The following is a 72,089-nucleotide window of genomic DNA, read 5'->3' as shown; positions in this document are numbered from 1 at the left end:
CCACACACCCAGGCTTTTCACTTCTGGCTTAGGGTCAGGGGGAGGGCCCAGACAAATTGGCCAACTGTCCGTGGGGAGTGAGGTTCCTTTCGGACCAAGTATAAGGACCTCGGTTTTTGTCCCATTCAGTTTTAGGGCCGATCTGTTCATCCAACAATGGACCTGCGTAAGGCAGTTGAAGAGATCGGCTTTCTGTTGTTTAGGATGGGACAGGGATACCACTAATTGAGTGTCGTCAGCATAGCTGACGACGCTCACTCCGAATGGGGTGATGACCTCCTCCAATGTGGACATGTAGATATTAAATAATGTAGGGCTCAAGGAGGAGCCCTGAGGCACGCCACATTGGAGGGGTATTTCGGAGGAGCGAGCGTTCTTCTCCCAGATCTGGTAAGACCGTTGGGCCAAGAAGGATGAAAGCCATGATAAGGCTGTACCTTCCACTCCAACTCTAGCCAGTCTATCAATAAGGAGTTGGTGGTCTACGGTATCGAACGCCGCACTAAGGTCGAGGAGGATCACTGCCACTGATCCTCCCCCATCCAATAGTGCTCTGGCATCCTCGACCGCAGCCAGGAGGGCGATGTCCGTGCCCTGGCCTGGTCGGAAGCCCGTCTGGGAACTTTTTAGTTTGTCATTGGCCTCTAGAAACTGCGAGAGTTTCCTATTGACTAACTTTTCTGCGATCTTACTAACTCCTGGGATTAAGGAAATGGGCCTGTAGTTTGTCAGGTTCTCGGGATCGAGCGCAGGTTTCTTCAGAAGGGCTTTTACCACAGCCTTCTTCCAGCTCGCGGGTACAACTCCTTGTTGCAGTGAAGTGTTAATCAGATGGGTAAGGGGGGAGTGATGATGGGGGCTACGTCCTTGAGGATCCGAAGAGGAGCAGGGTCCCTAGGGGAGCCGCTCTTCATAGAGTTGAACGTGTTTCTCACCTCGTCTATCGTGACCTGGCCCCATGTGGACAGACAGGTGGAGGGGTGTGGGAGAGCGATTTCTTCCTCCGAGTTAGAGGGGGGGATTGATTCCTTGATTAGTCGAATTTTGTTATGGAAGAAATTAGCCAGTTGTTGGCATTTCTCCTGGTCGAGTTTCGGATCGGAGGGAGGTCCTAGTCCTTGTTCTGGGGGTTTTGAGAGCTCTTTGAGGATGGAATATGCTTCCTTACTGGAGCTTCCCGCTTTTTCTATTCTCTCCTGAAAGAACACGCTTTTGGTTTTAAAAATGGCGGTTTTGTAGGTCAGAAGAGAAGTAGAGTAGATGTTTTTTTTGGTTTCTGTTTTGTCGCGTCTCCAGGAGCGTTCGGTTTTTTTACACTCTTGACGCAGAGCTTTAAGCTCTGGGGTGTACCATACAGCGGGGGGTATTCTTTTGGGTTGCTTGAAGGTAGTAATTTTCGGAAGCAACGTATCAAGGGATGAGGTAATCCAATCGCTGAATTGTTTGTCAGCTGTATTGGGGTCAGAGGAGAGCTCGGGGATGGATTCTGCAAGAGAGGCAGCCCATTTCTCAGGAGATAGTTTGCGCCATTGTCGATCGGTAACCTGGGTTTTAGGGATTGAGTGAGAGGGTAGGGGGATTTCCCAGGAAAAAGGGACCAGAAAGTGATCCGTCCATGGAAGGGTCACGGGTAAGTTAGTGGTCACTGTTATTATATCGGTAAGGATAGGGTCCAATAGGTGGCCCTTCTCATGGGTAGGCTCATTATTCACTAGACGAATCTTTAACGAGTTAAGATCACGTCTAATGTCCGAGGCTGCTCGGTCCATGGGATCCAGGAAGTGGACGTTGAGATCACCTAGTATGAGGAAATTGGAGGTGGAGGAGGCTAGTTGAGACACAGATTCGAATACAGCGTTGATAAAGTTACCTAGGGCCCCTGGGGGGCGGTAGATCAGAAGCCCTGCCAGGGTAAGCGCTGGGGAGATTTGGATGGAGAATTGTCCGCTCTCGCAATCCTCAATGCCAGCGTTAGTCATCCGACAGGTGTATTGTTCCCTGTGAATTATAGCTACCCCGCCTCCTCTCCCTCTAGGTCTGTTTAATGCTTGACAGACATACCCAGTGGGGAGGGCCGTGACAACGTCTGAATCGGTGTTGTCTGAAAGCCATGTTTCCGTTATGAACAGAAGGTCGAGCTCTTGATTCTGGATCAGGAGATTCATTTCGGTAGCATGTTTGGGGAGGGAGCGGCAGTTAAGAAGTCCCAACTTCAGTGCAAATGTAGTCGGTTTCAGACTGGGGGTCGGATTGCATCGAGGACAGATCGAGAACGCCTTACCTGCGGTAAGCGTGTGGTGGCAGGCAAGGAGGTTCTTAGGTCGTAGGGCGCGTAATGCATCCAATGTATATGTTACTCGATCCTGAAGGCTGCCCGACAGAGTAACGGGGCCTAGGGCCGTCTGGGTCCGGACGGGCCCAGACGGGCTTGCCTTTGGCGCGCCTTCGGCGCGCTGACGGCGCGCCCGCTGCGCCCGTCCGCTGCGCGTCCGGTAGTTACACATCTTATAAGGGGGAGGAAAAGGGACGGTGGGCGTGGCCTAGGGTAGGCGTGGCCTCGGGTCCTCGCCGTCAATGGCGGCAGGCAAGTGATTGTGCCGATTTGTTTGTTGCAGCGAGATGCGCTGTTTGAAGGTGTTTCTCTCGCCCGTGTCTGGAGAAGCCAGGCAGGTGAGTGGTGATTTAAAAGCAATTTGTTCGACGCAAAAGTGACACAAAGTATACAATTTTTAAAAAGGGTGGACTCCCGGCTTCCGCCTCAGGAGCAAGTGGGTTCTGATACTGTAGCGCTGCGAGCAGCGTTTTATACTGAGTTAGGGCGGTGGGCGTGGCCTAGGGTAGGCGTGGCCTCGGGTCCTCGCCGTCAATGGCGGCAGGCAAGTGATTGTGCCGATTTGTTTGTTGCAGCGAGATGCGCTGTTTGAAGGTGTTTCTCTCGCCCGTGTCTGGAGAAGCCAGGCAGGTGAGTGGTGATTTAAAAGCAATTTGTTCGACGCAGAAGTGACACAAAGTATACAATTTTTAAAAAGGGTGGACTCCCGGCTTCCGCCTCAGGAGCAAGTGGGTTCTGATACTGTAGCGCTGCGAGCAGCGTTTTATACTGAGTTAGGGCGGTGGGCGTGGCCTAGGGTAGGCGTGGCCTCGGGTCCTCGCCGTCAATGGCGGCAGGCAAGTGATTGTGCCGATTTGTTTGTTGCAGCGAGATGCGCTGTTTGAAGGTGTTTCTCTCGCCCGTGTCTGGAGAAGCCAGGCAGGTGAGTGGTGATTTAAAAGCAATTTGTTCGACGCAAAAGTGACACAAAGTATACAATTTTTAAAAAGGGTGGACTCCCGGCTTCCGCCTCAGGAGCAAGTGGGTTCTGATACTGTAGCGCTGCGAGCAGCGTTTTATACTGAGTTAGGGCGGTGGGCGTGGCCTAGGGTAGGCGTGGCCTCGGGTCCTCGCCGTCAATGGCGGCAGGCAAGTGATTGTGCCGATTTGTTTGTTGCAGCGAGATGCGCTGTTTGAAGGTGTTTCTCTCGCCCGTGTCTGGAGAAGCCAGGCAGGTGAGTGGTGATTTAAAAGCAATTTGTTCGACGCAAAAGTGACACAAAGTATACAATTTTTAAAAAGGGTGGACTCCCGGCTTCCGCCTCAGGAGCAAGTGGGTTCTGATACTGTAGCGCTGCGAGCAGCGTTTTATACTGAGTTAGGGCGGTGGGCGTGGCCTAGGGTAGGCGTGGCCTCGGGTCCTCGCCGTCAATGGCGGCAGGCAAGTGATTGTGCCGATTTGTTTGTTGCAGCGAGATGCGCTGTTTGAAGGTGTTTCTCTCGCCCGTGTCTGGAGAAGCCAGGCAGGTGAGTGGTGATTTAAAAGCAATTTGTTCGACGCAAAAGTGACACAAAGTATACAATTTTTAAAAAGGGTGGACTCCCGGCTTCCGCCTCAGGAGCAAGTGGGTTCTGATACTGTAGCGCTGCGAGCAGCGTTTTATACTGAGTTAGGGCGGTGGGCGTGGCCTAGGGTAGGCGTGGCCTCGGGTCCTCGCCGTCAATGGCGGCAGGCAAGTGATTGTGCCGATTTGTTTGTTGCAGCGAGATGCGCTGTTTGAAGGTGTTTCTCTCGCCCGTGTCTGGAGAAGCCAGGCAGGTGAGTGGTGATTTAAAAGCAATTTGTTCGACGCAAAAGTGACACAAAGTATACAATTTTTAAAAAGGGTGGACTCCCGGCTTCCGCCTCAGGAGCAAGTGGGTTCTGATACTGTAGCGCTGCGAGCAGCGTTTTATACTGAGTTAGGGCGGTGGGCGTGGCCTAGGGTAGGCGTGGCCTCGGGTCCTCGCCGTCAATGGCGGCAGGCAAGTGATTGTGCCGATTTGTTTGTTGCAGCGAGATGCGCTGTTTGAAGGTGTTTCTCTCGCCCGTGTCTGGAGAAGCCAGGCAGGTGAGTGGTGATTTAAAAGCAATTTGTTCGACGCAAAAGTGACACAAAGTATACAATTTTGCTTGTTAGATTAGTGAGTAGAAAAGCTCCCTTTGGGCCCATGCAGCAAATTAATTAAATAAACAAGTGCGGAAGCTAAAGTGAAAGCGGACCGCGCCGCAAAAAGAAAAATAGTGCTCACGACTTGTGAAGTAGACCGTGTAACGCCGCAAGTAAAAGATCCAGTCCTCATGGACAAATGGCGACAGGGCGGTAACAGGGAGGGACTAACAAGCCTTATTATCAAATGGAAACCAGCATTTACCAAGGACAATGACACCAGCCAATCAAAAATATTGGCAGAGCGAAGGTGAGGTTTCCACAGCATACTTGACTACTGCATGCCTCACAGAGTGAGCAGCGCATGTGCGCTGCCGCTACACTCGACCTAAAGATTACCTACAGCAAAACTTTCAAAATATCCAAATATTGTTACAATTTTCATAAGTAATTCTAAAACTGTGTTTCTTCATTGATTATATACAAATAATAAAGGTGCTTCTTCTTTATCCACATACACTCCACTAGGAAACTCAAGATAACTTGTGCAAAATTCAACTTTAATTCTTTTGTTAAATATCTTCATGTGTACTTGGAAACAAGGACAACAGACATTGCAGCCAGATACTTGTTCCAGGCGGCGCAGGTCTCTGGGTTGAATTCTTCCAGGAAGTGGGAGAAAAGTACAGTCTGGATGGAATGAAACAGCAGAATGATCAATTGCTAGTGATACACAAATTAAGTCTGGACAAAATTTAAATATATTTTTTTAAAACACTGCAAAAAAAACTTTATAGCACCCACTGAACCCCAACCTCGAGAGCGCATTGTCCCTCAAATACAGTGCCTTCATCACCCAATGATATTCTAATGATAAGGTTTTTCTTTTGTGTGATTTTCATCCTCTGTTCAGTAAAAATATTGTTTAAGTGTCTGCAATGCATTAAAAAAATCTAATTTGAGGTGGTGAAAATATTTTCTGTCTCTGTGCAGCAGTAGGCTGTCGAATGAAGTCTTTTTCCTGTCTCTAGTGGAGACGCGCAGACCAATGATGAAGCTGCAGCGCATGCACAAATCACCAGAATTCAGAGCTGCCATATAATTTTAAGGGCTTTGTGAGCCGGAACCAAGTGGGATGCATGTTCAGATAGGGCAAGACAGGGAAAAATATTCTGTCATGAGGATTAAGGCAAGTGCCAGTAGTCGGAGGAAAGGATAAAGCTGAGGCTTGAAAAGTTTCTAAGGAAGTGTGAAAGATCACACAATTTACTAGGCAGATCTTGCTGGGTGCAGTAGGGTAGGGCCTTAAGAAGGCATGAAATGGAGGCCCCATGTAATGTTAACACTAAGGGGATATTCTCAAGAATGTGTGGATCATGTCCCTGATCCCCGTGGCACACTGCAGCACACACACACACACATGTACATAGGTATGTTTTCTGGGAATAGGCATAATGAAATGTAGTGTCCTGTAGCTCAAGTTGGCATTATTCAGTGTTGAAGCATGCCAATTGCGCATTGCTGGGTTCCTGTTCATTTAGGCCGTTGGCACTGGTGTCCAGACGCACCATCCATTTGGATTCTCGGATATTCATGATCGAGGTGATGTTGCCCCCTCTTGGCCCCATTTCTGCTTTTTTTTATTACCAGCCACTGTAGTTGGTCCAGATTATGACACATTGTTACAAAGTGTTCAACTAGTGGAGCCCCTGGGACAGAATATCGGATCCTGCTCTGATGTTGGAGAATTCTCGCCATATTCTTCTGTTGTGTCTTGCCCACATAGAACGATCCACATGGGCAGATTATCGCATAGATGACGTTCATTGAGTTGCAATTGATGAAGGAGTGGAGAGCAATTGTGTGTTCTGTGCACGCAAAACTCTTGGTAGAAATGGTGGTATGGCATGCTTTGCAGTATCCACACTTGTAATGCCCCTTTACCGGTGGTGAGTTCCAAGCTCTTTTCTGGGCTCTTTTGACCAATCTTCTTGGATATCCTCTTGTCATCAGGCGGGTACTCAAGGATGTGGTGCAACAGCCAGAGCCGATGAACGTGGAGCTGGGGAACCAATTCTTGGTGTTTTCTCAACATCCTGTGGTTCTGGGCAAATCACTTAATCTCCCTGTGCTTACAAAAAATTAATGTGTGTCTGTGTAATGTAAAAGATGCTCCTGTAAAATGCTCCACTACCTTTGGGTCATGTTCGCTCTATATAAAACTGAAGAAAATATATTACAAAATGTTGTGAGCACTCCCGTTTCCAGGTACTGCTCTACACTGGAAGTGGAGCACAACCTGAGGATGGCAAAAGCAAGAATATATCCACACATTGGCCGTCTCTGTGGAGAAAAACAGGCACACTCCTCACCTGTATTTTGGGAGTGTTTTTACTAATCTATCCTAAATTTTGTGTTTTATGTGAAAAATAAAGCACCAATGTAATTTATTGCGCTAAGTTTTTCTTTGAGACTTTTCGTTTAACTTTTATATTAAGCACAAGCACTATAAAACTTTAGTTTCCTAAACACTCTTACTTTATTTAATATTATTTACCCTATATGACATGGGCTCTGCAGGAGGGAATGGCCATCAATGATGCAGAGTACCAGCTTCCAGAACATTTTTGTCAGAAGGTGGTGGTGGCTGGTGGGGGGTCTCGACGTGTAAAAAGGGTTAGATGGGGGCTCAGCCGACAAAAGTTTGAAGACCTCTGCCTTAGAGCCACAGTACAATGAAAAGTGCTCAAGGAAGACTACTTACTTACATAATCCTAAAGATCGGGATAAAGGGTTATATCACGCCAAATATATATTTCAGCGCCCAGGGTACAGTACCGTAAGAGTAATAAGTGAGCAAGTGGAGTAAGTTGAGTGCCCATCTCTCCTAGCCAGAATAAATCCAATACATGTGGCTATTAACGGGGAAGCTCTTACCTCCCTATTAATGGAATGGGACATCCACTCCGTGTATTCATTTAATGAATAACCTCCACGTATGTTCTTTAATCACATGAATCCCAATTTAAACCTGCATAAAAATGACACAAAACATATACTCAAATCCAGCTAATTTTAAGTAAATAAAACGATCCCCTCACTCACAATCCCCTGGCTCAGGAGAATAATCACTTACGGGTTGTATATCTGTTCAGTAAATCTGGCGAAAATCCCTCGTTGCTCCACCTCTGTTATCAACGGCCACTAAAGTGCATCTGCTTAAAGTTTTGGACGTGCGCAGCAGTATACGGGGGATCTCTCTTCCCTGCGTTGGAGATGGGACTACACTCACAGTGTAAATCGACTCGGAAAATCACTGCCCACAATTGGAAATCCGCCATATTGGAACGGTGCATTCCTGTTTATCGTCCTACCCGGTAATACAGGAAAAAGCACGCTAAAATCATCTGGGCTTACATATTCCCTTACAAAATACTACGGTCTCAAAAAATACTAGCAATTACATATGTTACCAATATATAAAATTGATATTGAAAGAATGCTAACTACTATAACAGCCTACCGAAAGCCATATTCTCAATTAATACAGGAGGTGACCCAATGTCTATTTAACAGGTTATATTTATATGAAAAATATGCATATCCCACACAGCGGACGGACAGAAAAAGGAAACTAAATAGAATAATAGATAAATAAATTGGCAGTCAACCCATCATGCCAGCTTACTCCCAACACACAAAGCGTTGAGCAATCTATCTAAAAAAAAATATATATATTATATACACATGTACACATCGCAATGTATTATACATGGTGGCTAAGCCCATTAACATAACTATAATTATAAATAAAAATTATATAAAATATTGGATGATTTTTTAATGGAAACAGCACAACCTATCTTCTGCATCGCAGGTTCAAATACCCCGCTCTCCTTAAACCTTATATAGGGGAAAAGCCTGCATATGTCCTGTTCGAGTGTCTCATACAATCTACAGATGTTAAATTAATGCCCAAATCCAGCACCTCCCAAACGGTCAAAATGTACATTGTCATACAGTCTGTATGTAAACAAGAACAATGGGCCAACATACATGTCAACACAATGTCAACATGCATCTACCCTTCACAGTGCAGAGGGACATAAAACACCTCCAGCAGAGCAGAGAACACCACTCAACAGTGATGCCGGAGAGGTCAACCACACCTTCTACACTGACGCCCTACAACAGCCCATGGACAACCCACGCAATGCACCACCAGGACCAGGGGAACATAGAACCTGCAACAGATAACACAGCAGGTAGCACCCGCAAGCAGGGCTGTCTCCCAACACCTTACCGACCCACACATGGCATCCCAATGCCAGGTGTCTGAATGCCAACAGGAGGTGGCCGAACAGGAGCGGGTGGGGTCCAAACCCATGGAAGGCGAACTAGATCACATACGTGGGTGTCTAATACCGTTCAGGGACCACCTACACCCCACAAAGCATGAGTATAGTGCATCTGCTCTGTGGGGGGTAAAGCATGCACTTCTATTCATTTGTGGTGTCTGTTCTCTGCGGGAGAACAACTCACACTTTTGAAGACCATGCTATACATAGTCTGTGAGGGAGGGAAGCTTGCATTGGTGTTGCTCATGCTGCATATGTTCAGTTATCAAGGCAAGCTTCCACTGGTGATGTCCAGGCAGCATATGTTCAATTATCAAGGGAAGCTTCGACTGGTGATGTCCAGGCAGCATATGTTCAATTATCAAGGGAAGCTTCGACTGGTGATGTCCAGGCAGCATATGTTCAATTATCAAGGGAAGCTTGCACTGGTGTTGTCCATGCAGGACATGTTCTATTATCAGAGGAAGTTTGCACTGGTGACGCTAATGTCACACATTTTCTTTAACAGAGGGAAACACACATTTCTGATTGACATTCTGGGCCCACTCTATCATGAGGTGAACACTGCAATGTTGATGCCCAAGGTGTACCTTTTGTCATAGTGAGGGAGTCTTGCTCAGTTGATGCCCTTGAGGTTCTTAGTGTGGGAAGATGTAAAACATAGTCAGAGAGGGAGGAACCTGTGCCCCGCTTCCCTCCATGGAGTCCCTGTGGTTGTAGCAAGCAAAGCTTGCACTGCTGACGCCTGTGCTCCACCCTTCTGTAAAGGAGGGCAGCTTGCTCCCCTGGTGCTAATTCTATGCATATTCTGTGAGGGTATGAATCTTTCCATGGTGATGTCAATGCTGTGCATGTTCCTTCATCATAGGAAGGTTGAAGGTGTCATGCCCTTGCTGTGCTTATTCTTTGAAAGGGAAATGCTTGCACTGATGATGGCCATGCTGGACTTGCTCCTTGATGCAGTGAGGACTACACTGTAGGTATCCACACTGCAACTTATATGATAATGAGGGAAGCTTGCACTATTGCTTTCCTTGTGTTACCAGTTCTGTCATACATACATGCTTGACCCACTGATTCATTCTTTGTGTGAGGAAGGTTGGCTCTACTGATACCCATATTAGGGCATGTTATGTCATCTTTTGTAAGGGAAGGAAGCTTGCTCTGATTCTGTTGTGCTGGACATGTTCTTTGTTTGGTGCTTGATGTTGAGTTGTGCCTGGTCTGTGGAAGAGGGCCTCACACATTACTGATGCCCAAGCTACATATATTCTGTGAGGGACTGAAGCTTGCAGTGGTTATATCCATGCTGTAAATGGTTATTTACAAAGGACACTTGCACTGATGGTGTCTATTTCGTACTTGCTCTTTGGCTGAGAAAAATGTACATTGCAGTCCCACCACAGGCATTGTGCAACAGAGCATTGAGATACTCAAGAAGTGAGTGTGACTGTCCAGCATTTCTATGAAAATGTTCAATAGCTTGTTGCCAACTGGTATGAATGGTTAGGAATTCTGGGGATGAGTCAAGCAATTTGCCACCCTCTACATGGCACATAATTATTCCATACATTCACAAAAGTACAATAAATTAGTTAATCGGGCATCAAATGAACCTTGGAATGAATGAATGAATGATTGATTTAATTTTCTTTCATAAGTAAATAAAGACAGAGAGGCACCATTATGCCTACACCATGCACCTCTAACTGTTACTGTCAGATTTACATGGTTAAATACCAGGTGTGAGAGCAAAGGAACTATCCCCATTGGCCCAGCGTGGCACCATGATATTTCTCAAAATGCAATGTTTAATATGATAATACAATTCAAAATTTTAAAGACTGTGACACTGTAATATAAATGTAATGTCGCTGCTTATAGAGTGGAAATGTGGTTCTGGGTATTAGGTCCCAATGTTCAGAATGTTCAAGGGAAGCCATGGCTTCAAATGTACACAGCGACCAGAGCTTGAGGCATCGTCTGTGTGATGTCACAACTCAGAACCCTGGCCATAGCAACTAGTATCACATCAGAACCTTCAGTGTTCAGAGAGAGCAGGACAGGAAAGGTGAAGTACCAGGGCTCTCAGAGGCAATGCAATGGCGGGTCCCAGTGGCCTTACCCCAGCGAAGTTTGCAGATGCACCCGGAACGACACAGGACCTTCCTGTTTACGAGAATGGAGGTAAGAGTCCGGAATGGGGTCAAAATAAAAGGGTACAGACCTGGGCTGTAGAGAAGGGCTGGTATCTCCCAGGCCCAAAGAACCACTACGACACAAACTTGGCATAAAAACCTGTGAACTTAAGAAAAGGGTGTGATTTTTTTGTAGAGGGTGAGTGATGACTACATGGTTTGTTCAAGTCGAGGTTGAATCCTGAATATTCACTAAGTAATACACTATGTTTAAGTGGAAATGAACAGTTTTTTTTTTTGAAGCCTTTATTAGATATTAAAGCAGTATACACTACACACGGCCTTCGCCTACAACCTGAGATTTCAGGCCGGCAGCCTCGTAAAGATAGAGGGAGGGAGGGTGAAGGGAGGCACATACAGAACACAACATGGCAGGATGGTTAGACACAGCATGTCGCCTACAACCCTTTAGGGCCGGCCGCGTGAGAAATGAAGCACAGTCCGGTAGAGCATAAAACATAGCAGTAGGAGAAGGCAGACCGTATACCAGGAGAGTGCAAATGAGGCTTCTTTTGTCATTTTTTCCCAAAAACATAGAACTGGTAGCAATCCCACCCGTTATGTACCACAATACCTTGTATGTGGATCAGAGGATGTAGGAGTGTGGCTTCACAGAATACAGAAAACAGAATACAGAGGCGATCTCCACCAGAATAAGTGTGGTCCTCACCCCGGGAATGCTATTGGCTAACACGGGATAGGAGGGGAAGAGAGGAGGAGGGTGGGGGAGTGGGTGGAAATGAACAGTTGACAAGCAACCTGCCAATGTTAAAACAAAGCCCATGCTTAGAGCTGTCTAGAACTTAACACTCAACCATATAAATACAAAATAAAAGTGTGACAGAGCTACAATGCTCAACCTTTTATGACAAATATCATCTGCTCAGGGATGGCGATAGGCATGGGCAACGGCCCAGGGCCCTGCACTCAGTCCACCAATATGGGGGCCTTGCACCTATGCTCCAACGCTGCTAGGCCATGGGGAGGGGCACTTGTCTCCTGGTCCCAAAGCTGGGCCGGACTGGCCGTAGCGGACACTGGCATTTTCCCATTGTACCGGAATGGTGGGGGATGGTTTTGGACTGGGGGGGGGGTCATTTTTGTTAGTGGGGACCGGTTTTGTAATCAGCCCCTTATAACAAAAGCCCAAGCAGCAGCGGAGTTTCGGCCAGCACCCTCCCTTCCCCCCGGAGGCTGGTCGAACTTAATTGCCAGGGCTGATTTGCGATCCCTGTCCAGCACTGCCTCGCAGGCATGTGGTGCGCTGCCAGGAACAGGGGAAGTCCCTTCGGTACGACAAGCAGCTCTCACTACTTCAGCCCTAATGAGCTTTGGAAGAGATGCTTGTCAGTGTCTGGGAGGGGCCGTTGCAGCACAGGAGGGGCCCTGCACCATGCAGTATCAAGATCAGCTTCAAATATTGGGATGCAAATAGGGTTGTCACGTCGCAGGAGAAAAATCCAAGCCATTCGTTGCTGTTTTAGGAGTTTACAAAGGCCGGGACAAACTAATAACTACCACTTTAAGCATAAGCATCTGTATTATGTATAACAAGTCGTTTCTGTCTTTGTTGACCTGAATTATTACTCAGGGATGGGTGCAGCTCTAGAGCACGATTAAATGTGTTTTCTGTTTATATTTGAAGTTTTGAATATGTACAGATGAGGCCTAAAAATAACAGTTTTAGGTGATTTGGTACCAGCCGGGACATGAAAGAGAACAGAACAGGACAGAAAACCATCCAGGTGGCAACCCTAGATGCAAACAGCCTTGAATGAGGGATGAAAAGCATTTTTAAAAAATTTATATTGCACAAACGCAACCTGAAGGTATTGGAGTGGTTAACATGAGAACCAGTTACATTATACAAGGGCACATTCTTTTCTTTTCTTATGCACACAGAGACTAAGTGATTTGCCCAGAATCATAGGATCTTGAGCTGATGCCAAGTCTGGAACCTGGTTCCCCAGATAAAGTCGGCAGCTCCAGCCAGAACGCCACATTCTGGTTAGACAGAAGGTGGCAGGCAGATGCTACATGAAACCTCAGCTCTTTATGGACGTGTGGTTCTAACTGGACCTCAAGCCTTGCCAGAGCCAGGGAGTACCCCTTTGGTGGCTATTTCTCAAATTAATCCTGTTTCAAAGTGCTGCTGTATTGTCAGATCAGTGGATGAGTGTTAGAAATGGGACCCTGGCTGGCCAAGACTCGCGTCGAGGTCAGTCAGGGATCACCATTCCTAAGGTCAGGGCAAGGGAGTTACACGCCAAGATAACCCCTACTCGCCCTCTAGGTAACGTGGCGCGAGCAGCAAGGCTAAACTTGGAGGCGATATGAGTTAAGTATTTGCGCACGCACCCCAGCAACAACACCCAAGGCCCACCACAAAGGAAACTCCACACAAGGGTATATATAAAAATAGCCTTTGTATTCCAATAAACATACATTAGATAAAACACACACTTTACATTGTGCCAGAGGCACGGGCAGAATTTACAAGGGATATTTACAAGACAGGGCCACCTGGACCACTGTCAGGAATCAGCACTTTTAGAACACAATACTTGTAGGCCTAGAACTTAAACATAGAGCCTAATGGACAGTACCTCCCGACCTGGTTGCAAGGATAATGCGAGTGACCTTCTTAGTAAACTTGAGCGGGCGGCCCAGCGAAGCGGCACGACTCAGGGGAGAGTGGTGCGGCTCGAGGCTTGAGCGGGCCACCGGCAAGGTACAAGCGTTTCTCTGGGGCGACCAATGTGTGCGGCTCAGAAGAGGAGGGGAAGGCAGGCTGCAGGCGACCCAGCGAAGCGGCGCGGCTCAGGGGAGAGCGGTGCTGCTCGAGGCTTGGACGGGCTGCCGTGCACGAGCTGCCGAGGGGAATGAGCGAGGCACATTTCAGCGAGGCCCCAGGGGCCCAAGAGAGATCAGACAAGTCCCAGCAATTTGTCAGGGCAGGCACAATAGAGTCCACTGGTCCTGGGACTCTGGTCAGGGGGCGAGCTCAGTACCACGCCCTTGGAATAGCACTTAGAATATAACAGAAAATCACTGTAGCTCAATACAAGTAACTACTGGTAATCAGGTAAGTACCCCCTACGCAATCCTAACCACCCTAGGAACAGGTCACGCAGGGAACCAGGACCTTACTAGCACCACCTGCACTAGCAAGAACAACCAACTAAATATCACCATACATTTAGGGGTATAGACCTGGGGACAAAACACATGATGCATAAACATACATTCAGCGGTGCAGGGAAGGAAAACACATGATGTATCAACAACACATTCAGCGGTGTAAGGAACACATGACGCATCAACATACGTTCAGCGGTGTAAGGAACAAGGCACTTGATGCATCAACAACACATTCAGAGGTGCAGAACACAATAGAGCAAAAATCACATTAGCCACCACCTGTGGCAGTCCCTAGGCCAACTGGCCTCTCTAGGGCTAGGACGCCCTGTGTCCAAAGTCAGGGTCCTAAACGTGGCAGTTGCCCACAAAGTGCTGGGCAACTGGAGATGAGGGGGCAACGTTGGAGCCTTCCAGGCTCTGCACAATTATGCAAATGATGGAGCCTCTCGGGGCTCTCAAACAACAATGGGGCCCCTAAATACCAATGCCCCCGGGCAGCCTCTCTAGGCTCTTGAGTAAGGACTGTGGCACTGAGTCTCTCAGGACTCTAAAGCAACATATAGGCAGGAGCCTCGGGGCTCGGGATCACAAAGATGCAGCTTGTGTGATGCCAAGATGCCGTCGTTACGAGCCTCTCTGGGCTCTGGAACAGTGGGGGCGCTGCTGAGCCTCTCTCAGGGCTCAAGAAACAAATGCCACCTGGGATCGGGGAGCCTCAACAGGCTCCGGCAGCAACTGCGCGTGGTGGGATCCCCCTCCCTCTGGGGGACCCAACTCGAACTTGGCCCCACGAGCCTCGGGGCTCGAAATCACAATGCACCAGCGGGGGGGGGGGGGGGCAGGCACCGGCAATGTGCCCCGACGCCTCCCCCTCTTCCCATTGTAGCACAGGGCCCTCCACTCACCGGGTCTGTGGCGGCTCCTCTCTCTGACTGCGGCGTTGCTGGCGGCCCCGGGGCCCTCCCTCACTCCTGGGAGCCCCGGGCTGCAGGGATTCAGCCGGCTTTGGTTCCTGTTTCCCGGCGGCGGCGGGCAGCCAATCGGTGCGCGGCGGCAGGCGGGACTTCCCTCCAAAACCGGAAGTCCCGCCCCGCGTCAGGCACCGTAGTGCCTGGCTTCCTGTTTTGCGGCGCTCGGGCCGCGGCGGTGATTCTCGGGCATTTAAGAGGGGTGGACACCCTCGAGACCAAAAGTAAACAGTGAAGCGAGGTGGGCACTCGCAAAGGGCGCCATAATCGGGGTGGCACCCGTCAATGAAGAATAAAGTGCAACGAAGCACTCGGGGGTACCAAAAGGGGCAGGAGCGCTTCCCTCAGAGGGAAAACGACAGCGCTCTGCCCAGGCAGGCAAATAAAAAGCGCTCCCAGCGCTATAAGGCGAATAAAGCGCTCCTTGCGCTAGGAGGGGAAAGAAAGGACTTTCAGGCGCTTGGAGGGTAAATACAGCGCTCCCAAGCGCTATGGCAAACAAAGGTCCAGCAAAAGTCCTTTAGGAGTCCAGGGGCTGGACAGAGCCCAGGGGAGGCAAGCCTTCCCCTGGGCCCAAGCAGCAGCACGCCCCTGGCAGATTCAAGCAGCACACAAGAACATTTTCCTGGGGTCACAGCCTCTCTTTTATACACCTTTTCCCTTTTGTCTGTGGGTGCAGGGTGGGGGCAGAACCGGTCGCAGCTGGTCTGAGAGCACTGTTGATGGCTCAACCACCCCTTTCATTCATCAGGCAGGCTAGGGTCATCAGTCGCACCACAGGGGGCGGAGCCAGCATTGTGAGGGGAAAACCCAGCCCCATTCAGGACACAGGCGCAGCCCCTCCCTCACATCAGCATGCTAATCTCTCCATTCACCACTGGGGCAGACCCACACAGACTCCTGGAGCCTGGCATTCCAGCCAGCTCCAGCCAATCACACGCCAGCACCTTCACAGCACATACACAGCCATGTCTAGAAGTAGCACTTCCGCACAAGACACAACCATGTCACATACATCGTTGCGAAGCATTCACTCTCACGAGTTCGCACATACCAGACTTGACCATGCACGCCTCACGCATCAGGAACTACCAGGGACACAGACAGTCCCCATGCATTCCTATGGGAGAGCAGGCCAATCTCACACACGCACTCAGGGAGAGGACGCACTTTACACTGCGCCACAGTGTCAAAGTGCGCAAAGACCAGAAATCACTAGGCAAAAAGTTCAGGGGTGAACCTGCCAGAAGGGCCAAGTCCAACAATGAGGCACACGGAGTGTGTTATATGCCCAAGATCAAACAGTTTGTTAAATTAATAGACCCAGGACAGCAGTACACTGCTACTTGTTGAAAAGACTATATAGTTACCACTGAACTGCATTTAGATGACTCGTACTTATGACTGGGCACCTCACTTCTCTCAGGAATTATTCAGTACATTTTTAAAAATCTCGGTGACTACCAGTTTTCACATTGAATCAATGTACTCCCAATCTTGCCAAAAAGGGAGCAGCAGAGTAAGAAGAAGGGCCATTGGAATAATATGGTAGAGTAGGGTCAAATTGTGCGGGAGGGATGAGTAAATCATGCACCAAAAATTGGCATATTATGCGGCGTAATTCAGCACATTTTATGATATTATTACTTTAATATTTGGTGATTTTTTTCACTGAACACTGCCTGGGCATTGGTTGCACTTCATAAGTACCAGTTTAACATTCAATACTATTAATAAGACATTAAAAGGTAACCAGTCCATATTTTCAAAGGATCTTCTGCTGCAAGGCAACACGTGTTGTTGTGTTAATAGGATCCTTTGAAACATTTGAGCTAGAAACAATTTGTTTTTTTATTAAAACCTGCAGATTAAGCCGCAGATGATGGATTAGGTGGTAAATCTATAATTATAAGAAAATGCAGCAGCCAATCAATCGCATAATCCCAGTGGCCCTGGCAATAAATTCAGAAAAGTTATTGCCCAAGAGCACACAATGTGACCAAATGGGAGGCAAGGATTGAAAAAAGCGCCTCCTAGTTCCATTTCTCCATCTAGTTCACTAGACTACACTGGGCTGTCAGTGAGTCTGATGGAAAAGGTTAGGGGCTGCCTCTCCAAGGAATTGCCACTCTCTTTCCGGCCATGTTCAGCTTTAAAACATGGTGATTACATGCTAAACATCCTAGTTCTTTGGTTAAAACTTTCTGGTTAGACCAGGTCCTGTGGCAGTGGGTACTTACCGGACAGTATGCTTTGTAGATACTGATTTAATATTGTCTGTCTGTCCTCCGTGCATATGCGTACCTCTCCTTTAAACTTCTTCGTGCATGGTAACGGGGCCGGACTTTGGGGAGACCTTCATTTCTTTCCTGGAGGTCGCATGGGGCCGCGCGGTGTCTCGAGAGGGTAAAAGGGAATGTTGTCACTGGGAAGCATATCCAGGGTCACCGTTTCCACTTGGCCAGACGTAATAGCTTCCTGACCCATGCTGCGAAGATCCACCCTTTAGACGTGGGTTGCAGTGCCTGGTTGGTGTACCTGTGCAGCCCTATGCCATGGTTAGTGTCTGAAATAAGTCTCTGATTATTTTCAATGAAGTAGAAACGCACACAGCGCTTCCTTAAAGGCTTCCCACCTTCTCAGAAACAAACTCCGTTCGGATGTTAAAAGTGCGGACCAAACACGCTGTTTACCTGGTGTTGCTGACTGCGGAGGGAGTCTTGACCCTGGGCAGAGAAGCTCCGTTGGTGCTGTGCTGTGCTGACCCCTCGCCGCCACCGCTCTTCGGACCTGTGCGTGGCCGCTGAGAAGGGGTAAAACTACACATCCCAGCATTCCCGGCCATAGGAGTCCAGCAGGACCACGCCCATAACCGTGCCTGTCCGCGCTAAAAGCGCGAGATTCTTCCGGTGGAGCGGGGGACCAAACACGCTGTTTACCTGGTGTTGCTGACTGCGGAGGGAGTCTTGACCCTGGGCAGAGAAGCTCCGTTGGTGCTGTGCTGACCCCTCGCCGCCACCGCACTTCGGACCTGTGAGTGGCCGCTGAGAAGGGGTAAAACTACTCATCCCAGCATTTCCGGCCATAGGAGTGCAGCGGGACCATGCCCACAACCGCGCCTGGCCGCGCTAAAAGCGCAAGACTCTTCCCGCGTCGCGGGAGCGCCGGGCAAAGGGCGGGCACGGGCAAAGGGTGGGCACGGGCAAAGGACGGGCAGTCTGTGGCAGTCAGGGGCTGTCAGAGGCTGGGCTGGGCCACCCCCCTGTCATCTGATACCACAGGTCCCGAAGGTGATTGAACATTGGCTGAGGGTCTAGCTACTCCAATGTCTACTCGGTCGGGGAAAATACTAAGGGGTGGGGGTGAGGGAGGTCCAGGGAGTAAGACGATAGGTACAATGGACAAATTCATCACTAGAGTAGCTGCTGTAATAGAGAAAGAGATTGTGATGACGGAGCGACGCCTTTCACAGGAACTCCTACCGGCCAGACGCTCCTCGCTTGGTGCAATGGCGCAGGCCCAGTCGCCTAACATTATCCCCGCTCCTTCCCCTCTCATTTCGGGCTTGGTCAAGCAGCCACGGGTGGCTGCTATAAGAGCAAGCATTGATAGGTTGGAGAGTTTTGGTAGCACATTCGCCATCCCTTACTGGCAGTCCTGCGGCCTTGGGTCTACGTACCCTTGAACCCCCGTGCCTTTCCATCGGCCAGGATTTGCCCTTGCTACACCAAGGCCCTTCCCAGGCTCCGATTTTGCAGAGCTTGGTCGACGACCCCTCAGTTTGTACAAAAAGGAAAAGGAAAAGGGTTGTGAGTTTGCGGAAGGGTAGCCACACCATACTGCACAAGCGCCCAAGGAAGCATGTTTCAAGGGGTTTGGGCTTCAAATCAGGTAACGGTTTAGCCTCAGTGAACCCTGAGATGGGAGGAGGGTACGTTTCCCTAGGCACTACACCTGAGCTTGCGCAGGCACATTCCAACCCCCCTGACAAACCAGCAATACTGCATGACCCTGCTTCTCTCAAACAAATTGAGGACCTGATTAATTCACTACTAGTCCCGCTCATTGATCAAGTTAAGGGTCTGGGGCAAAGGTTAGACAGGTTTGAGCAGACTACACTAGAAATTTTTTTCTCAATGAAAACCCTTATTAAACTCCAGTCAAGAGCCAGGGAGGATAGCATGGGCGGGAATATGGGTAAGCGGGTATCCGTTAATGCAGTGCAGGCTCTACCCTGAATAACGACTGCACTTACTACTGCAGTCTGTAAGGACACAACCACTGCACCTGCAGCTCCTACCGAGGCCAAAATTGGGACCACCACACATACTGCCCAGGTCCATTCAAGCTCCCTTGAGACATCAAAAGCTTCAAATACGAAACCCGGCCATGCCAAGTTGCCAGCTGGTGGGGATTCGGCTAAGTCTAAACGTTTGGTTCAGGTAGCGGTCAATGGCAGGGGAGTCGGCCCAGCTCCCCAGGCTAAACCCGCTGCGAGCCGCCCGGGAGTTGGCTTTTCATCAGTCATACTGCTGAAAGCGACTCCAAAGAGCCCACCAGTAAATCTCCTCCCAGAGTGCCACCCATATGTTGCTGTTCTTATAAATGTCCCCCCTCTGAAGGATGCTCACCTTGAAACCCACCAGGCCTTAAAGAATAAAACTCTGCATTGGTTGAAATCCAACAAACCGCTACCTAGGGGCCTGGATGGGCTGATTCTCGGAGTGCGTAGGGTAGGCTGGGTAGGACAGGGCAAGAAACGCCTAGAAGGAGATTGTGTGGAAGTCAACTTTAAAGAGAACAGAGTTGCACACACAATCTGTAACCATAACCAAGTAGCGGGCGGTCCAGGCATTGATGTAGTGGACTTAACTTATTTTTACCCGCGGCCTGTTATGAATTACATCGGCCCACCTTATGCTGAGACACAACATAGTACTAGTGGCTGCCCAGAGTATCCGGTGGCACCACAGTTCCACCCACAGGCAGCTTGGTCAGGTTTGAACCGGGACTCTACAGGTTATTGAATTGATGATGTCTGTGGGGTGGCCTTGGGGGATCACAAAGCGGGCGGGGTTGCCCATCCTACTGCACTGTTGACCAGCTCATCCACCCCAACAATTAACCATATAGCCCCATCTGTTATCCGGGAACCTGGTGGGAGGCAGGGTAACAATGGAGAGGGCAGTAGACCTCACGTTCCGGTCGGGGAAGATGTCCGCCGTGATGTCGTGCCCAGCCGCGTCCCAACTGTAACGGATCCAGTCCTTAGGATTTTCAGCTGGAACGTGGCTGGAATTGACAGGAAGCTGGCCCTGCCGGACTGGAATGCCCTTGTGGAAGAGTACTCCATTTGTATCTTCCAGGAAACATGGAGCAGGGAGCCCACCCACAAGGTGGGATATTCTTCCTACTTTATTTCATCTGGGAGGGGACACCCCTCGGGTGGCCTCCTCATCTGGGTGGCAACCTCTTTAAATTGTAGAGGAGAGGAGCCCCAAGACCTATTGCCCTGATCTCCTTAACATCACCCTAAAAGATGCCCGGGGTCATGCCATCTTGAACATTTACAACATCTATGCTCGGGGCACAAAGGGAGGTAGACAGTCGCCCACTATTGCTCTCCTGGAGGGCCTGTTAAGGTCATCTCTATTCAATTCATGTACCCTGGTTGCAGGCGATTTAAACTGTACGTTCGAGCCCTTGGGCTCGGACGACACCCTGGATCTGGAGGAGGAGGACCTAAGGAGGGGGATTCTGGCTTTAGAGCTAACCCCGATCAAGAGGTGGACTGAAGTGGCACTCCAGATTAACACCCTTAGCATGGAATTTGATCTGAGGGCCCTCAATGGGAGGTCAAGCTCTGACAAGGCGGGAGCCGATACGTACAACAGGCCCTACCACACATCAAGAATTGACTACATCTTGCTTGACGTGTGCTTATGGAGCTTGGTGAGGGATATGGAAATTATCACGTCCGTTGAGAGCGATCACAACCTGCTCTCTCTCGCTCTGACTCCCTGGTGGTCGGAAGGTAAAGGGGGCCCTTGGCCTCGTACCATCGCTAAACTTGGGGAAACATTCGTTTCGAATTGTGGTAGGCGGCTGAAGTGGGCAAAGCTCACTCTATCCGCGGAAAAGGTTGCAGCTATAACACTATTTTCGACCACAGCCCAATGTAATTTGGACTCTCTTGAGGGCGGGCCTGAGGAGGTGTCAGGGACCTTTTTCGATTTGACCACGGCCATAAGCAATTTGTTTATTGTTCCAACTAGACACACTGGGGCTAAGACACGGGCCCGCCCATTGAAAAGACAGGGCTGGTATACCCATAAATGTAGGGCTAGTAAGAAAGCACTGGTGGAAGCAGTCAAATCAAAGTCCCAAACTAGGACCAGGTCGGCTAGGAAGATCTACACCCAAACCTTAAAAATAGCGAAAAAGGAGTGGGAGGAAATGTTTTGGGCGGACCTTCTGGATGCTAGTCAAGGAAAGGACGCTAGCGGCTTCTGGAACTTGGTGGGATCCAGGAACAGACCTGATGACACGTTGAGGACTTGCACTATCCCGGCCCAGATCTGGTTTAACCACTTCAGGGCCTTATACTCAACGGTAGAAGGGTCGCTCAATGAGCCATTTTCCCCTGCCCTCTTGGCAGTGGACAGCGTTCTCGACCCCTTCACTTTACAGGAGGTTGTGAATGTAATCAAGTCCTTGGTACCCTTGAAGGAAGCCGGTCCTGATGGGCTTCTAGGGGACCTACTCCGAGCCTACCCGACTGAATGGGGCAAAATGGTAACCGCCCTTCTGAATGCCATCTTGGAGGGAGGACCCGTTCCTGAATCATGGAAAGGGGCAGAGGTTGTTCCCATATTTAAAAAGGGATGTTGGGACAATCCGGGGAACTATAGGCCGATAAGCCTAATTGACTGGACACAAAAGGTGGCGGGGAAGGCGATTTTGGGGAGGATTCTCCACTGGGTGGACGAAAACCATATTCTGTCTGATTTTCAGGCGGGATTCCGCTCAGGAACGTGGACCATTGAACAGGTCTTCAGACTGATGCTACTGCATTGGAAGGTGGTGGTGCTGGGCAAAGGCAGTCTTTATCTGGCCTTCATTGACTTGAAGACTGCCTTTGACCTAGTTCCTAGGGAGGAACTCTGGAGGGTTCTGCAGGGTCTTGAGTTGCCCCCTTTCATTCTGTCGCTCCTGATCAAACTCCACACAGATAACTATGCCCAGGTGCGTTGGGGCCAGAATGGGGAAAAGACTGACAGGATCCCGGTCTGCAGGGGCGTCCGACAGCGATGTGTGCTAGCTCCCACACTATTTTCCTTGTACGTAAATGGTGTGGTTGATCACCTGCTTCAAGAACCAGCAGACGCACCATCCCTGGGGGGAGTAAGGATCCCTACCCTGCTGTTTGCAGACAACACCTTCCTTATTGCCAAGACTCCCCAGGGCCTCCAGAAGCTTCTTAATCGTTTCCATGAATTTTGTTTGGCAAGGGGTTTGGTGATTAATGTGGTAAAGACAAAATACCTGATCATGCACCCACCACGGAAATTAGGACGCGCTCCAGTCTTGAACTCTGTTCCCCTGGAGAAAGTCTCTGAGTTTGACTATTTGGGAATATGTATGAGCGATGCTATGAGCTGGACACCCCATATTAACAAGATGGTTCTTAGCCATAAAAGGGTGGGGGGCACTGTTAAGGGAGTATCATGCCTCATCTAAACAGTCCGTGGCACCTGCAATTGACATTTACAAAGAAGGAGTCACTGCAGCGTTATACGGGGCGGAGCTATGGGGTCTTTGCATCTTGGAGGCTCTATCCAAGTCGGAGAGCAAATTTTTGAAAGACCTACTGGCTCTCCCCTTGAGCACCCCCACAGTTCCGGTACTCCTGGACGCGGGCTGTAAATCGATCAAGGACCAGCGTCGCCTCCGGCCGCTGCTCCTATGGGCCCGCTTGTGGAGGGTCCCAGAACTGAAATCATATGCTGATGGGCTGTCTGAGGTGATGGAAATGGGGGGCTGAGTTGATGGGAATGGGGGGCTGGCACAAGATTAAGTGGTTAAGGGATATCAAAAACCTCTTGGGGGAACTGGGTTTGAGGGCTTCTTGGGCTACAAAATCTGCTCCACCCTAGGCTACCCTGAAAAAACTGTACTGGGAATGGGTCTCCTCTCAACTTATCGGTAATGCCCGTCACTGCAATTCCACCGCAGCTTTTCTAAAAACCAAGGACGTTGTGACCTACAAACCCTATCTGGATTTGATTACTATGCCAATTGATGGGGCTCTTTACTTTAAGTTCAGAGTGGGCACTCTTCCGATAGGGGATCTCCTTTCCAGATGGAAAATGCCTGTGCAGTTATCGCCATTTTGTGCCCTTTGTTCCACAAGGCCCGAGACGGTGGCACATATCTTTTTTGAGTGCCCCGATTATTCCTGACCAAGGAGGTGTTGGCTCAAACCTCTATGCAGACTTATGGGGACACGCCAGCACATGGTGGCGTTACGTATTCTACTAACTGACACTTCCCCCTATAGTCTGTGGTGTCTCAAAATTTTTTAAATGGGCATGGTTGATTCGCTACAAAAGACTGTCTATTTCAATCTAATTCATTTTTAATTAATTTATTGTATGTATCAATGGCATTTTTTACTTGTTTTAATTCTTGAATGCATTTTTAAATTGATGATCTGCAGTTTTATACATGCATGTAATGCTTTTAAGATATACCTGCATATTGAAATAAAGCTATCAACCAGATTTAATATTGTGACTTTTCTAAACTTGTCGCTCGAAATTTGCAATTATGAGCAGTCAAGGCTTACTCCAATAGGTGGTAAAAGGATTAGAACTCAAACATATCATAAAGAGTAATCACACTCTAGAAACTCAGGGGCATATGTAACAACCTCTATCACCACCACAACGTCACCTATATTGATGTTGTGGTGTCGATAGGGGCTGCGTCATATTTACAATCAGCGTTAAGCCACTTAACATGGCTTGATGCTACCTTGCTGATAAGGCCCCCTTTCCCGCTCGCTAGGATTAGCATGAAAGGGGTGGGCAGTGGGTGTTGCGGTGGGCGTTCCACCGCAACACCCATTTATTTTTACACTGCCCCCTATGGACAAGGGTGGCATACATAGAGGCATCACCAAAATTAAGACCAGGTAAAAAATGTTTTTTAAGTTGGCGAAACAGGGAGAGATGCAATATTTCTACTCATTTTACTTTTTCCGTGTGTGCTGCAGTGTGCAGCACACATGGAACAAGCAAAATGCCATGGTCTGTTCATGTACAGGAATGTGTCCCTTTCTGTACATAAACAAACTACAAAAACACATTTTGTCACTTTCATGTGTGCTGCATAAAGCAGCACACATGAAAGGGACAGAATGGCATTTTAGGATTGTTTATGTGCAGGAAGGGTCTCCTTCCTACACATAAACAATCCTCCCCTGCATGCAGACACCCTTGAACTATGGTGCAAGGGTGCCTGCATTGGCGCTAAGTTACTAAACTTAGTGCCACCACAGGGGGAAATGCAAGGCTGTACCACATTCTTGTAAATATGGTGCAGCCTTGCGTTTCAGAAGTGGTGGAGAGAGGCGTTAAGCCAGGAAGGCTAACACCTTTCTCTGCCATTTCATTGTACATATAGCCCTTAATCTCCAGCTGAGTTATCTTTAAACATGACTTGTTTTAGAGGGGAGATTTAGAATGAAACCCACACAATCTGCTAAGTGACTCTTGGTTCCTCTGCTCCCCAATAAACATTTTTCCAAGTATCTGCACTCAAAATGTGTCTCCACATGTGCAGTGTTTCTCCAAAGGCATACATTCTCCTGTGAAGTCCTTACTTGGTGCTTGCAGCTATGACTGGGGAACATGGCTGGGAAGCCCGGGGAAGAGGACTCTCCTTCTCGAGGTCTTGCAGCACCAGACAATGGATGTGAAGTCCTGGGCAGTGGGGCCACATCCCAGGGGCTTTGCAGCACTACATCATGGCTGTGTGGCTAGAGGATGTGATGAAAAGTAGAAAATGACTCACTCTCCCCACCAGGGATCTATCCAGCAGTTTGCATAATAAAGCAGCAAAGGAATTAACAGCCAATCTGTAAAATTAAAAGACATCTTTATTATAATTAATTTTGAGGCTTCGTCGTCCAACCGTAGTTTTACAATTGAAAGAGGGAGCCTGCCTGAGCTTTCTCAGGCAGGCTTTTTATACAAAAAGTTTGCCCCTAGGCTCACATTCTTGCTGTGACACACATCATTGTAGGTCGCTCCCATGGTACCATAACAAAGCAGGCTATAATTATGAATTCCATTCTACTTGCCCAAACTGACCAACCCATCTTCCATCATGAACATATGTCAAACTTCACATATTTTCCTGTGCAGGCCGGAGAAGCTCACAATAGATCTGGTTTCCTCCCTATCATATAAACAGTCACCTCCCCATTGTAAAAGCCCAGGAGCAGAGAAACAGAGCCAGGTGTGGAAGATAGAAATGTAGGATAAGGGATGCTTGTGGGTCATAAACAGGCATGGCTACTGTATTCGGCCTTCTAATCTTGCTCAGGCCAATGTACACAACAAGTTGCTCAGATCTTTAATATAGATTGACTAGAGGGCATGGACTGGTTTGGTGAGGCCAACATCACGTAGGCAGATTCAGCCTGTTCAGGTCAAATAGGAGTCAGAGAAAGGTGGACGTGTCCTTTGGATCAAATTCAGCCTTTAATCAATTGACTATATGAGGGCAAGACACAAGATGGATGCCGTGGGCTCAGGACAAGAACAGTGATTTAAGGGTGATAGCATCACTCGATCGTGACGCAAATACACAGGCATAATGTCCTGATCATTACCGGTCTATTGATACCAAATTCGTCGTGGTATGATGATATTTTCTGCACGAGTGTTTAGGCCTTGGTACACCATTGTGGCAGGGTCCGGAATTTTCAGAACCACAGACGCTCCTTTTGCCCTTATATAGGCAATAACCTAAACCCATGTCAGTCTGAATCTAGGTCTATACTTATCAGATCATCAAGTGGTTGCTGTAGTATTATCTTACTACTTAGCAACTCTCTCGGGACAAGTCTTCTTACACACGTAGTGGTACAAAGGCCATATATGGCAGGACCAAATAGTGAACACCTCTATCTGTAGTATGTGGTATAAGATCACCCACCCAACAATTAGTGATGTTCTAGTGTTGATGTAGAAGCTGTACAGAAGGGTCTATCAGTAAACTCTGGCCTAACCAATGTATGTTCAGGTAAAATACGAAAGTCATGTGAAGAAACAGTAAAGAAAGAGTAGGTTGAGAAGTTGGTGCAGACGTCAATTGTGTAGGAGAAATAAACCAGAATATAGTAACTAATAGAATACATAAAAGTATTAAAATAGATAAAGTAATACCACACTTAGAGAACAACATTCTATAATTTCGGTTTTTCATCTCTTGCTTTTTATCGTCATTCCTCAATACAATCTCCATTTTCTAATGTCGCTCACGCAATCTTGATAGAGTACTTCAGCTGTGATTATTAGCAGGTCATAGGGACACTGCAAGTCCTGCAGGCCTACTGCCACTACTCAGGTCACAAACTGAACCGTTTGTACTCCTACGTGACCCTGCAACTGGCAAATGGTAACCAATCAAAAATTTAACAGAAAACCATAATACAATTTCAGAAAAAGCAAGAGAGAAAAGGAAAAGCAAAAGTCAAATGCAAAGAAGTAATAGTAGGAAGAGACATAGGTTGGGAGGTGGGTACAGATGTCAATTGGGTAGCAACAAAAACAATCCCACCCATAAAAGACAATGTCATTTTAGAATAACACTAGAAAACACGTTGTTGAGAACATATAGAACACGGGAGGACGTAGTGACCATTATTACGAATGAAATCATAATTTTCCACAATCCTAAACAGAAGGCAAATCCTAGAATTATCTAATAACATTCTTATATAGCTTCCTATGCATTTCAGTAATCTATTATATGTTCAAGTGAAACAGTGGCGTTCCTGATCAATGCTCTCAGATGAAAAAAAGGGATAGACTTCCACAGAGAGACTTCAATCTGCTTTTACTAAACAGAATAGTACTTTAAAACAAATGCCAGCAAAGCAGCAAAAATTAGTTTCCAAACTCCAATTCTATGCAAGCTCAAAGAAAATACCCAGAGTCCACCAAAGCCTCTCCTTGCAGGCTTCTTTTGTCCATCAAATCCGCTTCCAGTGTCTTCTTCGCGTTGGGCCTCTTCAATTCAGGCTTTTTCATGAGAAGACAATACTGTTTAGTAGGGGTGCCCTCCGGGCAAACACTCACAGCTCACTCGAAAGTCTCAATGTCTCAAAACAATGCACCAGTGTCTCTTCTCTGTGACACCTCAGGAAATGTGCTCTTCATAGATCAAGGGCACAAAACATCTCGTGCAGAAACAAGCACCACTTAGCAAAATCAGCAGCACTTTCAGACTCCAACACTCATCATTTAGTGTCAGAGGACGCTCAAGCTGCTCTCTCATTGGCACCAGAAGGTAGTGCCTTTTTCCAAATGTGGATCCTTGGGTGCACTGCCGTTCCGCTGGTGCAAAGCAAAAGAGGTGTGGGTGAGGCCAAAACTCGGGCCAAGGGGATCAGGGGACCGCGCGCTGCCAGAGGTTCAAGCACATGACAGTTTGAACAAATTGCACAAAGTGGATGACAGTCCTGCCATCAAAAGCAGGGATCCTTCGCATCTTTGCACTGAACTTCTGAGGCAAAACAGCTCCTTTTTTCTTTTCTTTTCACAACGCCTTCTGATGAAACAAATGGCTTGCTTAGGAGGTACCACTGGAGGCACGCTGATGATCGCTGTCCATGCTGATGACCATGCTGCTGACTGCTGTTCACGCTGCTGATTGCTGTCCACGCTGCTGATTGCTGTTAGGAATTTCAGGGCCAAGAAGTCTGTAGTCGTCTGCCATGCTCACTGATGGGGACCAGGCTTTTTTTTTTTTGATCACCGGTCTGCAGGATAACATTCTTCCTTTTTGACTCTGGAAGATCCCGCAGCCTAGTGATATAGAAAATGTAACACAATTGTTAGTTTCCTTCAAGTCAGATACAAAAACAGTTAATGGTTTGGCTTTTTTGACAAGAGGACTGCAAGCAAGTGGCCTGTAATCTGCAAAGGAGTGGCAATATGTCATGGGAACCTAAATGGATGCCCTCACACAGTGGCATTGTCTAATGGGGTACATTATTTAATGGGGTAAATACATATTCTCCTTAATGATGAAGCCTAGGTGTTCCTAAACTCCTTATCTAGAACATCTCAAATAGAGCAATGACATAATACACATTATCAAGGACATGAAGAAGTCCCTTCTTTAAACAATGTGCATCAAATGCGCTATGTAATACAAAGGCTACTGATCAACTTGTGCAGACAAAAGGGACAAGAACTAGAGAGTCCTGGTATCTGCATGATTAGAACACATCTTATAAAAAAAATTGAAACAGCAGAAACAGAAGAGAACTGAAAAATTAAAAATAGACATTAAAGATATGTCGTACTAAAAAGAATGTAAACTTGAGGTATCTCCTATTGAGATGGAAAAATCTCCTATTGAGATGGAAAACTTGTATTGGGTCAATTAACCAGGCTATCACTATCCTGACAGTCAGTCTGAAAAGACATTTGAAGTGGGCCTAAGGAAAATTCTTGAAAACTAGTCTGATCAATCAAAAGGGAATTTATGTGGCATAAGGGGGGTTCCTACTACATCACTGCAGTTTAGAAGTGTGAACAAGAACAATACACCCATAATAATAAATGGGCTGACTGGTGAAAGGAAGATGGAGAAGGGAAAAAAAAATGGAAGTAGGACACAACTAAAATCTTCAATAACTAAACATGATGCGACATTGGTCAGGGAAGAAGCAAAAAGAAAAATCTATAGGAAGGACAAGAGTTTGCTTGGGTGGCCTAAGGCATGTGACACAGCACCAAGAGCACGGGGATACATGAAAGACCAATGTTACACCAATTTAACTTTACCGCTGACAACTACACCCTATATGGTAATTCTAACTAATGTTTGGTTGGTTCTTCAGGGATGGCAAAGCAAAGCCATATGCTAGTTGGGAAAACAGAAATGCAATATAGAAATTATGCCACTTTTAGTCACAGAACTATAATTCCATCCTTAGGCCCAATCAAGGATACATAAATGCAGAGCTGCCTGTCCTTAAGGAAAAAGGGCAGTTAAGTGACTAACAACGGATGGCAATCTTTGATCCAGTATATCATTTTAGTTTTCTTAAAAAAATCATTACAGCCAAATTAGGCATGCACTGGAAAAACAGCTGCCTTACTCGCTCACAGTATGGGGTCCATATCTGTGAAATTTATCTTAATACAAATTCATCCAATTTATTGTGAAACAATGCATATCGTCATATGCGTTGCTTCACAACACAGGGGAACTTGTACACAAAAGTAGCACCATAGAACAGAACATACACACAAAAATTAAAAAAATAAATACGCATATCAAGCCATCAGATATACTTGCTGTATATAAAACACAAAGAAGCAGTACAGACAAAACAATAGCATATATGAAAAAGTGGTCATGCACAATACCATGGCACATGTAATTTACACTATAAACCTACAGCCCAATCTCAATTGTCAAGTCTAAAATCCTATATCCTCCTTTTTGACAGCAGGGCATCAGGTAATTGATACCCTGCAGTCAACTATAATGTTGCTGTGTCAAATAACACGTTTCAGTGGACCAAATGTACAAATGAAACATAAACACACATATTTTTTCTTAAAGAAATTACGCAAAAAAAAAATTTCTCTTCAACCATCCAACTCACGTGTCTTGTGAATTAATCCATGAATTATCTGTAGGAAGAAGCAAAAAAAATACACAACACACACATTTCTCATAATACAACATCAATTATAACCCTTTTTATCAGACTACAAAACATGACACAACGTGACATATAAAAACTTTTCATTACTTACCTGTAACTTTTTTATGTACCTTGCAAAAACGCCCGTTCTCACTCAGGCCTAAGGCCTTTAAGTTGCAGAATTTTGGGGAAGGGTTTCTACTTATTGCCTATCTAAAACTCAATGTAACACTTCGTTTTTCATTTTGTCAAATAAACTTAACTTAAAAAAAATTTGTTCCTAGCATGGAGACACACATATACCAGTTCTACAGATCATTTAGCAGAATGTTTGATATTTGTTTTCTCAAAGAAATCACTTTTGCATTTGCCCTTTTTAAATCATGTTCCCTCATTTTACACTGTGCTTAATTTGTAAGACATGAAGTGCAGGTGCTACAATTTTGCATGAGGAATACCTTTCCTATTTGTTTATTATCTCAGATGTGCGCTTTTAACGCAGATGTAATGTGAATGCGGTAAATGAGAACAAGCCAGCCTGCACTGAATGAAGGTTACAAATTTAAATCATATACAATCAACTACATCTCATATAAAGCGCTTGTGTGCAGCATTTTGAAAGCAACTGGGAGCTATGCAAACCACGTGTGGGCTCTACAATCCTTCAGGGTATTGACAAATGAGGCTGCAGTTTTACAAATTAAATAGTGTTCCTTTTATTATTATTAGCGGGATGCAATGCTGTGTCAGCACATATCTAATTGAAAATAAATGTGTTGGTGACATAATTTACCAAACAACAAGCGTTTTGAGGAACATGCTGGAGCTATTATTTATTCTTTGGCTAAAATGCAATCATCATTGCTGTACATGGGCCCTGCATCCTCTGCTCATTTTAGTTTAGTTCAGAAACAAAAACCCCATCCCAGCTAATGTCAAATTTGTAACTCTTTAAGAAGACACTTTTAAATTATAAGCATGAGCAGGAATTAAATTTATCGGAGCAAGTCAGGCTATTCAAGTGACCTCAGGTCAGGACCATGGCAGGGGCAGGGATTTAAATATAAAGAGGCAGCTGAAGTTAGCATCAGATGCATGTTTAACCATGTCATGCTGCATTCCACAGGAGGCCCTAATTAAAAGGTCACAAATGTCAACAAGACAGCCTTACAAGATAACATCTCAGCCACTACTGCTGGAACACGTTATACAGGTTCTGCCAGTCCCCTGCTCGTGGTAACTGAAGCTGACAAGGCCAGTAGGTTTAACCACTTCCACATAACCTGCAATATTTCACTATATTTAAAACAATTTCTATGACACATTGACTCGCTGTATCATAAGAAGGCACAACCTGCAAACATATATATTAAGATCTAAATGTATGCATTTACTAAAGAGACGCTTTAAAAAGGGGCCCTGAAACCATTCAAAACAGTCTATTTGTCTGAAAATCGACTTTTGCATTCTGGATACTATGAAATAAATATTCTATAATTTTATTGCTTAATGGGTATTATTAGAATGTCTAATACCTAATTTATGAGTCATACTTTTGAAAATACTAAGTTATACCTTATAGAAATGAGCTTGTTTGCGCCTAGGGTAAGGGAAATTGCGCACAGACGTGTTTGGTCATTTTCGTGGTACAACATAACTTAAATCAAACATTTTAATGCTAGGGGGTCATAGTATGAGTGTTAAGCTTCACAAATATTAAAAAAACGATTTTTGTAGCACTTTGTTTTTAATAATTATTTTTCATAATTAATAATTATTTACTCCTAATGAAGCCTAATTATTGCTATTTGTGACTGTTCTACATATAAAATGCTCACTACATCCCTTGCCTATTATTTAGATACATATTAACACACAAGCCTAAGCGCAGCTGCCTAACTGGGAATGCGCGAGATTACTGAACAGGCAATTTAGTTTTTTCATTTTTTTTTCTTTGGAGCCTTATTTACATCTATTGAACGTGACCCATACACATACATACATTGAGCTCATTCCAGACACAAGACAGAAGGGGGTCAAACACTCAGGACACACAAAACTGCGCTCTCCACCCATTTCTTGTACATAGCGTCATCGCAATTTACAACAAAACCCACAAACAACATAGACATTTAAACACACATTTTAACCCATAGGTCAACACTTAGGACAGGAACAAGGAACAGCCTACAGACTGTCTTAAAAAATAACCTGCCAAAACTAGTTGTAAACCATATTTACAACAAAAACGTTTTAGTTCCTATTTTTCTTGTTTTTTTTAATTCTTCAACAGATTTCCAGAAGGCTGCAAAAGAGACAGCCTCACAGACCTTTAAAGAGAGCTCATAAATTGGATTTCCAACCGGAGGTATCAGACGCGAATCCTCCAACCGGGAATCCTTTGTTGCAACCTAGTCAATACTAATACCAAACAAAATACCGCGACCAGGCATCTGCGCTCACTAGTCGGGTTTCAAACTTCATGGGGCTATCTCCAACGATATACACGCAAATGTACGTGACCCACGGTTTTTGAATACTGCAGTGTTCAAATAAAACTAAGGAACCAATACTGAGGAAGATTATTCAACGATAATCTGAACCACAGCAACCAAAGGCCTACCAAATGAACCAAATGTACCGGTACCCAAACCAAAGCGTCACATTTCTGCGACCAATAAATAACTAAGGACTGCGTCACATTTCTGCGACCAATAAATAACTAAGGACTCAGAACCAAAGGACTGGGAGCGACCCATTTTTATTCTTCAACTAAAACAGATGGAGAAAATATCTCTTCAACTGCCTATACAAATTGCAATTTGCATATACACAAATATTTGTCCAGATTATAACTGTCAATTCCCCACTGCACTAACAGTCTGTTAAAAAATACTTACAGCAAAAAAAGAATGGGTTCCTTAGTCAGGAGTGACATCTTTAGGAGAGTTTTAAGTCAGAAAAATCGAAAAACATACTGGGCCACAGAGACAGATAATCCCCCAGAAAACCCTGTGCCCAGAGTACCTCTTTTTGGTAGAATTCTATCTTGTCTTCCCCAGCAGTTCTTCCATCCTTTGACAAAATACTCCTGTAGATAACCACTCCATGATAAGGCCCCACGTTGGGTGCCAACTGATGAAAAGTAGAAAATGACTCACTCTCCCCACCAGGGATCTATCCAGCAGTTCGCATAATAAAGCAGCAAAGGAATTAACAGCCAATCTGTAAAATTAAAAGACATCTTTATTATAATTAATTTTGAGGCTTCGTCGTCCAACCGTAGTTTTACAATTGAAAGAGGGAGCCTGCCTGAGCTTTCTCAGGCAGGCTTTTTATACAAAAAGTTTGCCCCTAGGCTCACATTCTTGCTGTGACACACATCATTGTAGGTCGCTCCCATGGTACCATAACAAAGCAGGCTATAATTATGAATTCCATTCTACTTGCCCAAACTGACCAACCCATCTTCCATCATGAACATATGTCAAACTTCACATATTTTCCTGTGCAGGCCGGAGAAGCTCACAATAGATCTGGTTTCCTCCCTATCATATAAACAGTCACCTCCCCATTGTAAAAGCCCAGGAGCAGAGAAACAGAGCCAGGTGTGGAAGATAGAAATGTAGGATAAGGGATGCTTGTGGGTCATAAACAGGCATGGCTACTGTATTCGGCCTTCTAATCTTGCTCAGGCCAATGTACACAACAAGTTGCTCAGATCTTTAATATAGATTGACTAGAGGGCATGGACTGGTTTGGTGAGGCCAACATCACGTAGGCAGATTCAGCCTGTTCAGGTCAAATAGGAGTCAGAGAAAGGTGGACGTGTCCTTTGGATCAAATTCAGCCTTTAATCAATTGACTATATGAGGGCAAGACACAAGATGGATGCCGTGGGCTCAGGACAAGAACAGTGATTTAAGGGTGATAGCATCACTCGATCGTGACGCAAATACACAGGCATAATGTCCTGATCATTACCGGTCTATTGATACCAAATTCGTCGTGGTATGATGATATTTTCTGCACGAGTGTTTAGGCCTTGGTACACCATTGTGGCAGGGTCCGGAATTTTCAGAACCACAGATGGGACAACAAACCCATGAGTCTCAAAGCTGCGGGTCAGGGTCAGGGTCAGGTGGTCCATGGAAGGGAACATCCCTGCGTCTTGCAGTGCTACACTATTGTTGTGAGGCCAATGGTAGAGGGTTCCCCTATCCTGGATCCCTTTCTGGGGCCACACAGCAGTAGAACATGGTTGCAAGGCCTAGGAGAGTGGAGGTCCCGACCCTATGCCTCGTAGCCATGTTGTAGCATTGCCAGGGCATGAAGAGGGCATCTCTCCCCTGCACCTTGCTGTGATGCCTATGTATCTGCGAGGTTCACAGGTTAGTGGGCTCTCTTCCCTAATCCTCTTGGATTAGAAACCCAGGAGGTGGGGAAGGGCACCTCATGTGGCCCCTCCCCTAGGGCCCATTTAAACTGTCTCACAAGTCTGCACCATGGCTCTGTGCATACGTCGATGTCAAGGTCCATGTCCTGTGATGCCAATTCCTGTGATTTCACTTTGCATGCAATTAGAAGGCCTAACTCATTCCCTTTCTGCCCTGGCATAGCCATTGGCTAGCGGCATCACCATCAGTAGTTTAGCGGTTGCAGTGGCACTGGGCCCAGGGGTATTACGTGCTCAATGTTCGCAAATTATGGCTTTATTTTACTATGCAGCCAGTGGGCAAGAGTGAGGAGGTGCTTTCACTTTGCACCAGCACTCATGGCACCATTGCTGTGCTACTTGTCTCTCTTATATGAGTATTGCAGCCATGTTCCACATCAGTGAGGCATGGGAGAGGCCCCCCTCTAATGGGCATTAAAGTCCACCCTGATTGGACACAAAGGGGAGGAGGCACCAGTCCACGTGCATAGCAGAGCTGGACTATGGCTGTGAGGCTCTTTGGGGGCCTCTCTCAGGGGTATAGCTGTCAGTGGTGCAGCAGGTGCAGCATGTGCAGTGCACCCGGGATCATGGATGTTTCTGGGACCAATGCACCCAGATTATGGCTGCACTTTACTGACCAGCACCATTTTCTTACATTAGGGCCCATGGCTACATTACTATGCCACTGGTCCCTTCTCTCATGCACCGCACAGCCACGGTCCAGATCTTCAAAGGTCAAGAAAAGTCCATCCTCCCCTAGGCCTACTTCCTGTGTTCCAGTGCTGGGAGGCATAAGGAAGAAAGCCTGCTGCGTTGGGCCTTTCAGCACTGGTCCATAGCTGCAAAGCCCATGGCAAGAGGTGCCTCTGAAAGGCAGAGATATCAATAGTGCAGTAAGCGCAGTGGGAGTTGGGCCTCGCGGGGTTATGGGTCCCATGCTCCCAAATTGTAGCTGTATTTTGCTCTCTACAAAAAGTCTACAAACATTGATGAATGGAATGCCTGAATTAATCACACCAACTGGTAATTCCGCAGGCTGCATCCCACTCCATTATTTTCACACCTTGCTACCTCAGTTTGGACCAAGCCATATGCAAATCAGTCTTGACCCTGCTCCAATAGGAACAGACCAGGCCAATCTACCAGGCCATGTCCTCCCTGAGCCGGAACACAAGCAACCCAGGACAGGTGCCGCCGTAGTTAGGGATCATCAGCCAGGTATAGCTTGGTTCCATTAACAACGTGAGCACAGGGCCCACGTCTGGGGATACCCGTCCCTCTTAGGGCAACTCACTAAAGTAGCTAAAAATGGGAAGGATAGAATGCGTGAATTAATCCCAGCCATTGCTGAGGCTGATACCCCCTATTTTAAACTGAGGTCCACCAGGGAAGCCTCATCTCAATTTGAAGACCTCTGCTTCCGCCATTTGTTTTTATATTTTGAGCACTTCCAAACTGAGAGATTTTACTTAGCTGATGAGGCACGGATATTTTGGTCTATATTGTTATAGGTCTAGAAGCTATATGGAGATTTTTTGCTTTTCTGATCTGTTTTATACATGAAAATACTATGGTAATATACTGACCGGACACAACCCGGGAGGCCTGACCTCTCTCCCATGGGGCAGTCCAGCACTATGAGACCCAAGGAAATGGACCACTTAGTGGGCATTTTTTAATTGTTCAAAATTAGGAGAAATTAAATGAGAAGAGATGCATCTCAAATCAGTTAACTGAATTTGCATTATGCTAATTTACTACATTAAATGCACTCTGGATCCATGTATTTGTCTACTAAATTTTAGTGTCAGAATATTTAAAGGCTTCAGAGAACGTTGATAGGGGTGCTGTAGCCATTGCTCCTTACACATGACATTAAACCCCTTTATCCTACTTATGATTGTATTCTGGTCATTTCTGGCGTTTCTCAGTGACTAGGGTGAAGGTTTTGTTAGAAGACAAACTATTTTCAACTGTTTTATTTCCTTTCACATCTTTTTTGCACATACCCTATCTTGCAATGGGAATGTTGGAAACCATCTTGGAGCTTTTATTCACACTGGCTCCCTTAACCCCTTCCATGCGTGGGACGGCCGGGAAACATCCTGCGCCAAGGTGCTTGTGTGCGCAGGACGGCTTCCGGCTGTCCTCACACATGACACGGGAAATCCCTCTGGTGCGGGCACCAGAGGACTTTCCTTTTCCCCACTGACAGCCTCGGGAGCTGGGGAAGGGCTTCCTCAGCTCCCGAGGCTGTCTGTGTTGTTTCTGTGAAATGAAGATCAGAGTGCACGTCGTGCTGACTTCTTGTACAGAAACAGAAACTAAAATGAGCATTGAGGCTAATTTCAGTTAACTTTCTATGTGCTCAGGGGGCTGTCTCAGCCCCCTGAGCACGTAGAAAGACGGGAGAAGGGATCCATCCACTAGGCACCAGGTAGGGGGGATTGGCCCCTTTGACAAGAGTCTTTGCTCCCCCATAAATATTAGGCTTAATTCAGTTTTTTTGCCCCCCCGGGGGCAGATGGGGGCTCCAGCTCTAATCAGCATCCCGAGGGGGGGGGGGGGGGGTGGGGGGGCAGAAAGCCCACTAGAACCAGGGATTTTTTTAACCCATAAATGAGGGGTAGGGGCTGCCCAATATGGGATTGCCATTGCCCCCACCCCCCTGCACAATTAGAGTCTTTCTGCCCCCCTGAGGTGCAGATGGGGGTAGTAGCCCCAATCTGCCCCCCGGGGGCAGAAAGATCACTAGATGCCACTAGATGCTCACTACTAATGTCCCTTGTGTACCTGTTTTGGTAATGGAGGAACCTTACATATCTAATGTCAATGCTGCACCTGTTATGTGAGGGAATGTTGCTGCCACTCCTGCTGCCATGCTGTACCTCTCTGAGCACAAGGAAATGTGCACTTCTGATGTCTATATGAATTCTGTTCTGTGAGGGAATGACGCTGCCACTCCTGCTGTCATGCTCTACTTCTCTGAGCATGAGGAAATGTGCACTTCTGATGTCTATAAGAATCAGGTTCTGTGAGAAAAGGAATCTTGCTTCACACATGTCCATTCTAGCACTCTGAGGGAGCGAATTTTACCCTGTTAATGTTTGTGATATACCTTTTGCATTAGTGTGGGAAGCTTGCACTATTGGTGTCCATGCATTACCTGCTATGTCAGGTAGTAAAGCTTGCGCTTCTGATGTCCAAGAAGAACTTGTTCTTTGTATTAGGGAAGTTTGCATTACTGATTCCCATAGTGCATCAGCTCGGTGGGGGGTAAAGCATGCACTTCTATTCATTTGTTATGTCTGTTCTCTGCGGTAGGACAACTCACACTTTTGAAGACCATGCTGTACATAGTCTGTGAGGGAGGGAAGCTTGCATTGGTGTTGCTCATGCTGCATATGTTCAGTTTTCAAGGCAAGCTTCCACTGGTGATGTCCAGGCAGCATATGTTTAATTATCAAGGGAAGCTTGCACTGGTGATGTCCAGGCAGCATACGTTCAATTATCAAGGGAAGCTTGCACTGGTGATGTCCAGGCAGCATATGTTCAATTATCAAGGGACTCTTCCACTGGTGATGTCTAGGCTGCATATGTTCAGTTATCAAGGCAAGCTTCCACTGGTGATGTCCAGGCAGCATATGTTTAATTATCAAGGGAAGCTTGCACTGGTGATGTCCAGGCAGCATATGTTCAGTTATCAAGGCAAGCTTCCACTGGTGATGTCCAGGCAGCATATGTTCAATTATCAAGGGAAGCTTGCACTGGTGATGTCCAGGCAGCATATGTTCAATTATCAAGGGACTCTTCCACTGGTGATGTCCAGGCAGCATATGTTCAGTTATCAAGGCAAGCTTGCACTGGTGATGTCCATGCAGGACATGTTCTATTATCAGAGGAAGTTTGCACTGGTGACGCTAATGTCACACATTTTCTTTAACAGAGGGAAACACACATTTCTGATTGACATGCTGGGCCCACTCTATCATGAGGTGAACACTGCAATGCTGATGCCCAAGGTGTACCTTTTGTCATAGTGAGGGAGTCTTGCTCAGTTGATGCCCTTGAGGTGCCTAGTGTGGGAAGGTGTAAAACATGGTCAGAGAGAGAGGAACTTGTGCCCCGCTTACCTCCATGGAGTCCCTGTGGTTGTAGCAAGCAAAGCCTGCACTGCTGACGCCTGTGCTCCACTCTTCTGTAAAGGAGGGCAGCTTACTCCCCTGGTGCTAATTCTATGCATATTCTGTGAGTGTATGAAGCTTTCATTGGTGATGTCAATGCTGTGCATGTTCCTTCATCATAGGAAGGTTGAAGGTGTCATGCCCTTGCTGTGCTTATTCTTTGAAAGGGAGACGCTTGCACTGATGATGGCCATGCTGAACTTGCTCCTTGATGCAGTGAGGACTACACTGTAGGTATCCACACTGCAACTTATATGATAATGAGGGAAGCTTGCACTATTGCTTTCCTTGTGTTACCAGTTCTGTCATACATACATGCTTGACCCACTGATTCATTCTTTGTGTGAGAAAGGTTGGTTCTACTGATACCCATAATAGGGCATGTTGTGTCATGTTTTGTAAGGGATGGAAGCTTGCTCTGATTCTGTTGTGCTGGACATGTTCTTTGTTTGGTGCTTGATGTTGAGTTGTGCCTGGTCTGTGGAAGAGGGCCTCATAAATTACTGATGCCCAAGCTACATATATTCTGTGAGTGACTGAAGCTTGCAGTGGTTATATCAATGCTGTAAATGGTTATTTCCAAAGGGCATTTGCACTGATGGTGTCTATTTCGTACCTGCTCTTTGGCTGAGAAAAATGTATATTGCAGTCCCACCACAGGCATTGTGCAACAGAGCATAGAGATACTCAAGAAGTGTGTGTGACTGTCAAGCATTTCTATGAAAATGTTCAATAGCTTGTTGCCAACTTGTATGAATGGTTAGGAATTCTGGGGATGAGTCCAGCAATTTGCCACCCTCTACATGGCACATAAATATTCCATACATTCACAAAAGTACAATGAATTAGTCAATCGGGCACCAAATGACCCTTGGAATGAATGAATGAATGATTGATTTAATTTTCTTTCATAAGTAAATAAAGACAGCGAGACACCATTATGCCTACACCATGCACCTCTAACTGTTACTGTCTGATTTACATGGTTAAAAACGAGGTGTGAGAGCACAGGAACTATCCCCATTGGCCCAGCGTGGCACCATGATATTTCTCAAAATGCAATATTTAATATGATAATACAATTCATAATTTTAAAGACTGTGATACTATAATATAAAAGTAATGTCGCTGCTTATAGAGTGGAAATGTGGTTCTGGGTATTAGGTCCCAATGTTCAGAATGTTCAAGGGAAGCCATGGCTTCAAATGTACACAGCGACCCGGTCTTGAGGCATCGTCTGTGTGATGTCACAACTCAGAACCCTGGCCATAGCAACTAGTATCACATCAGAACCTTCAGTGTTCAGAGAGATCAGGACAGGAAAGGTGAAGTACCAGGGCTCTCAGAGGCAATACGATTTAGGGTCCCAGTGGCCTTACCCCAGCGAACTTTGCAGATGCACCCGGAACGACACAAGACCTTCCTGTTTACGAGAACGGAGGTAAGAGTCTGGAATGGGGTCAAAATAAAAGGATGCAGACCTGGGCTGTAGAGAAGGACTGGTATCTCCCAGGCCCAAAGAACCACTGTGACACAAACTTGGCATAAAAACCTCTGAACTTAAGAAAAGGGTGTAATTTATTTGTAGAGGGTGAGTGATGACTACATGGTTTGTTCAAGTCGAGGTTGAATCCTGAATATTCACTAAGTAATACACTATGTATAAGTGGAAATGAACAGTTGACAAGGAACCTGCCAATGTTAAACCAAAGCCCATGCTTAGAGCTGTCTAGAACTTAACACTCAACCATATAAATACAAAATAAAAGTGTGGCAGAGCTACAATGCTCAACCTTTTATGACAAATATCATCTGCTCAGGGATGGCGATAGGCATGGGCAATGGCCCAGGGCCCTGCACTCAGTCCACCAATATGGGGTCTTGCACCTATGCTCCAACGCTGCTAGGCCATGGGGAGGGGCACTTGTCTCCTGGCCCGAAGCTGGGCCGGACTGGCCGTAGCGGGCACCGGCATTTTCCCATTGTACCGGAATGGTGGGGGCCGGTTTTGGACGGGAGAGGTCATTTTTGTTAGTGGGTACCGGTTTTGTAATCAGCCCCTTATAACAATAGCCTAAGCTGCAGCGGAGTTTCGGCCAGCACCCTCCCCTCCCCCTGGAGGCTGGTCGAACTTAATTGCCAGGGCTGATTTGCGATCCCTGTCCAGCCCTGCCTCGCAGGCATGTGGTGCGCTGATAGGAACAGGGGAAGTCCCTTCGGTACGACAAGCATCTCCCACTACTTCAGTCCTAATGAGCTTTGGAAGAGATGCTTGTCAGTGTCTGGGAGGGGCCGTTGTTGCACAGGAGGGGCCCTGCACCATGCAGGTTCAGGATCAGCTTCAAATATTGGGATGCAAATAGGGTTGTCACCTCGCAGGAGAAAAATCCAAGCCATTCGTTGCTGTTTTAGGAGTTTGCAAAGGCCGGGACAAACTAATAACTACCACTTTAAGCATAAGCAACTGCATTATTTATAACAAGTCGTTTCTGTCTTTGTTGACCTGAATTATTACTCAGGGATGGGTGCAGCTCTAGAGCACGATTAAATGTGTTTTCTGTTTATATTTGAAGTTTTTATTATATGTACAGATAAGGCCTAAAAATAACAGTTTTAGGTGATTTGGTACCAGCCGGGACATGAAACAGAACAGAACAGGACAGAAAACCAGCCAAGTGGCAACCCTAGATGCAAACAGCCTTGAATGAGGGATGAAAAACATTTTTTGAAATTTTGTATAGCACAAACGCGACATGAAGGTATTGGAGTGCTTAACATGAGAACCAGTTACATTATACAAGGACACATTCTTTTCTTTTCTTATGCACACAGAGACTAAGTGATTTGCCCAGAATCATAGGATCTTGAGCTGATGCCAAGACTGGAACCTGGTTCCCCAGATAAAGTCGGCAGCTCCAGCCAGAACGCCACATTCTGGTTAGATAGAGGGTGGCAGGCAGATGCTACATGAAAGCTCAGCTCTTTATGGACGTGTGGTTCTAACTGGACCTCAAGCTTTGCCAGAGCCAGGGAGTACCCCTTTGGTGGCTATTTCTCACATAAATCCTGTTTCAAAGTGCTGCTGTATTGTTGGATCAGTGGATAAGGCACACGGATTGTGTTATATGCCCAAGATCAAACAGTTTGTTAAATTAGTAGTCCCAGGATGGCAGTACATTGCTACTCCTCCTCACGGACTGAGTGGTCGCTCCCTGGGTCCCTGGCTGAAGCCTGTTATCGTAGCGCTGCTCTGCTGAACATTTCGCTTTCAAAGCTGCATTTGTTTATAGCCTGCTGTGTGCTTTGCTAAATGCTTTGTGGAATTAGCGCTCTAGCTCTCAAATATCGTAGCGCTGCTCTGTTGAACATTCGCTTTCAAAGCTGCATTTCTTTATCGCCTGCTGTGTACTCTGTTTAGCGCTTTGTGGAATTAACGCACTAGCCTTCAATTTAGTACTTTCCTACATTGTTTGCGCATTTACCAATAGCGCTCCGCTCTGCTCCTCCCCCCGCCTCCATTTTGTTTATTTGTTGTCGTCCTCGTGTGCCCGACCCACCTCCCAGCTGAGACGCCCTCCCACAGACCTTATTAGCGCTCCTCGCCCTACAGAAGTTGTGACTCACTCCTCCTCACGGACTGAGTGGTCGCTCCCTGGGTCCCTGGCTGAAGCCTGGTATCGTAGCGCTGCTCTGCTGAACATTTCGCTTTCAAAGCTGCATTTGTTTATAGCCTGCTGTGTGCTTTGCTAAATGCTTTGTGGAATTAGCGCTCTAGCTCTCAAATATCGTAGCGCTGCTCTGTTGAACATTCGCTTTCAAAGCTGCATTTCTTTATCGCCTGCTGTGTACTCTGTTTAGCGCTTTGTGGAATTAACGCACTAGCCTTCAATTTAGTACTTTCCTACATTGTTTGCGCATTTACCAATAGCGCTCCGCTCTGCTCCTCCCCCCGCCTCCATTTTGTTTATTTGTTGTCGTCCTCGTGTGCCCGACCCGCCTCCCAGCTGAGACGCCCTCCCACAGACCTTATTAGCGCTCCTCGCCCTACAGAAGTTGTGACTCACTCCTCCTCACGGACTGAGTGGTCGCTCCCTGGGTCCCTGGCTGAAGCCTGGTATCGTAGCGCTGCTCTGCTGAACATTTCGCTTTCAAAGCTGCATTTGTTTATAGCCTGCTGTGTGCTTTGCTAAATGCTTTGTGGAATTAGCGCTCTAGCTCTCAAATATCGTAGCGCTGCTCTGTTGAACATTCGCTTTCAAAGCTGCATTTCTTTATCGCCTGCTGTGTACTCTGTTTAGCGCTTTGTGGAATTAACGCACTAGCCTTCAATTTAGTACTTTCCTACATTGTTTGCGCATTTACCAATAGCGCTCCGCTCTGCTCCTCCCCCGCCTCCATTTTGTTTATTTGTTGTCGTCCTCGTGTGCCCGACCCGCCTCCCAGCTGAGACGCCCTCCCACAGACCTTATTAGCGCTCCTCGCCCTACAGAAGTTGTGACTCACTCCTCCTCACGGACTGAGTGGTCGCTCCCTGGGTCCCTGGCTGAAGCCTGGTATCGTAGCGCTGCTCTGCTGAACATTTCGCTTTCAAAGCTGCATTTGTTTATAGCCTGCTGTGTGCTTTGCTAAATGCTTTGTGGAATTAGCGCTCTAGCTCTCAAATATCGTAGCGCTGCTCTGTTGAACATTCGCTTTCAAAGCTGCATTTCTTTATCGCCTGCTGTGTACTCTGTTTAGCGCTTTGTGGAATTAACGCACTAGCCTTCAATTTAGTACTTTCCTACATTGTTTGCGCATTTACCAATAGCGCTCCGCTCTGCTCCTCCCCCGCCTCCATTTTGTTTATTTGTTGTCGTCCTCGTGTGCCCGACCCGCCTCCCAGCTGAGACGCCCTCCCACAGACCTTATTAGCGCTCCTCGCCCTACAGAAGTTGTGACTCACTCCTCCTCACGGACTGAGTGGTCGCTCCCTGGGTCCCTGGCTGAAGCCTGGTATCGTAGCGCTGCTCTGCTGAACATTTCGCTTTCAAAGCGGCATTTGTTTATAGCCTGCTGTGTGCTTTGCTAAATGCTTTGTGGAATTAGCGCTCTAGCTCTCAAATATCGTAGCGCTGCTCTGTTGAACATTCGCTTTCAAAGCTGCATTTCTTTATCGCCTGCTGTGTACTCTGTTTAGCGCTTTGTGGAATTAACGCACTAGCCTTCAATTTAGTACTTTCCTACATTGTTTGCGCATTTACCAATAGCGCTCCGCTCTGCTCCTCCCCCCGCCTCCATTTTGTTTATTTGTTGTCGTCCTCGTGTGCCCGACCCGCCTCCCAGCTGAGACGCCCTCGCCCCTCCCCCTCCACCATCCATATATGACAGTTACTCCCGCGCGCAGCGTCCACGCGCAGCGACCGCGCCCAATCCGCGCCGAAGGTGCGCCAAAGGTAAGCCCGTCTACGCCCGTCCGCGCCTGGACCGCGCCCAGCGCCAGACCCCTGGCCCCCGTCCCTCCCAGCCCCCCCGCATTACCTACGATGCCGCCACCCTCCTAGCCCTTAACCCCGGTCGCGCTCCCAACTGCGTCCAAGCCGCCCCTGGACAAACCCATGGACCTTTCTCCTGCTTCTCCTGCAAATTCAGCGGCACCGACAACATCTCCGCCACGACCACACCACAGATACCCGACCCCAACCACCTACAATGCATCCTTCCCAACACCCGATCAGTCCACAGGCACGCCATTGACCTATGGAATCTACTAGACACCATTTCTCCGGACATCGCCTTCCTTACGGAAACATGGATGAATGCTTCCTCCGCACCAGACATCACCATTGCCATCCCTGAAGACTATAAGATCACTCGCAAAGACCGTACCAGCCACACAGGAGGAGGAATCGCTATCGTCCATAAGAAATCAATCCGCATATCAACCAGCTCTGACGCCAACCTCGCCAACTCCGAACACCTTCACTTCCAGATCCACATCGACCCCAAAACCACACTCAGAGGCACCCTCCTCTACAGACCACCAGGACCCTGCGCAAAATTCAGTGAAGACATCACGGACTTCATCACCCCACACGCGCTCCCCTCCAAAGACTACATCCTTCTGGGAGACCTCAACGTTCACCTCGAAAAGATCAACGACCGCAACACCGCCACCCTCGTGGACAACCTCGCCAACCTCGGACTTAAACAACTAGTCACTTCCCCCACCCACATCGCAGGTCACACACTCGACCCCATCTTCACATCCAGCAACCATGTCTCCTTCAGCCACACTACGGACCTCCTTTGGACTGACCACAGCTGTGTTCACTTCACCTACAACAAACCAAAACCCAGCATCCACCTCCAACCTACCCTGCAAAGGAACTGGAACAAAATCACCACGGACCAAATCTCCACATCGCTCCTTCAAAACACCCCAGCCCTCTCTTCTAAAGCTAACGAATCCGCCGCCAACCTCACCCTATGGTTATCCAACACCGCTGACACCTTAGCACCACTGAAAAAACGTCTAAACAAACCTGGCAGCAAGAAGGCCTCATGGTTCAACGATGATCTCAAGAAGTCCAAGAAACTCTGCCGCTCCCTCGAAAAGGCCTGGAAAAAAGACCCAACCACCAGCACCAAGGACGCCTTCAAAAACGCCACCCGCACTCACCACCAACTAATCCGAAAAGCCAAGAAAACAGCATTCAAGGATCGACTTGACAACAACGCTCACAACAGCAAGGAACTTTTCAACATCGTCAAGGAATTTTCCAATCCCTCGGCCAACTCCAACGACATCACCCCCTCTCAAACCCTCTGCGACTCCCTAGCCTCATTTTTCCACAACAAGATTGCAGACATCCACAACAGCTTTGACAACCAACCCGGAAACCAACCCACCCTACCATTTGCTGAACATTCTCCCCCCGTGAACACACTTAACGACTGGAACCCAATCTCCACTGAGGACACAATCCGCCTGATGAATTCCATCCACTCAGGATCCCCCACAGACCCATGTCCTCACCACATCTTCAACAAAGCAGACTCCATCATAGCACCGCACCTCCGAGACGTCATCAACTGCTCCTTCAACTCCGCCACCTTCCCGGAAGACTGGAAACACGCTGAACTCACCGCCCTTCTGAAAAAACCCACAGCGGACCCCACCGAACTCAAAAATTACCGCCCCATCTCACTTCTTCCATTTCCGGCCAAAGTCATCGAGAAAGCTGTCAACAACCAGCTCGCCGCCTTCCTCGAAACCAACAAATCCCTCGACCCCTCACAATCTGGCTTCCGAGCAAAACACAGCACTGAGACCGCCCTCATCGCAGCAACAGACGACATTCGAACTCTACTGGACAACGGAGACACAGTCGCCCTCATCCTCCTCGACCTCTCTGCAGCATTCGACACAGTCTGCCACAGCACCCTTTTACAACGCCTCAATAACATCGGAATACAAGGAAAAGCACTTGAATGGATCACCTCGTTCCTCACCGGAAGAACCCAGAGAGTCCGCCTTCCACCATTCAAGTCCGAGGCCACTGAAGTCATCTGTGGCGTACCACAAGGATCCTCACTCAGTCCCACCCTCTTCAACGTATACATGAGCCCCCTCGCGGCCATCGCACGCCAACACAACCTCAACATCATCTCGTACGCGGATGACACTCAACTGATCCTTTCCCTCACTAATGACCCCAGCACCGCCAAAACCAACCTACACGAAGGAATGAAAGAAGTTGCCGAATGGATGAAACAAAGCCGTCAGAAACGGAACTCAGACAAAACAGAAGTCCTCATCTTAGGTACATCCCCCTCTGCATGGGACGACTCCTGGTGGCCGGAAGCCCTCGGAAAAGCACCATCCCGACAGACCACGCACGTAACCTAGGCGTCATCTTGGATTCTTCACTCTCAAAGAACAGACAAGTCAGCGCCGGATCCTCTTCCTGCTTCAACATTCTTCGCATGCTCAGAAAAACATTTCGATGGATCCCCTCCGAAACAAGGAAAATAGTCACCCACGCTCTGGTCACGAGCCGACTGGACTACGGTAACACCCTCTACGCAGGTACTACCGCAAAACTCCGGAAGAAACTCCAACGAATCCAAAACGCCTCAGCCAGACTCATATTAGACATCCCACGCAACGATCACATCTCTGGTCACCTTAAAGACCTCCACTGGCTACCCGTCAATAAGAGGATCACTTTCAGACTGCTTACCCACGCACACAAATCACTCTACGACATCGGTCCAGAATGCCTCAACTCACGACTGTCCTTCTACACCCCCTCCCGCCAACTACGTTCTTCCAGCCAAGCCCTCGCCCCTGTACCTCGCATCAACAAGACCACCATGGGAGGCAGATCCTTTTCATACCTGGCTGCTAAAACATGGAACTCTCTCCCCGCTTACCTTCGCCTTACCCAGAACCACCTAGCATTCAGAAAGCTACTTAAAACGTGGATATTTGACAAGTAATCCCCCTCCCCTTCCTAAGCGCCTTGAAACCCTCCGGGTATGTAGTGCGCTATATAAATTCTTTGACTTGACTTGACTGACTTGACTACTTGTTGAAAAGACTATATAGTTACCACTGAACTGCATTTAGATGACTAGTACTTATGACTGGGCACCTCCCTTCTCTCAGGAATTATTCAGTACATTTTTAAAAATCTCGGTGACTACCAGTTTTCACATTGAATCAATGTACTCCCAATCTTGCCAAAAAGGGAGCAGCAGAGTAAGAAGAAGGGCCATTGGAATAATATGGTAGAGTAGGGTCAAATTGTGCGGGAGGGATGAGTAAATCATGCACCAAAAATGGCATAGTAAGCGGCGTAATTCAGCACATTTTATGATATTATTATTTCAATATTTGGTGATTTTTTTCACTGAACACTGCCTGGGCATTGGTTGCACTTCATAAGTACCAGTTTAACATTCAATACTATTAATAAGACATTGAAAGGTAACCAGTCCATATTTTCAAAGGATCTTCGGCTGCAAGGCAACACGTGTTGTTGAGTTAATAGGATCCTTTGAACCATTTGAGCTAGAAACAATTTGTTTTTTTATTAAAACCTGCAGATTAAGCAGCAGATGATGGATTAGGTGGTAAATCTATAATTTTGAGAAAATGCAGCAGCCAATCAATCGCATAATCCCAGTGGCCCTGGCAATAAATTCAAAAAAGTTATTGCCCAAAAGCACACAATGTGGCCAAATGGGAGGCAAGGATTGAAAAAAGCGCCTCCTAGTCCATTTCTCCAACTAGTCCACTAGACAACACTGGGCTGTCAGTGAGTCTGATGGAAAAGGTTAGGGGCTGCCTCTCCAAGGAAATTGCCTCTCTCCTTCCGGCCATGTTCAGCTTTAAAACATGGTTATTAGATACCAAACATCCTAGTTCTTTGGTTAAAACTTTCTGGTTAGACCAGGTCCTGTGGCAGTGGGTACTTACTGGACAGTATGCTTTGTAGATACTGATTTAATATTGTGACTTTTCTCAACTTGTCGCTCGAAATTTGCAATTGTGCGCAGTCAAGGCTTACTCCAATAGGTGGTAAAAGGATTAGAACTCAAGCATATAATAAAGAGTAATCACACTCTAGAAACTCAGGGGCATATGTAACAACCTCTATCACCACCACAACGTCACGTATATTGATATTGTGGTGTCGATAGGGGCTGCGTCTTATTTACAATCAGCGTTAAGCCACTTAACATGGCTTGATGCTACCTTGCTGATAAGGCCCCCTTTCCCGCTCGCCATGGTTAGCATGAAAGGGGTAGGTGTTGCGGTGGGCGTTCCACCGCAACACCCATTTATTTTGACACTGCCCCCTATGGACAAGGGTGGCATACATAGAGGCATCACCAAAATTAAGACCAGGTAAAAAATGGTTCTTAAGTTGGCGAAACAGAGAGAGATGCAATACTTCTACTCATTTTACTTTTTCTGTGTGTGCTGCAGTGTGCAGCACACATGGAACAAGCAAAATAACATGGTTTGTTCATGTACAGGAATGTGTCCCTTCTGTACATAAACAAACTAAAAAAACGCATTTTGTCACTTTTATGTGTGCTGCATAAAGCAGCACACATGAAAGTGACTGAATGGCATTTTAGGATTGTTTATGTGCAGAAAGGGTCTCCTTCCTACACATAAACAATCCTCCCCTGCATGCAGACACCCTTGAACTATGGTGCAAGGGTGCCTGCATTGGCGCTAAGTTACTAAACTTAGTGCCACCACAGGGGGAAATGCAAGGCTGTATCACATTCTTGTAAGTATGGTGCAGCCTTGCGTTTCAGAAGTGGTAGAGAGAGGCGTTAAGCCAGGAAGGCTAACACCTCCCTCTGCCATTTCATTGTACATATAGCCCTTAATCTCCAGCTGAGTTATCTTTTAACATGACCTGTTTTAGAGGGGAGATTTAGAATGAAACCCACACAATCTGCTAAGTGACTCTTGGTTCCTCTGCTCCCCAATAAACATTTTTCCAAGTATCTGCACTCAAAATGTGTCTCCACATGTGCAGTGTTTCTCCAAAGGCATACATTCTCCTGTGAAGTCCCTACTTGGGGCTTGCAGCTATTACTGGGGACCATGGCTGTGAAGCCGGGGGAAGACGACTCTCCTTCTCGAGGTCTTGCAGCACCAGACAATGGATGTGAAGTCCTGGGCAGTGGGGCCACATCCCAGGGGCTTTGCAGCACTACATCATGGCTGTGTAGCTAGAGGATGGGACAACAATCCCATGAGTCTCACAGCTGCGGGTCAGGGTGAGGTGGTCCATGGAAGGGAACATCCCTGCGTCTTGCAGTGATACACTATTGTTGTGAGGCCAATGGTAGAGGGTTCCCCTATCCTGGATCCCTTTCTGGGGCCGCACAGCAGTAGAACATGGTTGCAAGGCCTAGGAGAGTGGAGGTCCCGACCCTATGCCTCGTAGCCATGTTACAGCATTGCCAGGGCATGAAGAGGGCATCTCTCCCCTGCACCTTGCTGTGATGCCTATGTTTCTGCGAGGTTCACAGTTAGTGGGCTCTCTTCCCTAATCCTCTTGGATTAGAAACCCAGGAGGTGGGGAAGGGCACTTCATGTGGCCCCTCCCCTAGGGCCCATTTAAACTGTCTCACAGGTTTGCACCATGGCTCTGTGCATACGTCGATGTCAAGGTCCATGTCCTGTGATGCCAATACTTGTGATTTCACGTTGCATGCAATTAGAGGGGCTAACTCATTCCCTTTCTGCCCTGGCATAGCCATTGGCTAGCGGCATCCCCATCAGTAATGTAGCGGTTGCAGTGGCACTGGGCCCAGGGGTATTACGTGCTCAATATTCGCAAATTATGGCTTTATTTTACTGTGCAGCCAGTGGGCAAGAGTGAGGAGGTGCGTTCACTTTGTACCAGCACTCATGGCACCATTGCTGTGCTACTTGTCTCTCTTATATGAGTATTGCAGCCATGTTCCACATCAGTGAGGCATGGGAGAGGTCCCGCCTCTAATAGTCATTAAAGTCCACCCTGATTGGACACAAAGGGGAGGAGGCACCAGTCCACGTGCTTAGCAGAGCTGGACTATGGCTGTGAGGCTCTCTGGGGGCCTCTCTCACTGGTATAGCTGTCAGTGGTGCAGCAGGTGCAGTGCACCCGGGATCATGGATGTTCTGGGACCAATGCACCCAGATTATGGCTGCGCTTTACTGACCAGCATCATTTTCTTGCATTAGGGCCCATGGCTACATTACTATACCACTGGTCCCTTCTCTCATGCACCGCACAGACATGGTGCAGATCTGCAAAGGTCAGGAAAAGTCCATCCTCCCCTAGGCCTACTTGCCGTCTTCCAGTGCTGGGAGGCATAAGGAAGAAAGCCTGCTGCGTTGGGCCTTTCAGCACTGGTCCATAGCTGCAAAGCCCAGGGCAAGAGGTGCCTCTGAAAGGCAGAGATATCAATAGTGCAGTGAGAGCAGTGGGAGTTGGGCCTTGCGGGGTTATGGGTCCCATGCTCCCAAATTGTAGCTGTATTTTACTCTCTACAAAAAGTCTACAAACATTGATGGATGGAATGCCTGAATTAATCACATCAACTGGTAATTCCGCAGGCTGCATCCCACTCCATTATTTTCACACCTTGCTACCTCAGTTTGGACCCAGCCATATGCAAATCAGTCTTGACCCCGCTCCAATAGGAACAGACCAGGCCAATCTACCAGGCCATGTCCTCCCTGAACCGGAACACAAGCAACCCAAGACAGGTGCCACCGTAGTTAGGGATCATCAGCCAGGTATAGCTTGGTTCCATTAACAAAGTGAGCACAGGACCCACGTCTGGGGATACCCGTCCCTCTTAGGGCAACTCACTAAAGTAGCTAAAAATGGGAAGGATAGAATGCGTGAATTAATCCCAGCCATTGCTGAGGCTGATACCCCCTATTTTAAACTGAGGTCCACCAGGGAAGCCTCATCTCAATTTGAAGACCTCTGCTTCCACCATTTGTTTTTATATTTTGTGCACTTCCAAACTGAGAGATTTTACTTAGCTGATGAGGCACGGATATTTTGGTCTATATTGTTATAGGTCTAGAAGCTATATGGAGATTTTTTGCTTATCCGATCTGTTTTATACATGAAAATACTATTGTAATATACTGACCGGACACAACCCGGGAGGCCTGACCTCTCTCCCATGGGGCAGTCCAGCACAATGAGACCCAAGGAAACGGACCACTTAGTGGGCATTTTTTAATTGTTCAAATTTAGGAGAAATTAAATGAGAAGAGATGCATCTCTAATAGGTTAACTGAATTTGCATTATGCTAATTTACAAAATTAAATGCACTCTGGATCCATGTACTTGTCTACTAATTTTTAGTGTCAGAATATTTAAAGGCTTCAGAGAACGTTGATAGGGGTGCTGTAGTCATTGCTCCTTACACATGACATTAAACCCTTTTAGCCTACTTATGATTGTATTCTGGTCATTTCTGGCGTTTCACAGTGACTAGGGTGAAGATTTTGTTAGAAGACAAACTATTTTCAACTGTTTTATTTCATTTCACATCTTTTTTGCACATACCCTATCTTGCAATGGGAATGTTGAAAACCATCTTGGAGCTTTTATTCACACTGGCTCCCTTAACCCCTTCCATGCGTGGGACGGCAGGGAGACATCCTGCGCCACGGTGCTTGTGTGCGCAGGACGGCTTCCGGCTGTCCTCGCACATGACACGGGAAATCCCTCTGGTGCAGGCACCAGAGGGATTTCCTTTTCCCCCCTGACAGCCTCGGGGGCTGGGGAAGGGCTTCCTCAGCTCCCGAGGCTGTCTGTGTTGTTTCTGTGAAATGAAGATCAGAGTGCACGTCGTGCTGACTTCTTGTACAGAAACAGAAACTAAAATGAGCATTGAGGCTCATTTCAGTTAACTTTCTATACGCTCAGGGGGCTATCTCAGCCCCCTGAGCACATAGAAAGAAGGGAGAAGGGATCCATGCACTAGGCAGCAGGTATGGGGGAGCGGCCCCTTGGGCAAGAGTCTTTGCTCCCCCATAAATATTAGGCTTAATTCAGCCTTTTTGCCCCCCCCGGGGATGGGGGAGGGCAAAAAGACTGAACTGGTGGGGCAGATGGGGGCTCCAGCTCTAATCAGCAACCCGGGGGGGGGGGGCAGAAATCCGACTAGAACCAGGGATTTTTTTAAGCCATAAATTAGGTTTGGGGGCTGCCCAATATGGGAATGCCAATGCCCCCAACCCCCTTCACAATTAGAGTCTTTCTGCCCCCTGTGGTGCAAATGGGGGTAGTAGCCCTTAATCTGCCCCCCTAGGGGGGCAGAAAGCTCACTAGATGCCAGGGTTTTTTACGTTTCATTTTGGGGTGCGGGCTGCTCAAGATGGGCATGCCAATGCCCCCACTCCCCCCACAAAATACCAGTCTTTATGCCCCTCTGGGGGGCATAGGGGGGCAGTAGCCCCCATCTGCCCAACCGGGGGTCAGAAGCCCACCGCTGCACTATAACAGTCTTTCTGCCACCTGGGTGCAGATTGGGGCAGTAGCCCCTAATCTGCCCCCCGTGGGGACAGAAAGCCCACTAGGCGCTAGCTTTAGTTTTTGTTACGATGAACTTAGCGTTAGGGGCTGCCCAAGATGGGCATACCAATGCCCCTATCCCTTCCCCCCACAAAATTCCAGTCTTTCTTCCCCTAGACACCAGGGATTATTTTTTTATTAGGCCGGGGGTGCGGGCTGCCCAGAATAGGCATGCAAATTTCCCCACCCTACTCCCCCAAAGAAAACTAAAGACTTGCTGCCCCTCCAGGAGGAAGATGGGGGCAATAGCACCTGATCTGGGGGGTGGAAAGCCCTCTAAGCGCCAAGGATTTTTTTATATCGGTAGGGGTGGGAGCTGCCCAGAATGGTCATGTCAAGGCCCCACCCCCCAAAAAAATGACATAGTATTATTCGCCCCCCCCCCCCACCCTGGGGAGGCAGATGGGGCAATAGCCCAATTAATGCCTCCACGGGGTGGGACAGAAAGCCCACTAACCACCAGGGATTTGTTTTTCAAAAGTTCGGGGTGGGTGTTGCCCAGAATGGGCATTCCATTGCCACCACCCCTCAAAAAAAGATTCCACTGCCTTTCTGCCTCCCCAGGAGGCAGATGGGGGCTGTAGCCCCTGATTCGCCCCGGGGGGCAGAAAGTCCACTAGGCACCAGCGATTATGCTGGCTTTTCCATTAGTAGGGGTGGGGGCGTCCCAGAATGGGCATCTTAATGACCCCCCCAAACAAAATAGCCACAGCCTTTCTGCCCCCCTTGGGGGCATATCGGGCCATACTCTAGATTACTTTTTTTCAGGATGTGCCTACCTGTAGATTTTGAACCCTAGATCCTGCGACTGGAAACGGCCCAAAATGTGACGTGGATAAATCACATTTTCACAGTGAAAACTGACCCTTTGTTTGCAAAGTGCCTAGCTGTAGATTTTGAACCCTAGCTCTGCCTGCACCTATGAAAACCTAGGTTCTGTTATCCAGAATCCCTTGCAAACCTCAACATTTTCCTCATATTTTTCAGTTGGAAAGTTCTGGAATGTGTGTGGATCCTCAAAATTCTACCCACCCCGCATTCCCCAATGTCTTCCGAGAAAATGGTATACCTCACTTGTGTGGGTTGACTTCGTGCCCATGGCAGGAAACGGCCCAAAACGCAATGTGGACACACCACATTTTACAGTAAAAACTGACCCTTTTTTTGCAAAGTACCAGGGAGGTATGTCTTGCAAGGGTCGCCCAACGTTTTCCTATCCAGAATGCCCTGCAAACATCAAATTTAGCTGAAAAAAATCACTTTTTTCTCAAATGTATGTGTGGGAAAGTGCTGGAATCTACTTGAATCCACAAATTTCCTACCACCCAGAGGCATCCAGGTCTCCCAATAAAAAATGATCCCTCACTCGCGCGGGTGGGTCAAGTACCCCCTACAGGCAAGGGCCCAAAACGTATTGAGGAGACATCAAAATTACCTATCATAAAACAACGTGGTTTTGCAAGGCGGGCCACCTGGGTTTTTTGGCCCCTGGCTCGGTGGCCATCTTGGGAAACTACCAAACACACACATTTATAAAAAGTAGACACTCGGGGGGATCCAGCGAGGTATGGCTTGTATGGATCCCCCAAAGTTTGCCTACCCAGAATGCCCTGCAAACCTCAAATTTAGCTGAAAAAAATGTACCTTTTTCTCAAATTTCTGAGTGGGAAAGTTCTGGAATCTACGTGGATCCACAAATTTCCTACCACTCAGCGCTCCCCCCAGGTCATCCAATAAAAATGATACCCCACTCACGAGGGTGGGTTAAGTACCTGCGACAGGCACGGTTCCAAAAAATATTGAGGGGATATCAAAATTACCTATCACAAAACAACCTGGCTTTGCAAGGGGGGGGGGTCACCTGGGTTTTTGGCCTCGGGCTTGGCGGCCATCTTAGGAAACTACCAAACCAACACATTTATGAAAACTAGACATCCGGTGGAGTCCCACGAAGTATAGCTTGCATGGATCCCCCAACGTTTTCCTACCCAGAATGTCCTGCAGACCTCAAATTTAGGTAAAAAAACAAAATTTCCACATATTTTTGGGTGGCATCACTGTGTCGGCATAAATGTCCTACCCCACAGCGTTCCCCTCAGTCTCCCGAGTAAAATTAATACCTCACTTGTGTGGGTGGGGCAGGGGCCTGTGACTGGGAAGAGCCCAAAACATAGGGAATAAGGGTGAAGCACTTAGAATTCTAAGCGCTAAATTTTTTTTAAAATACGTTTTTGCCCAATTTTGCATCAGTAACCATCTAGATATACCTACTAAAGCCACACATTTCTAAAAACGGGAGAACCAGGGGAGTCCAGGGAGGTATGGCTTGCGTAGGTCTCCCAAAGTTTTCCTACCCAGAAATCTTTCAAACCTCAAAGTTTCCGAGTGGGAAAGTTCTGGAAACTACGTGAAGCTTGCAGTGGTTATATCCATGCTGTAAATGGTTATTTCCAAAGGGCACTTGCACTGATGGTGTCTATATCGTTCCTGCTCTATGACTGAGAAAAATGTACATTGCAGTCCCGCCACAGGCATTGTGCAACAGAGCATAGATATGCTCAAGTAGTGTGTGTGACTGTCAAGCATTTCTGTGAAAATGTTCAATAGCTTGTTGCGAACTTGAATGCATGGTTCAGAATTTTGGGAATGAGTCAAGCAATTTGCCATTCACTATATGGCTCATAAATACTACATAAGTTCACAAAAGTACAATTAATTAGTTAATCAGGCACCAAGTAACTCTTGGAAATCCTGCCATCCTTTAAATTTCTGGAATAATTATTTACGTTTGAAAGGAGAGCAAATCAAAGACAGAGAGGCACCATTATGCTCCACCTTACACCTCTAAGTGTTACTGTCTGAATTACATGGTTAAAAACGAGTTGTGAGAGCAAAGGAACTACCATCATTGGCCCAGCGTGGCACCTCGAAATTTCTCAAAATGCAATAACTAATAGGATAATACAATTTAGATTTTTAAATGTTGTTATAACAAAAATATAATTGTAATGTCGCCGCTTATAGAGTGGATATGTGGTTCTGGGTATTAGGTCCCAATGTTCAGAATATTCGTGAGAGGCCATGGCTTCAAATGTACACAGCGACCAGGGCTTGAGGCATCGTCTGTGTGATGTCACAACTCAGAACCCTGGCCATAGCAACTAGTATCACATCAGAACCTTCAGTATGCAGAGATATCTGGACAGGACAGGTGAAGTACCAGGGCTCCCTGAGGCAATACGATTGAGGGTCCCAGTGGCCTCATCCCAGCAGACATTACAGATGCACCCGGAACCACCCAGGACCTTCCTGATTACGAGGACGAAGGTAAGAGTCCGGAATGGGGTCAGAATAAAAGGATGCAGACCTGGGATGTAAAGAAGGGCTGGTATCTCCCAGGCCCAAAGCACCACTATGACACAAACGTGGCACAAAAACCTCTGACCTTAAGAAAAGGGTATGCTGTATTTGTGGAGGTCGAGTGATGACTACATGGTTTGTTCGAGTCGAGGTTGAATCCTGAATATTCACTGAGTAATAAACTATGTTTAAGTGGAAATGAACAGTCAAAAAGGAACCTGCCAAGGTTAAAACAAAGCCCCTGCTTAGAGCTGTCTATAACTTAACACTCGACCATATAAATACAAAATAAAGGTGTGACAGAGTTACAATACTGAACTGGGATCCTGGGCAGCGTCCCAGGATCCCGCACTCAGTCCACCATTCTGGGCCCTTGCGCGGCCTAACACCTATGATCCAGTGCTGTTAGGCCATGGGGAGGGGCACTTGTCTGCTGGACTCGCAGCAGGGCTGGACTGGCCTAGCGGGCACCGAGCATTTCCCTGTTGGGATGGAACAGTGGGGGACGGTTTTGAACCGGTGGGGGTCCTTGTTGTTAACGGGGGACAGATTAGCCATGGTCTAGTGCTGAGAAGCATAAGGGAGGAAGCCTGTTGCTTTGAGCCTTGCAGCGCTGGTATATGGCTGCAACGCCCAGGGCAAGAGGCCCCTCTGAAGGACAGAGATATCAATAGTGCAGCAAGCGCAGAGGGAGTGTGGGCTCATGGGGTTATGGTTCCAATGCGCCCAAATTATGGCTGTATTTTACTCTCTACAAAAAAGTCTACAAACAGTGATAGATGGAATGCCTCAATTAATCACATGAACTGGTAATTCCGCAGGCTGCATTCCCACTCCATTATTTTGCACACCTTGCTACCTCAGTTTGGACCCAGCTTATGCAAATCAGTCTTGACCCTGCTCCAATGTGAACAGACAAGACCAAACTACCTGGCCACGTCCTCTCTGAACCCTAACACAAGCAACCCAGGACAGGTGCCACCCTAGTTAGGGATTATCAGCCAGGTACAGCTTGGTTCCAGTACCATAGTGAGCACAAGACACATGTCTGGAGATACCCAAACCTCTTGGGGCAACTCACTGAAGTATCCAAAAAAGGGAAGGATAGAATGCTTGAATTAATCCCAGACATTGCTAAGGTTGATGCCCCCTATGATAAACTGAGGCCCATCAGGGGAGCCTCGTCTCAATTTGAAGACCTCTGCTTTCACCATTTATTTTTATGTTTTGTGCTCTTTTTTTCATTCTGTTTTAGACATGAAATTCTATCCATGATGGTCAAATCAAATCAAATCAAAATAAACTTTATTCGGCTATACAAGGATAACTATAAAAGATACATAGCGACAATACATGAAAAAGATCAGGCATATATAAAAATACATAAAATACAATAAAAAGGCTGAAGGCCATAATCAATAGAATTTAAAAGGGACAAGACCAGCTTGCAAGGTGCACTAAGAGTTCACAGCTTATCCCATCATAAATATTCCAAGATTTCATCAGGCCCCACGTCAGTTGTCCATACATTGTCTTGTTTTCAATATTGACTTTAGGTACCCCACCACAAATGGAATACAATCATCCTTTCATAATTGCAAATATAAAAGTGCAGGTCGCACTTGCCTGAAATTCAGCTTTTTTAGAATAGGGACCAGAAAATGTTTTCGTGGAACTGAGTACAGATTACAGAAAAACATAAAGTGAGATAGGTCCTGCGGAGACAGGCCCTCGCAGCTGCAGGGTACTAACTCATGACTAGTATAACTGCCCTTAGGTCTTGCTAACAAGAGATGTAACGTGTGCGTCCTAAAACTGGTTAAGAGAAACTTTTCATGTGTTGATATTGACCCTAAAATATATGGCTCTGCTAGTGGGGTTGTTTTGAACATTATGTGTCTACAAACACTTTCTTTTTTAGTTCCTGCTCATCCCTGTCCAATTTTATTAATGCCAGGTAGGATCCTTAACAAGCTCCACATCCATCCTAGTAATTTTTTCAGGCTTATGGAATAATTTTGCACGCCCTATCCCTTCAAAGCTATGTCCAATGTATCTGAGCCACAAAATTCTAGAAGCCTTATCTAGGGACATACATTCACGTATTATATGATGGTCATATACTAACCAGACACAACCCTAGAGGGCTGGCCTCTCCACATGGGGCTTGCAGCCCTAGTCCAACACTGTGAGGCCCAAGGAAATGAACCAGTTTTAGGGCTTGGCTTGCAGCAGTATTTAATTATTCATAATTTTCAGAAATGAAATCAGAAGAGATGCATCTCAAAATATGTTAACTGAATCTGCATTATAATAATTTACATAATTAAATACACTCTGGAACCATGTACTTGTCTACTAATTATTAGTGTCAGAACATTTAAAGGCTTCAGAGAACGTTGATAGGGGTGTTGTAGCCATTGGTCATTGCACATGACATAAAACCCGTTTAGCCTACTTATAGTTGTATTCTGGTCGTTTCTGGTGTCTCTCAGTGACTTGAGTGATACTTTTATAAGAAGACAAACTATTTTCAACTGTTATATTTTCTTTTGTATCTTTTTTGCACATACCCTATCCTATAATGGGTATCCCGGAAATCATCTTGGAGCTTTTATGCACAATGGCTCCCGTACGGGCATTCTACATGCTGCAGCACACCTCACTAGAGCATGAAGAAATAGAACCATATCATAACACTGTTATGGTACTCCATATATCCTCCTTGCTTTCTTGCACCATCTTCAAATCCAGCTGTATTATCTGCAAAGCTATCACAATGCGTTAACAGTCTACAAACCAGCTACCTTTCCCATCACTTCTTGATGTGATGCTTGTCGTTGACCCTGAACAGTGTTCCGCTGCTTTTGGCTAGGTTTACTCTATGTGACTGACACCCCTGGCATCTTGAATGACAGGCTTGCCATCTCCAGTGGCTCTCCATACTCCTGCAGAAAGGACACCTTCAGATGGAAGAAGAAGATGTGCTAAAAAGAGACAAAAGTAGAAAAAGGCCTTTTCCATCTATGCCCCACGGATCTGGAATGTTATTCTCGTATACATCTGGACAGTCCAAAGTCAGCTGCAATTAAGAAAACAGCGAATACTCAACTTTAAAAGAAACAAAATCTTGATGCTACCCCGATCCACAAATTCTATCACATGTTGACTGTGTCTTTGACCCTGTACAGTGCTTAACAGCCTTTCAATTTGGTTTGTGCAAAATAAATACCGCAAACACATACGTATCTCATGCACTAATCTGGAAACAAATTGCTAACATTTGATGGTTCTAAAGAGATATTGAGAGACCTAGGCCAAACCTTTCCATCCAGTGTGACTATTATAATGCATTTCCATGTTATTGAAATTTAAAATATGTACATATTCTATTAGTGTTAAGACCTATGTTTTTGTTTTACTGATATCCATGCCATTAAAGTTGGTTCTTGCAAAGTCGCTCAAAAATAGGCAATTGTTGGCACTTCCTATGATGTAGTTTTCTGTGATTTTACGTTGTATGGAAATTGGGAGGGGCTCACATATTCACTTTCTACCTGGGGCCTCAGAAATCTTAACCCCTTTGACGCTGATGACGGAGCCGTTCCGTCATCAGCGTCGGTTGGGCTGTACTGATGACGGAACTGCTCCGTCATCGGCACAGCTCGCCGGCGCTCCCCCTGGGGCATCGATTTTCAGCATTTTAGCAGGGGTGGCAGCGGCCCCCGGCCCCCCCACGCTTCCTGGTTTCGTCAGCGCGCACAGCGCACGCCAACGTCATCATGAAGCACTGGATGCGCTGGAAGCCATTTGTTTCGGGCGCGTCCAAGGAGTCAGGTGGGTGTTTGTTCTCCAGTGGGGCGGGGGGGCCGTTTCTCGGTGCCCTTGAGGCATTGGGGGGGAGGAAACAGTGTTTTCTATCCCCTGATGTCCCAATGCAGGGTATTTCTGGTGCTGGATCGCGCACAGTGTTGCGATCCTGCACCAGAAATGCCCCCACTAGACACCAGGGGTGTTTTTTTGTTGGCATAGGAAGTGACCCCTTGGGCAAGGGTCGCTTCCTTCGGTGCAATTATCAGACTTTTCTGCCTCCCTTAGGGGCAGATCGGGAGTATTTTTCACGAATCTGGACCCAGGGGGTGGAAAAGCCCACTAGATACCAGGGATTGTTCTTTTTTTAATAACGGAAGCGACCCCTTAGGCAAGGGTCGCTTCCTAGGGGCAAAAACCTTTTTTTTAGACTTTTCTGCCCCCCTAGGGGCATATCGGCCGTATTTTGGGCCGAATCTGGACCCAAGGGGGTTAGAAAAGCCCACTAGATACCAGGGATTGTTATTTTTTTATAAAGGAAGTGACCTCTTGGGCAAGGGTCACTTCCAGGGGGCTAAATATTTATTTTAGACTTTTCTGCCCCCCCCCTGGAGGCAGATTGGCCGTTTTTTGGGCCGAATCTGGACCCAGGGGGGGTAGAAAAGCCCACTAGACACCAGGGATTGTTCTTTTTTTATAAAGGAAGTGACCTCTTGGGCAAGGGTCACTTCCAGGGGGCTAAATATTTATTTTAGACTTTTCTGCCCCCCCCCTGGAGGCAGATCGGCCGTTTTTTGGGCCGAATCTGGACCCAGGGGGGGTAGAAAAGCCCACTAGACACCAGGGATTTTTTTTTATAAAGGGGGCAATATCAATATTTTAGACTGTTCTGCTCTCCCTGGGGGGAGATCGTCTGTTTTTTTTACTGATTCTGGACCGGGGGGGGGGTAGAAAAGCCCACTAGACACCAGAGATTGTTTTTTTTTTGTATAGGAAGCGACCCCTTGGCCAAGGGTCGCTTCCTTGGGCCTATATGTTTTCAAAAATATGTTCTGCCCCCTCTGGGGGCAGATTAGTGTCTTAATTTTGCCTTTCTGCCCTCTGGAGGGAGCAAAAAAAAAACACTAGACACCAGGGAAATCTTTTTTTTTTAAAGGGAAGCGGCCCCTTGGGCAAGGGTTGCTTCCAGGGGGCCCAAATTTAAAAAGATTTATATTTTTCTTCTAAAGTGTATTGTTTTATTTTCTCTTTAGACTGTTGCAGAATGCTGCTCCGTTACTGGTGGTTTTGCTGTTTGTGTAGTTGCATGTGTTCGGTAAGAGACCATTTTTGTTCAATTTTAATGTAATTTTTTTTTTGCAAAGTGTGTAATAATACGAGTATGTTTGGTTTCTGTTTTTTGTGATTGTAAAACATGTTTTTCATTTGTGCTTGATGTGTACTTTGCTTTCTGTAGATGTAGTTTTTTTTTCTTCTTTCTAGTGGGATATCAGTGCCTATTTGCTCTGTCTTTGCAGAGTAGGTGCTGGTGAGTGTAGCTGTCTCTTGTAAGTTAATTGTATATTTTTCCAGCATATAGATCTTTGTGATAAAGGCTTACATTTTTTTACTTACTTTGCACAGTGTTGGTTGTTGAGTTGTTTGTGCAGACTCCTTTCTTAGTAAGGATAATGGCTAGCCGCCGGATTACTGCTCAGCAAGTTGTTAGAATGCTTTTTGATTCTTCCTCTGACCATGGTCCAGAGACTGACTCGGATTCTGAGCTAGAGGTGGGAGGTGAAGATTCAGGTAGTGAGTTTTCTCTACACATGGCTTCATCTGATGATGAAGATACTCTGAGTGCTGATGAAGCTACTTTTGGTGTGGATGAAGTGCCTGTGGTTGCGGAGGACATTGCTGTGCCGATAGTGAAGCAAGAGGCATCTGGGATGCAGCCTGGGGCTGCTAGACTTCCAGTTGGTGTAGTGAGACAAGAGGCAGCTGGGCAGCAGCCTGAGGCTACAAGACTTGTCGTTGAAAGTTCTGACCTCTGGGTTGCCCCAGGCATGGTGCAGCCGGCATTGCCTGAATTTACTGGTATTACAGGGTGTAGGGTGAACACTGAAAACTTTTTACCAATTGATTTTTTCAAGTTGTTTATGGATGATGTGTTTTTGGAAGAAATTGTAGAGCAGACTAATTTGTATGCAGAACAGTTTTTGAGGGAAAACAGTGCCAGCCCTAAGCCCCACGCTAGAGCTACCCGGTCGACTCCTACAAATTTGAAGGAGGTGAAAACGTTTTTGGGTTTAACTTTTTTGATGGGCTTCCTTGATGGCAACAGCTATATTTCCGGCAGTCATGAGTCGTGATAGGTATTTGCTTCTGCTTCGGATGATGTATTTTGTTGATAATGGTTTAGCTTTGCCACAAGATCACCCTCATTGTGACCGTCTTTTCAAGATTCGGCATGTCATTGATCATTTTGTTGATCGATTTTCAGAGATCTTTGCTCCTGGGAAAGAAATTGCAGTGGATGAGTCTTTGGTGTTGTTCAAGGGCCGCTTGGTATTTAGGCAATACATTCCTAGTAAGAGAGCACGCTATGGATTTAAGCTTTATATGCTGTGTGACCGTTGGGCTCGATATGTCTCTAATTTCAGGGTGTACACCGGTAAGGAATCCAGGATTAACCCCCCTGGTTGTCCGTCCACTTTTAGAATGACTGAGAAAATTGTGTTGGAACTTGGTAGAGAATTTTTTAACAAAGGCCATCATTTATATGTAGATAACTTCTACACTGGTGTGCGGTTGTTCAGGGAATTGGCCAAAGTGGACACTGTTGCTTGTGGCACAATCTGCTCTAACCGTAAAGGTTTCCCAAAAGAACTTGTTTGTCAAAAGCTTGTTCGGGACAGTGCAGTGCATTGAGTTGTGAGTAAGCATGGGCGGAAAATCCGTTCCGCTCGCGGATTTTGTGGATTTTCGGTAAATTCGCAATCCGCGAGATTCGCGAATTTCCCGCAAAATCTGCAAATCCGCGAGCAGCGGATTTTATGGCTTGCTCGCACTGTTCGCGTGAGTTCGCGGCTTCCCAGTTCAACTTCGCGCCCCGCGAATAAGCGCTAAATTGCAGAAATACGATCTTAGCAAAACTGAAACTACTTACCAGGTTCAAAAGTTCAAGCTCATCATTAGTAGCCATTTCCTGTAGTGCTTCCTGAGGGGCCCCTCCAGAGTTCAGTTGCCTACTTGCAACTATTATGTGACCCTGCTCTGACCCTCAGAATAGTTACACATATGCCACAAAGGTCCTGAATTACAGCTAAGGGAGACAAGCAGGAGCCAGGCTGGAAGTTCAAATCCAGTGACACATTAATCAGCCCCTAATTCATTATTGTCAGTTGGGGCAGGGCAGGTGTTGTAACTAATTTTGCAACAATTAAAGCACTTAGCAAGTGCAAAAGATCACTAAACAGGAAGCACTAAGGAAGCAGGTGCCAGCTAAAAAAATATTCTGTGACACATTAATCAACCCCAAATTAATTCAGGTCACTTGAGGCAGGGAAGGTGTGCTTTGCTTTGCCACAATAATGTACACTGGACAACCAGAGGGTGCTGTGATGAAACAGAGGGTGGCATGGGTGAGCCAGAGGGTGGCATGGGTGAACCAGAGAGTGGCAGTGGTGACAGAGGGTGGCAGTGATGAAGAAGAGTGTCCCAAACAGGCCCGCCGGAGTCCAGAGAGGTATGGCATGCATGGGTCTTCCAATGTTTTCCTACCCAGAATTCACTGCAAACCTTAAAATTAGGTTAAAAAAACACTTTTCCATACATGTTTGCATGGGTTTTCTGTGCCGGCACAAATGTCCTACCACCCAGCGTTCCCCTGGTTCTCCCGAGTAAAATGATAACTCTCATGTGTGGGTGGGCCAATGGCCCGTGACTAGGATGACCCCAAAACTGTAGAATTCTCGGTGCTTTCTTGTAAATACTGAATTCTACAATTTTTTAAAAATACATTTTTGGCCTGTTCTGCTTTGGCCCACCCACACAAGTGATGTATCATTTTACTCGGGAGAACAAGGGGAACACTGGGAGGTAGGACATTTGTGTCGGCACGGAAAACCTACGCAAAAATGTATGGAAAAGTGTTTTTTTAACCTAATTTTAGGGTTTGCAGGGAATTCTGGGTAGGAAAACGTTGGGGGACCTACGCAAGCCATACCTCCCTGGACTGCCCCGGGTGTCTAATTTTCAGAACTGTTTGGGTTTGGTAGTTTCCCAAGTTGGCTGCCGAGACCCGGGCCAAAAACTCAGGTGCCGACCCCACAAAAATAAGGTAGTTTTGCTATAGGTTATTTTTAAGTCTCCACCGTACGATTTGGGCCTTTTCCTGTTGCAGCCACTATGCCTACCCACACAAGTGAGGTACCATTTTTATCGGGAGACATGGGGGAACGCTGAGTAGGAGGAAATTTGAGGATTCACTCATATTCTAGAACTTTCCACCACAGAAATGTGAGGAAATTGCGTTTTTTTTCTCCAATTTGTTAGTTTTGCAAGGGATTCTGTTTAACATAACCTGGTGTGAGGCAGTGGAGTCACCCCATCCTCAATTCCCCTGGGTGTCTAGTTTTCAAAAATGTATAGGTTTGCTAGGTTTCCCTAGGTGCCGGCAGAGCTAGGGTTAAAAAACTACAGGTAGGCACTTTTCCAAAAACGGGCAAGTTTTCACTGCGAAATTGAGGTGCCACCACGTTGCGTTTTGCGCCGTTTCCTGTCGCAGACACTAGGCAGACCCAGGCAAGTGAGGTGCCATTTTTCTCATAAGACTTTGGGGAACACGGGTTAGGTGGACATTTGTTGATCCACGCAGATTCCAGAACTTTCCACCACAGAAATGTGAGGAAAATCGTTTCTTTTTCCAATTTGTTAGGTTTGCAAGGGATTCTGGGTAACAGAACCTGGTGGGAGGCAGTGGAATCACCCCATCCTGAATTCCCATGGGTGTCTAGTTGTCAAAAATGTATAGGTTTGCTAGTTTTCCCTAGGTACCAGCAGAGCTAGGGTTAAAAAACTACAGGTAGGCACTTTGCCAAAAAAGGGCCAGTTTTCACTGCGAAATTGAGGTGCGGCCACGTTGCGTTTTGTGCCGTTTCCGGTCACAGGCACTAGGCAGACCCAGGCAAGTGAGGTACCATTTTTCTCATAAGACTTTGGGAAACGCGGGGAGGGTGGAAAATGTTTGATCCACGCAGATTCCAGAACTTTCCACCACAGAAATGTGAGGAAAATGCATCTTTTTTCCCAATTTTTTCGGTTTGCAAGGGATTCTGGGTAACAGAACCTGGTGGGAGGCAGTGGAGTCACACCATCCTGAATTTCCCTGGGTGTCTAGCTTTCAAAAATGTATAGGTCTGCTAGGTTTCCCTAGGTGCCGGTAGAGCGAGAATTAAAAAACTACAGCTAGTCACTTTGCCAAAACATGGTCATTTGTCCCTGCAAAATTGAGGTGTGACCACATTGCGTTTAGTGCCGTTTTCTGTCGCAGGCACTAGGCCGACCCACACAAGTGGGGTACCATTTTTCTTGGAAGACTGTGGGGAACACAGTATGGAAGTAAATTTGTGGATCCACGCAGATTCCTTAACTTTCCACCACAGAAATGTGGGGAAAATGTGTTTTCTTTTACACTTTTTTAGGTTTGCAATGAATTCTGGGTAACAGAACCTGGTGGGAAGCAGTCAAGTCACCCCATCATGGATTTCCCAGGGTGTCTATTTTTCGAAAATGTATAGGTTTGCTAGGTTTCCCTAGGTGCCGGCAGAGCTAGGGTGCAAAAACTACAGGTAGGCACTTTGCCAAAAAAGGGTAAATTTTTAACTGCGAAATTGAGGTATGACCACGTTGCATTTTGCCCCGTTTCCTGTCGCAGGCACAAGGCCGACCCACATAAGTGAGGTACCGTTTTTATCGGGAGACTTAGGGTAATTCCGTTTTGCAAATCAACTGTTATTACCTATTGAGTTTTCATGCATTTCTCCCTTCAAAATGAAAGACATTGTGTAAAAAAAAATCATTTTGAAAAATGACCAATAATTCTCATGCTAGTATGAGTATTCCCATTTTTGAAAATGTGGAAATATATACTGTTTCTAAACTCTATAATTTGTACCCAATTCAGAAATACATAGGTGTCTTTCATACCGATTTTTCCATGTATACATTTTCACAGATTAATTGCTCTATACCAGGTACATAATAAAAAACCATTGCAAGTTGCTGCTCAGTTTTTGGCTCTGGGTTCGTCGGGTTCTTGGCGAAACTACTGTACATCCCGACAACCAGGAAGGTCTAACAGATGTAACAGTATATAGCTTTCAAAGAGCTGACAAAATTACAAGAAGTTACAGGTGAAAATGTTGAGACAAAAGGCTGTTTTTTCAACTAATTTTCAATTTTTCCAATATTTAACTGTTCATTTCCATAAAGAAACCTTCAGGGATTTAGACAAATGACCCCTTTCTGAATTCATAATTATGTCTACTTTTTTCAAAAATGTATAGCTTTTCAGCATCCATCATTGCTTTCGAACTCATTTCTACCATTAACTGGAAGGAGGTTGAAAGCACTAAAACTAGCAAAAATAGGCTATGCCCCAGAAAAATGCCAAACCTGTGTGAAAAATATTGGTTCTCTGACAAAAGGCTGTCATTTCCTAAAAGCTGGAAAATGATGATTTCAGCCCCAGAAACCCTTTTTTGATAACATTTGCAAGGAAAAACCCAGAGGCTTGCATTTGCAACCCATTTTCCCCATTTGTCTGAAAAAAACAGAAATATTACTGTATTTTGCTTAATTTCTGAGACCCCTCCAAGGGAATCCACAAACCCTGGGTATCTTTAGAATCCCCATGATGTTGGAAGAAAAGGACGCAAATTTGGCGTGGATACCTTATGTGGTCAAAAAGTTACAGGGGCCTAAGCGCACACTGACCCAAATCGCCCAAAAATGGCTTAGCACAGGAGGGGAAAAGGCCTAGCAACGAAGGGGTTAATACCAACCCAGCTCCTTTCTTGCAGAACTGGATGGTGTCAAGAGGGGCTCACAGCCAGCTCAGGGACCAAAGTCGGCTCAAAGCATTTGCACCTATATATCTAAAAAAGAACAAACAGCATCTCCACTTTTTTAAGTTCCTCTCTGTAATTACTGTGGAGCTGTTTGGCCAGCAACAAAATGTAAAGCTTGTATGTTACACACGCCACATTGTCTTTATTTTCCCTGCACGGTTTATGTGGAAAAAAAATAAATATATATATATATATATATATATATATATATATATATATATATATATATATATATATATATATATATATATATATATTACCTACTGGCGGCGCCAGTAGGTATATATAGTTAGGATTTTTTCCCTATGGGATTTCTGAAAATTCTATGTCGAATAACTTTGGCGTTTGTGGACGGAATCGGCTGAAATTTTCAGGAAAATGGCACATTTTGTTTCTGAGCAGCTCCTGGAAATTTGGGGGGGGTTCGTCAAGGGGGGGCCGAGAAAAAAGGGGGGTCCCAAAACGCGTTTTTAACATTGAGTTTTCCATAGGGCGGTTGGCCTCACTTTTAGCTCGAACGGCTGAATGGATTTGCACGAAACTTGGCAAAATTGTAGGGACTGTTAGCCCGATGTGCCTTTGCTAGGTCTCAATATATGTGCTTCAGTGGATTTTGAGAAATTAACGTTTAAATCAAGATATATATCTGTAACAGCGCTCCGGGCAGCGATCCGGTCCGCTTACTTTTCGCTTATCGGAACTATGCGAAGCGAAGCTGATTGGCTCTCCGGTGTCTGTCAACATTCTAAACAGTCCGGTGCGGCCGCCATGTTGTCTCTCGGTAGGATCGAGAGATAAGAGGAGGCCAAAACAAAGGGGGAAATTTCGATAAGGGGGCCTAGTAGATCCTCCCTGACCCCCTAGGTTTTATGTGGAGGTTGTTAAAGGTTTCTGCAGGGGGGAAAAAAAAAAAAAAAAATATTTATGCGTGGTGAGCTCCTAGTACGCGAACCGGGTAGCGCTCTGGGCAGCGTACTATAAGGATAAAAGAATGATAGATTTTTTTAATACTGTATGTTAATTATTTGTTGTTTTTGTTGGTTTTTTTTTGTTTTCTTTCTTTTTTTTTTTTTTATTATGATTGTGTTTCATACTTTATTAAATTTTCTAACATTTCATTGTCAGAAATGTCATAATTTTTTATAGGGTGTAATTGTTTTTCATTTTGAAGCAGGTTGTCCACTGCTTCAACACATTGTAGAAGTTCGTGGTCTCTACTGTCATCCATAAAGTCATCAATTTTGTCTTGGCTGCTCTCCTTCAGTTCAATTGAAAATGAAACTTGTTGTTCGCCTTCCATTTTGCCTGAAATTTTGAATAAAAAAATATATATTAGTAGAGATTGGGCACTGTTGGGATTAATTTTAGATAGGTAGTTTTTATCAGTGAATTTTTCTTTTGACAGTGTATAGTATCAGAGTGGAAATATAACTATAAAAAAGTGTATGTAATTTAACGAAGAGAAGCCTAACTCCATTCCTAACTATAACAGAGAAGTCTATCTAAATCCATAACTACTACAGGGGGATAGTGTATATGTATCAGAAAAAGTCTACCATATCAAGTTATAGTGTACAATATACTTTATTTTTAAAAATAACAACTTACCTTCAGAAACAAGTTGAAGTCTTAGGTAAGTATTGAAATGTGATGTACAACAAGAAGTAGCAGTCAAAATGGCTGTGTTTTCTTCTCTTCCTTTATATATATTCAGGTATATAACCAATCAAATATCAGGTAATAAAAGTAGGAAATGAAAGTAAGATTTTTATTGGTTGTCAATTCCAATACTTCAGATGTGTTTTGTGAAGTAATTTACTTCAAGGTATTTAGAGAGGTCTACAGGCTTAATGGCTAAATAGAATTTCAATCAAATTTGTGAAAATGAAAGGGATTGTTATGTAGTATGAGTTAATGTATATTTGGTGAGAGTGTCTCCAGTCCTTTTTCTTTGAATTACTTTCCCACCTTTTCTTTGGGCCGCTCCCCGGGAAGCAGTTTAGTCCGCGAACTAGAAGCGTAACGGGAGTCCACCATTTTGTGTTTCGGTCGAATTAACATATAAAATGGAGGTTAAATAATGTTCAGAAAGGGTAGAAGGGGACACGGTACAAGTATTTTGACCCCCCAGGTTTTCTGAGGGTGGCTGAGGAGGACCATATGTGCGGAGAAAAAACATTTTTTAAATAATTTTGGGCGGTTAGCTTCCAGTTCGCGTACCGGGTAGCGCTCTTTGAGCGTAGTTTGTTGAAAATTACAGAAATAAGTTAGAGAAAAGTATTAATTGTGCGTGATCAGATGAAGGGTAGCTCTGAGAAGAGCTTTTGGGTTTATGTTCCATTTAGGTACTTATAAGTAGGTACCAATGCACAGTCTTAAATTCAGAATGAAAATTCTGTTGCCCTCATCTGAGAAGTGAACTCCATCTCCTCTGTAGATATCTTGCATGTAGTAATGCAAGTTATTGTTGTACAGAGAGCCCATTCCATGGTCTCTCATGAAAGCTGAAACAGATTTGTTTACATGCTTCCTCGCTTTCTCAATTTGTGGACCAAATTGGTTGGACCACCTCCATTTCTGTCTTTGGCATATATTGGAATATATCAAGGCAGTTTGAGGAAAAAGTGCCATTAATTGCTCAAAGGTGTCCTTTAAAAGCATTTCCAGACCTACTCCTGTTAAAGTGCCCAAATCATTACCTCCACAATGCACAATTAACAGGTCAGGTTTGGGCAAATGCATAAAGGTTTTCACCAATGGTATCAATTGGTGACATTTTAATCCTCTTTGGCCCAACCATTTAATTTCCACATCTTGTAAATTGAGGTTGTGTAAATTTCTGTTGTCAGCATACCTTTGAGCCCAGTGGATGTAACTATGTCCAACAATCCAGACGTTAAACATGGTGGGAGAAGGTTGTGCTGCAGTCAGATGAAGTGTGGTAATGAAAGGGCAGTTGAAACAGTAGGAGTTTGTAAAGAAAAAAAACTGTGGATTTCCAATGGTAATGATTCATTAGCAGTGATTGGCGCATTTCCATTTCTGAAAACAGAAAGTTAGGGTGCATGGATGTGTTCTTGAAAGATGTAATTTTAATGGTCAAGGAAGAAACTTTTACTGAAAGATTGCACTGGATACGCAGGTGCACTGAGAGTTCAGAGTTCAATTGAAACATTGTTGTGTGAACTTGCAAACATGAGAGGTCTTCCAGGAGGTGGTTGCTATGGAAAAAAGGCAGAGAGGGCAGAGGGGGGGAAGGGGTTTGATTTGAAAAAAGTGAGGGAAGAGTTACGATTGGCTAATATGAGAGATATGTGAAATGAATATCTGTATTTCTGTGCTTTCAATAGCTGCAGCCTCTGGAGTGCATCCTTTTTCTTCTGCTGAAGACAATTTGGTGTATTTCTGAGACTGTTTTCAAAACTCAAAAAGTATTTGCTAAGGTGAGAAAAGTTTTATTTATTTTAGATATAGAATATAATGATTTAAGGAGAAAATGATGAAGAAAGCTGTGTTTTTAAAACTGTGGCTTTGTCTATAGTGATATAGAAATAGATTTTGTTACTTTGAGAAATTGTATTTGCATATTCGGTGTAGAATTCTGGCATGTAGTAACTCAAGGTATTGTTGTATATGAAGCGCATTCCATGGTCTTTTATGTAAGCTGAAACAGATATGTTGTTTTTAAAAACCATTTTGAAAACAATTAAATTTTGGATATGTACTGTTAGAGTTTCATAGGTTGTTTTGGGTCATATTTATAAGGCATTTGAGTGTCTTTGATGTTATTTTTTCATTTTTAAATGGAAAGCATTCCTCATGGGGCAAGTGTCTTGTAAATACGTTCTCACCTGCGCTTGGCAAATTTAGATTTTGATTATGGGAGTTACATAGCCATGTTAATAATGTCGGTAAAAATGGTGCTAGGGTATTCCAGAAAACGCGTTCATGTGTCTCAAGGATATTTTCAGTCATTTCCTCTTGAATGCAGGTATACAATTGATTTATATGCTGTGTTTAAAAACGATAATTTTCTATGATGATATGTTTTCTCTTTTAAATGGAAAGCGTTCCTCATGGGGCTCTGAGCAGTATTTAGTCATGTTATTCAATGGGTGGTGGATAACATGGCTAAGAGCATTTGCTGAATAATGCATGAATATCGTTGACTTTTCAGCGTTATTCATGCATTGCGACCGTTTTTTTTCGCATTTGCGAGCAGTTCTTAGCCATGTTATCCAATGGGAGGTGGATAACATGGCTAAGAGCATTTGCAGGATAATGCATGAATATCGCTGACTTTTCAGCGTGATATTCATGCATTGCTACCGCTTTTTATCGCTAAGGAGAAAATGATGAAGAATGCTGTGTTTTTAAATTGTGGCTTTGTCTGTAGTGATATAGAAATAGATTTTGTTACTTTGCGAAATTGTAATTGCATATTCGGTGTAGCATTCTGGCATGCAGTAACACAAGTGTGCTTGGCAAATTTAAATTTTGATTATGGGAGTTACATAGCCATGTTAATAATGTCCAAACAATGGTGTTGAGTAGTTTTTAGCCATGGGCTTCGATTGGATTTCCACAGAGCATATTCTGGAGCCCATTATCGCCGCTTTATCAGCCGTTTTCGGCCAATAATGCGACGATAATTTTAGTGCACAGGTTTGATAATATTTCCCTACATTCGCAGGGCTAGGTGATAGGCTGAGACCAGCCTGGCATGTAAAATGGCTGCCGTGCACGACAAAATTGTGGCATTGTAAAAAAGGCAAGTTGGCGCAGACATTGTGTCTCAATAAGGATTCATTTATAACAATGTGGTATTTTATCAAGCCTGTGCGCTTCAATTATCGCCGCTTTATCGGCCGAAAACGACCGATAAAGCGGCGATAATGTGCTTGATAATATGCTCTATGGATTTCCATTCGAAGCACATGCTAGATGTGAAGAAAATATAAGGGATTGGGATACGTCTCCCGCACCTCCTTATTCCTAGT

The sequence above is a fragment of the Lissotriton vulgaris genome, chromosome 10 (assembly GCF_964263255.1).
Source record: "Lissotriton vulgaris chromosome 10, aLisVul1.2, whole genome shotgun sequence".
Lineage (NCBI taxonomy): Eukaryota > Metazoa > Chordata > Amphibia > Caudata > Salamandridae > Lissotriton > Lissotriton vulgaris.
The sequence above is the reverse complement of the archived record's forward strand: the minus strand, read 5'-3'. Positions refer to the sequence as shown.